This window comes from Papaver somniferum, chromosome 1 (genome assembly GCF_003573695.1).
Source record: "Papaver somniferum cultivar HN1 chromosome 1, ASM357369v1, whole genome shotgun sequence".
NCBI classification, from domain to species: Eukaryota; Viridiplantae; Streptophyta; class Magnoliopsida; order Ranunculales; family Papaveraceae; genus Papaver; species Papaver somniferum.
Window position 1 is genome coordinate 72,674,278 of NC_039358.1, and position 72,089 is coordinate 72,746,366.

Sequence of the window (72,089 nt, forward strand, 5' to 3'; positions counted from 1 at the left end):
TTGTACAGAAACAGGTGGGTTCGGCTGATAAATATAAGCCGAACATATTCCTGGTTCGCCGAACCATGGTGTAAAAATTCAAAATTTTTGATGATTTCAAGCTACAAAAGTGATATTAAACATAAGATAGAAGTGGACATGTGTATTAAAAGCATTGGGTTCCTCATCTATGTATTTTCTCAAACTCACCCTCTCCTTTTGAAAAAAATCTAACTTTTTTTTTCTTCCTCAAAATTTTTCATCTACATATACTTTTATAACTAAATTATCTAAATTAACAATCAAGATTATTATTCACTAATCAAGCTTATTAATCACTAATCAAGATTATTAACACTAATACTAAAAGGGCAGATTTGCCATTACTAAAAATATTTGGTTAAGGGACTTTTGATTTTACTATTTCCAACCCGTTTTTGTCTTTATCAGTATGCCCTGAAAGTTTTACGTATTCCCTAAAACAGGGTTCTTATTTGGGAAATTAGGGGGAGACCCAAAAAAAAAAAATTCTCATTGTCAGACCCACAATTAATTTTGGGTACCGTGACACCCATAATTATATGAAATTGTTAAAAATGTCTGCATGACGGATTATGCATCCGCATGACGGGTTATGCATACTATTTTTTCAGGGATAACTCGTTATGCATCCTAATTTTCAGGGCTATAATTGGCAACACAACTTGGATATAACATATCTAAAAAACCGCGCCTTGGAATTTAACAAATTTTATATCATTGGAAAGATTTTAAAGAGAGCTACGCAACGAGCACAAACAACAATATCAAATTTTGTTTTTCACGAAAAAATCGGAGGTGATCATCATTTTAGGCAAAATTTTCGAAAACTTTGATACATAACCATTATGCAGCCACCAAAAAAGGTGCATAACACATTCTGCAGACGCATAACGAATTATGCAACCATTTTCTCCAGTGCATAACAAATTATGGATTTGGATAAAAAAGTTATGCATCTATAAGAAGTTAATGTAACCATTATTTTGGTTGATTTTAGTGCGTACATAAAAAAATTGATGCATAATGCAGTATGCATCCATATTTACGGATGCATAAAAGATTGTGCAACAATTTTCTCGATGTATAACGAATTATGCAGTCATATTTTCGGATGCATAACAAGTTATGCATCCATTTTCACGACTGCATAACATGTTATGTATATATTATTGTAGGTGTATGACAAGTTATGTAGCCTTATTTTTTTGTTGGTTTCAATACTAAGAAAAAAGTTGTTGCATAAAGTGTTATGCAACCGTTTTTTGGACCGCACGACAAGTTATGCATCAAATTTTGTAGATGCATAATAGGTTATGCAACCTATTATGGTGCATTATCATCTCTCCATCCAACCACAACACCGTATCATCTACCCTTGTCTTACTAAGCAGCAAGCTCTGCTCCATTAGTTCACTGCAATAAATTACGAAAGCAGTTTGAGTTTCTTCAGTTGCTTCTTTGGCCATAAACCATACCAAAATCTGATAAATTCTGACCAGAATTTGGGAGATGTAGAAAATAATGAATCTCAGATGGAGGAATTAGCGAGCTTTCTCGTCAGTTGCTTCCATCAAAAGTTGATTCAAGAAACCAGGTCAAGAAATGGAATCAGGGTTTGTTTCATCACTGCAATTGAAGAATGAAGTAACGGGTTGGTGGTGATTCGAGAGATTCATGGATGTTTGGGTGGATTATTGTTGAAATTGTTTATAGGGTTTGCTGCTACCATTAATAATAGTGAATTGAAATTGTAATGAAGAGAATCGGTAGTAAGAGGGTTCGTGGTTAATTCGAAGAAGAAGACGATTTGGTGTTGTTGTTGAGATCAAGAAGTTGGGAGATTACAGGAAAGATGGAGGAATTTAGGCATGAATTTGTTCTCGAAATCAATTGAAGAAGACCGTGAATGGGTTTGTGTTGGTGATGAGATTCTGCCGGATACTTGAATTTAATGGGTTAGATGGAAGAAGAAGATTTGATGCTGTGACTGTGCTTGCCGCTGGAGAAATGGATTTTGTTCATGGAAAGAACTGATGGTGGATTTCTGTTGATTTGAATCAAGATAGGTTGTAATTGATGAAATCAGAGATGGGTCTGAGATAGAATGGGGTGTTGATGCTCTAAGAGAAGTCACAGTTGAAGATGAACGATTTTTTCCATACAGTTAATACCAGTGTGTATGGCTTTGATTTTAGTAACTTCGATCTCTTCAAATCCCACAACCTAGTGTACTAAACTTCGATCTCTTCAATTCCCACAACCCCATGAATCTCTCCCTTTTTCTGAGATTTAGGTATAGTGGAGAGGAAGAAGAAAAGAAATAGAAGACGAAGAAGAAGAAGAAGAAGAACAACAACAAAAAAAGACAGAAACATAATTTTATAAATTTGGGTTTGAGAATAATTTTCTTCCAGAAAATGGGTGCGCGCCTGTAGTTTTCTGAGCGTGGGTTTCACAGTAGAAAAATCTGGGAGAATGGGCTCCCTATAGTTTTCACTTCTTATTTAGTGCCTTGAATACAGGCGTTAGCCTTGTATGGGCCTGACTACTTTAGAGCCCAGGTGAGAAATGACCGACGCAAGAAGGGTTTCTCTACTGTTATAACTTACTAGATTTTGTGTCCGTGCTACGCCCGGGCAGCTTCGCAAACTTGGTTCACCAATTCAATCTACAACTACAAACTACAAATACAATGCATCACAACCTCTTTTCTTTGATTTGGTAAAGCTCGGCTTCGCCTCGCCCAAGTCCCATTTGATTTGGTAAAGCTCCGCTTCGCCTCGCCCAATTCAATCTACAACTACAAACTACAAATACAATGCATCACAGCCTCTTTTCTTTGATTTGGTAAAGCTCGGATTCGCTTCGCCCAAGTCCCCATTTGATTTGGTAAAGTTCGGCTTCGCCTCGCCCAAGTCCTTCCAAGATGTAAAATTATTCAAAATAAATGCGTCAAAAGCCAACACTTTGCCGATGCCTTATTTAATTTGCACAAATTAGAATCCTACACACTATGAACAGCTACATTATGAAAGGAAAAAGTAAGAAAAGCTGCGGTACCTTGCCAGTTTTCTTGAAAGAAAATATCCCTGTTTGTACGAACAGAAGTATGAAGACTTCCTCTCTGCCTATTCCGCTCTTTGGCTCTTTGCCTGGTGGAAAACGAAGAAGTAATTAAAATACTTTACAGTGAGTACTTTCTTTGCCTGGTTAAATTACTTTCTTCATTACAATAACAGTGACTAAAAATATCATCAGAGCATAATATTTACAGGAACGGCGTTTTAAAACTACAAATCATGAAAATGTAAAGCTTAATTTGCAATATAAATTATGACATCATCATCACCTTAAGATACCTTAATCCTTCCAAAAACCATGGTGAGAATACAGGGAGGAACATGTGAAACGACACCTTAAGAAACAGTCATCACATCACAGACATGACCACTGTCTTTTTTCACCCATCACCGAGCATTAACAACATCACCCTTCCTTGTTCTCTCTAACTCGAGCAGCAGCTAAAACCCATCTTAATTCTTCATGTTAGATGATATTGGGAGCATGGGGCATTCCCTGTTGGCAGCATGGATGGATCATTCCATGTCTTGAATCGATGATTCATTCTTTACTGCTTCTCGAGCTCCATCATCAATCACTTCCATCGGCGGGTGTTTGGCCGAAAGTATGTTTGATTCATAGCTTATTTTGGTGCAAAGTAGTTAGAAAGTAACCAAATCATGAAAATGTAAAGCTTAATTTGCAATATAAATTATTTATGAGGACATTCTCTGAAAAGATAAACAAAAAATATGAACCCCATAGGCTATAGCATGCTATATTTCTGAGGATATTCACTTAATTTGCAAATGTTTCTTAGCCTTTATTTGTATTTGCATGCTATTTTCCTATCATTTTCACTACCGTAATTTGTCAACTTCACCTTGATAACTTTATATAAAATGATTAATACACTGAATGAAAAGTATTATATACCTTACATAGAGAACCTCCGATATGAGTATTCGAAAAAAAAGAACAATTCGAGGGGTGTCCTTGTTTATGAGGACAAAGAGCAGCACCTCCTAAATCTTCTGATTGGAATTTTTATACTCTTTTGCATCTGCATACAATTATTGAATTTACAAAACCGGCAATCCAGATATCTAGATATTGCTAATAAAGAGTACTCAGTAAATTTGTATTCGAGCTTTTCAACCAAAAGAAAAAAATCATATTTAACACCACCAAACTTACAATCAACTGAATTTACAGTCATAAGAAAAGCACCTTGATTTTGAATGATTAGTCTAGGGAGGAATCATCATAATCCTGCTGAAAAATGAAGCCTACAACGCATGTTATTTCTCATCCATGATGATAGAAGTGTCCCTTAGATGTAGCTATACTGGATGAAGGTTAAGATAGAGATTAAGATCGCATTCATATTCTACAAACGTAGTATACTTAAGAAGAGCATACAGCTAAATGAACATTTAACAGAAAAACAATGCTAACGAATCCATAGTACACCAATAACGGAAATATTCGCCAACATTCTTCCCGCAACATTTCGCCACACCCAGTTAGAGGTAATTTTGTCCAAAATTCAAGTTTATTTTTATCTTGCGCTTTTAATCCCAACACATGGTGCAGACAATAACAAAAGATCTTAGTTCAAAGTAGAAAATGACTCAACCAAATAATAAAAGGAAACTTACAATGAAAATTAGTTGTGAATACAATAAGATACTCAAGGGTAATAGTAAATCCTGATTGAAAAAGAACGAAATCTCATGAGCATTTGCTTCCAAAAAAATCCTATAAGCACAGAAACTAAAAGGAAAAAACCTTAATATTTTGTGATTAAAGCTCTCAAAATTCAGATAACTGATAATCATTCTTAGTTCCAAGTAGAAAATGACTCAACCAGATAATCATTATGATAAAGTTAGAAAACTTACAAATGAGAAGTAGTTGTGAGTCTTGTGACTTAAGTAAGACATCCAAGGTCCTAAAGCAAGATTAACTTCATGATTCACCATTGAAATCGTAACTGCAATATAAAACGGAAGGGTTAGGTCTTATGGATTCAGAGAAATACAAAGACAGAAAAAGAGTTAGGGTTTACCAATACAGAATTGGATTTGGTTATTTATCTCTTTTTCTGAATTTGATTTGGTTATTGAAATCGTAATTGCAATATAAAACGGAAGGGTTAGGTCTTATGGATTCAGAGAAATACAGAGACAGAAAAAGAGTTAGGGTTTACCAATACATAATTGGATTTGGTTATTTATCTCTTCTTCAAAAACCACACCTGCAAAATAAAACCAATAGTAAATCAGAAAAAACAAAGAGAATCGAGAAGAAGAAAGGACGGAGAAGAAAAGAGACGCGATGAATGAACCATCGCGATGGAGAAATAAATTGTTTTGCGGTGAATAGAATAGAGGAAAGAAGGAAGAAGAAGAATTTTTTATGTTTTTTCTCTCTCGATATTTTCTCGTTTTTTTTTTCTGTGATATAATAAAAATAAAATATTTCTTTATTTTGTGAAGAAAAGGAAAAGTGTAACGGAGTAATTCTGTGAGTGGGTGAGGGTCACCGTTCAACGTGGAGCCTTATTAGCTTAGAATTTTAAAGAAGTTAGATAACCCGCAAACGTCGAACATGAGCAATAGATTTGATTCTTTGAAAGATTTAATAGAATGCTCTAAATTTCATTACTACTCAATGTGTGTTCCCTCGATATCTGTTATGTCACTAAACGTGATTCACCTTACTAGAAATATTCATGGTATATGATGCAAAACAGTTGTGAACACACCTTTTTTTGAGGTGCATTAGTTGGTACCAGGAAAAATAATTGTGCAAAATGTATCATTAAACAAGTGCTTAGTTAATCAGTACTAGGTAGCAGACAACAAAAGAATAATGGAATAACTATCTAGTCTCTCTTCTCACTGACAATAAGGGTTCCAATGACTACCGTGGCCTCCAAAATAAAATGCTGGTTCTTTAATGTACTGAAGATAGTTATAAGCACTGTAACAATAAGGTTCATCCATATACTCCATAACCCATTCAGGGTACTTTTCTAATAAAGAATAAAAGATGATTCGGACATGATGAATGTAAGCTGCACCAGTATACATGTCCCTTGCATCAGCTCCACTCCCCATTGCTGTTGATGTGTGCTTCACTCCTTCTTTACCTATGGTTTCAGAATACACTTCACCGCCAAATTGAACCACTTTTGCACTTCCTTTCAGTAACACGAATAGTTCACCTGGCCAATATCCTACTTCTTCATGGTTTAACAGTAACCACCAATTGCTTGTGTTAACATCCTGAAAGCACCCAAAAAATGACCAAAATAACAATTTGTTACACTATGAATTACATTGATTTAGAACAGAAGGAAAATTTGCATCCGAAATTTCCTCACATGCAAAAGTACGTAGTCTTACCATAAAGATAAAAACTGCTATTTCGTATTGAGGACCAAATTCGCTGGAAACTGGTTCGATTGGAGAACCAAGAGCAACTTCATGGTTTGTTTGTATAAACCCAGTACATGTGAGATCAAAGCAACCCGTCGTATGTGATCCATCAGCCTGTTATTATGAAATAATATTCAGAAAGAAATTGCTTGGTGCGCAACTTATGAAAAGATGAAGAAGCTGAACATTAAGGTGTTGTTTTGTGGAATAGATGCTTACAGTCCAATATATGAAGAATCGTGTTTTTGTATCGCCGTACAGAGTGGGATTTACCTGAAACGTTTGATGAAATCTTGATTTTTGGCCAATCGGAAAATATTTTCTGCGGGTTTGCAGTATAGTAATCATAGTAGTGAATATAGAACTTAGAATTATACGCATGTATGTAAACTTACCATCCATCCAGCTTCGACACTCTCCATTCCCTCGCGAGAAGAAACAAGCCATATTTGAGCTGTCGAATACTCATTTGTCTTTTCAATATATGGATTCCAAACATTGATGTCTCCTTTAGCTCCAATGTAACTGTATCCTTCAGTTATTAGCATTGCAGTCTGCAAATAGATAATAGTCAATAATTAATAATTAAAAAAACCGTACAGAGCAGTTCGAGTCTTATGTAACAGAAGGGAGCTTACCGAGCGATTAACGTAAAGGTTATTCGATGTTCCATTGAGAAAATTTGACGTTCCATTTTTGTCGAGGAAGTTAAATGTATGTGTCTTGTTAGTTTCTTGGGTTACTGTAGTTCTATTTGGATTAACAATGTATGGATTTTTTCTTCCGTAATTCTCAGGAGAGTTACCATTAAGCGGTTCTTGTCTTAGGATTCTACGAATAGGTATAGTACCCATAGGACAACTTCCACTTTTCCACCAACTTTGATACATGCCTCGTAGCGATGACGACCCGTTTTTGCTCTTAGTTGCTGGATAAAAGCTTGGTTTCATCTGCGTCAATATGAACATAATAAGTTATAACAGCTAGCAAAAGAAGACAATAAACTGTGATCTAATTCACGAAAACAAATAAAAGAAAATATAATACTATTTTTTTTTTACCTGAAGGGTGTGATTCTTCAAAGAAGGATGATCAAAAGCAGTTTGTTTATAGATATCGACGCAGTCGATAACATCACCGTATTCAGTCCGGATGGTTTTAAGTGAGAGTTTATTGAGAAGTTTTAACTTTTCATCAGCCTTAGAATGTGTTCGTTTTGATGGTAACTTTTCACCTAGTACTGCTCCAAAGCTTGGAACAGTAATTCCTAACAACAATAATGTAACTACCAAAATAAAAGCATACACTTCCATTTTCATCTGAAATGTACTACAACTATGGCTTCTGATATCTGTAACTAAGAGCATCCACAGTCACGACCAAATTTGGGGACTATACCCAAATTTGGTCTCAAAACCAGCCGTAATGGAACGGACTAAAACTATATTTAGTCGAGATAATTAGGGTTTGGGACCAAATCTGGTCGCCGACCCAGACTAAAATCAGTTATAGTGGGACGGGGTTATTATGAGCGTATGAATCCAGACGGGAGTATAGTGAGCGCTTCACACCGGACGTATGTATAAAGAACGCATGATATTGGGACGGATGTATAAAGAGCGTATGAATGAGGCGTATTTATAAACACCGCCGGACCAAACGGATGTAATACATACGCCCCAGACCGAGCGTAATTGTATTATAAGTCCCAATGGGACGCTGTTTTAATGTGCGCCTGGTTGGGGCGCTGTTTTAATGTGCGCCTAGTTGGGACGCTGTTTTAATGTGCGTCTGTTCTAAACACTTTAGCAATTTGTTCTAAACACTTTAACAAATTGTTCTAAACACTTTAGTCAATGAACTGTGGGGCATTACATGATTATACCTAATAACATTTTAGCAATTACTAATCAAACCCACTAATTAAACACATCTCACCAGGTGCATTTTGTATCTCCGTCCCACCCAGACGCACTTTATATCTCCGTCCCATCCAGACGCAATTTCTATCTCCGTCCCACCAAACGCACTTTCCATCTCCGTCCCTTGTCCGGCGTAAATTATACCTACGTCTCAATCAAGCGCGCATTATACCTCCGTTTCATTCAGACGCATATTATAAACACGCTTCATCAAGAAACGTGGATATAAGTTCCGTCTCGCATCAAGCGTGGGTATAAGTTACGCTTCACCAAATTTTGGTCTACTCCCATTGTGCTTGAACACACAGAATACCAAATTTTTTTGGCTTTTAGTCTGGCTTTTGGTATTTGGCCCGTTTCATGACTGTGGTTGCTCTAAGGGATGCCAAACTTATTTAAATAGTGAAAATGTGAAGGAAGTTGAATCATGTAATTTAATTGTCTCTTTTAGTTGAAGCATTTTGTTTTGATGACAATCTTGAGATTTCTTTTGTGTGTGTATATTTAGTTGTGCCCCAGGGACTAGACGAGGAACAAAGTAGTTATTGGTTCATTGGATTGTGGAATTGAAGTTAGAAATGTAACGAATGATTTACACAGGATAAGTACTTAAAACTAGGGGGATTTTGTGTTTCCCCCTCAAAATAAATAACCATTTTGTATTACCCCTTTTAAGATTGGTAATAGGTGAAACCCCCTCTGCCCGTTATAACTTCTGTAACCGTTCCCTTAACTGTGCACGTGCAGTTCACGTGTGCATCATAAATACATAATTATTTTTAAGATCCATAAATTACTCTTTAACCTAAAATAAAAAATAAATACGTGATTAAACATCACCCGTCGATAGAAAGTAGACGGTGAGTAATTCATCTGGTCTTGACGTTCTTTGTCTCTCGCTTGCAGAAACTCACTTCTTCTATAATAAAAACTATATGGGTTATTTTGTTTTTGGTACACAAATTTTGTCCAGTTTTTGAGTTTGGTCTAACATTTGTCCAGCTTGGTGTTTGGTATTTGAAAAAGACGTTGACTATCGATGACTCTTTAAAAACTCGACTTCCGTTTAGTATTTATGAATAAATTTAAATAAAATTTAATTACTATGTGTAATTATTATTATACCCTTCTATTTTATTAATATGGACCAAGAAGTATACTCCCATAGATTTCGTCGTCCTGTCTCTTTCTTTTAGAAACTGTGAGAAAAATAGATGATTCTCGAAGTGACGGATCTGATGGTTTTAGTTTAATCGATAATGAAATCGATAAGAGGGTTAGTGAATGATGGTATTGTTTTAGTTGTTGGTGGTACTGTTTTGATACATATATTATGATTCTAGGATTTTGTTGGTGAGGAAGAAGAGTTTGGGTTTTCTTAAACTGTCGCTGCATGATGAGTTGAAGCAGTGGATTAAGAGATAGTCCACAACAATAGGAAGAAGAAGAAGACATCCAAATTATGAAATGGGTAATTGTAAGAATTGATGATTTCTTTTGATTCAATTTGTGAATATTTTTAAGTTAGGATTCTTCAGTTCCTCATGAGATCAATTGTTTTGATTTTATTTATTCATTCTGATTTTGAGGTGATTGATTGAATAGAAGAAGAGGTGAATTGGGTTTAATTTGAAATCCACTGGAGCTTCCGAATTCAGTGTATTTAAGTTTCTTTTTCTTTTATGATTTGAATAAATTGACTCAATTCGAGATGTGGGTTTGTGTTAATTTGTGTGTGAATTTTTGTTTTGAACTTGAATCGAATCAATTGATTAATTAGGGTTTGTATGATTTAATCTGGGGATTTCCCTGAATTAGGGTTCTTGAAAAATTAAGGTGGTTTACTGAAATTGAGAATCTGGTGGTGAATCTGAAATCAAGTTTGGGGAAATGGAATTGGGGAAGAACATGATAGATCAGGGTCAACTCAGTGGGTATACTTGTAAACTTAGTAATCTTCTGCATTTGAACTCATCTCTCTAGTCAGTTCAATTAAGAATCATAAACAGAATCAGAACAATGGGTTTCTGCAGATTTGTGTTGTTTTTTAGAGTACAATGGGTTTTGTTGAGCCTGTGGTTCATGTAAAAAGGTCTAAGACATGAGTTATTGCAGATTGGGATTGAACTGAGTCTTGATGTTATCTGTTACAAGAAAAACTTACATGATTACAAATAATGGGACTATCAACTTCGATCAGTTTCGGGATTCATGGTTATAAAATGAAGTTGTTTGAATAGTGGTGGTGCAGGTGACGGACAGTGACAGAGATCAAGAGATGGAGAAGAAGGTTTTCCAAACATGATACTTTTTTTGTCAAAATTTGTAAAGTAGAAGGATATAACAGTAAACTTGTATATTAATTAGATTTTATATAATATTTTTAATAATTACTAAACGGAAGTCAAAAATTAACTGAGTCAACGCTAGTCAACGTCTTTTCCAAGTACCAAACACCAAGCTGGACAAATGTTAGACCAAACTCAAAAGTTGGACAAAACCTGAGTACCAAAAACAAAATAACCCAAACTATATCCGCCATTAATATGTATAAGCTAAACCTTAAATTCTAAAATTCATGAAATTGAAGGCGATGATGATGGAGACTTCACAAAGAATTTTTTGTTTCTAATATTCCTCCACCGTAAGCACCTTCAGTATCTTGTTGCATTATTGTCATATGTGGTGGTTGCGGCTGCTAATCGAGTTGAATGAATAATAGATATTAATTGGTCTTCGGGGTTTATGAATTTATAGGGAAGGAGAAGATATAAAAGGGCTCATGGATCAGGTGCAAACTCATTCACCATCACCAGAAAAGACGCACATCAACTATTTGAAGAAAAGCCACAACCTCCTTTCATCAAAACTTTCCCCACCCCAGGCATCCCTCACAGTATTCTATCTGAGTCAACATTCCATGGAAACCCATTTAAGTTCTCAATCTGATTTATGATGGGAAACAAATAGTTTGAATGAAGAATTAAGTTGTTGACAAAAATTGTACGAGTCTACTTGCTGCATATGTGTCACTGCCTAACTGAAATTTTTGGATATTTCAAAATCCACGATCACCCATTCAAACATTTCCAACAATCTTCTGACTATTTTGATTAACTGATTTTGTATTAGATCTCATCTTTGTTAGTCTCCTAAATATGCCATAAGAAGGCCATGCCCTGCGTATAACAAAAAAATGGTTTTGTTTTTTATTCTGTTTAGATTCACATTTTGAGGTTTTGTATTTGATGTAATAGTTGGTGGACTAATGCTTTGAGTTTCTTCTGAACAAATATTTTTTTTTGGTCGGTTTCAGGGAGAACGAAGACGGAGAAGAAGAAGAAAGATATTTATCACACACTTATGTTGCACGTGCACAGTTAACTGGTCTCTTACGGAAGTTATAATGGACTGTTACAGAAGTCATGACGGAGAGGAGATTTCACCTATTACCAATCTTAAAAGGGAAAAATACAAAATAGCTATTTATTTTGACGGGGAAACACAAAATCCCCCTTAAAACTATTGCGATTCTTTTCCTTCATTGAATCAGAATGACGTGTAGCACATACTGTCTATGATAAAAATAAAAAAAATAAAAAAAAATAGCCAGTAGGATTTGATTTTGAACTGTTTTTGTTTTTTTGATGATTTTGAACCGTTGAAGCTCTGATAAGGGATTTCATTGTCATATTTGGTAGAGCCAAATGGCATTTTTGCTGAATTGATGAAAAAGACGGATGATTGTTGGATTTGGTTAGCCGTTGGATCTTTCAAAAGCATTCAAAATCTTAAATATATTAATTTTCTCATCCTCATCATTTACGCTTGAATTGAATTTATTTTTGCGTAAACTTATTTATTTCTTTGTTAACATTCTAATTGAAAATGAAATGCATGGTTAACGAGAATATGACTACTGCTGTTATGTTGAGAAACAAAGCTTTGTATTGAGAAAAACACAGAATAGCACAAGGAGAACAGAGGGAACTAGTGAATCAAGCATATTCGACCTTACATAATTCAATAGATTTATGCAGGAACAGGTAAAATCATATATAAGCAGGCATTTTTAGAAGAAACACAAATGCAACAGACCTAGTGTCGGTTACAGGCTAGACATTGTTGGCACGGCAGATGTCCAAGTTACAGATCTCCCCATACCCTAGCCTCTTAATGATGCCATTGCTGGTGGAAACAGTGACATCCCAGCAACTCTTGTGTTACAAATGGTGCACTTTAAGATCTAACGGAACCTCAGGGTTAAACAAGAGTGGTAGTAGGCATGGAATATGCGGATAACTACATTTATAGTCCATTCATAAGATGATGGCAAAATCCTTGCTAGCAATAGTTACTGCAAGTGTGTCAGACACCTAGCCAGAAATAGGTTTTCCAATGAGCAATGGATATGGAAATGTAGCATTATTTCGACGCAAACAATTAGCTTGATTGTATTTAACCACAATTGTAACATAATTCTTGATAGCTGTCACATGTACAGAACCCTCCTGACATGACTCTATTGTTCTTACAGAATTTACTGATGAATTATGGCAGATTTTGTGTTGTTTCCTCGTCAGAATCCAATTTTATCATATGAAAGTGATCGTCCATTAACATAACATGCTGAAGTGCAATTTTGAATTCCCAAATTATCGAATTCGCTATTGCTTACAAGAAACAAGCTGTGCACATCGACCAAGCAGTATAAATATCTATTCTAAAACAGCAAAGAAAAGAATGATGTCAAGTTGAGATCGATGACATAAAACAAACAAGCAGTAAGCTTCATATCATACTCATTTAGGTAAATGTTAAAATGTTAATGCAATCTTAAGGTTAAACCCATATAAATAGCTATAATAATACTTCAGAAGCTCAGCGAAGATTACCGGTTAATAAGTGTATCCAGGGATCTTATCTTGCTAGCTGCTCTCTGTCTTTCAATATTTTAATTATTTTTACATCTCCGTCTCCTAATTCTTTCAACGAAACTAAGGTGTTCTTATGGGGAAATATTTGACTAACTGCAACAAAACCCACAAGCTCTTTTGAGGTTGGAACTACTGCATCGTAAATGCCGAGAGACCTATCATTTGAACATAAAATACTGCCACTCTTGAAGTTCTAACTTTTACAGTTCCAAAAATATAAGTCATAGCTTCTATAACCCTTTTTTATGCTAACATGATATAGCTGCATATGAAGGATCCACTCTACAACTTCAAGAAAAGTAGAGCTTCTGCCTCCCTGCAGGTCCTTCTAGAGTATTCCAAATTTGATTATCTTGGGCATCAAACTGCACATCCACAAAGAAGTATAGATTAACTAAAAACAAAATGAAGACGTCAAGAATATAAACATCCCAAGTTGAAACCCATATAAACATCTGTAATATTACTACAAAAAGCTCGGCGAAGCATGCCGGTTAATAAGTGTACCCAGGAATCATATCATGCTATCTGGTTTTCTGTTTTCCATTGTTTTCGTATCTTGTCCTAATTCTTTCAAGGAAACTAAGGTGTTCTTGTGAGGAAATATTTGATTAACTGCACTCAAACGCACAATAAGTTCTTTCAAGGTTGAAGCTATTGAATCGTAAATGCCGAAAGACCTATTATCGAAACATAAAGTGCCGCCACTCTTGGTAAAGGCTAATTGGTTTTTTCTGGACAACCATAACGCTTTGGTCCAACCCAATGGCTCTTGCTCCACCTGCTCTATTATGCCAGGAGTATCGTTCTTCCCAGTCAGTCACCACATTTCAACAAGTGCATCCTCTGATTAGACCGTCATATGTGACAGTACAATGTAAAACCCCACCCAGAACTCCTACAGAATAATCCCATATACTGTTTGCTGGCATAGGAGGTGGTGAAACATGTTCACTGAACATTTCCTCAGTCAAATCAAAAACCAAAACCGTTCCTACTATTTCATCCACCCAATGCAGCCTTCCATTCGCAAAGACACCATATTCTCCACCCATTGCCGCCTCCAAGAGTGCATACGGCAACCTCTATAAAATCAAATTCAACGACTTTATACTCATTAGTTAAAGGCAGGTACCCAAATCCGGCAGAAAGATGAATGCACAGATCATCACAATCTCTCTCAATTGAGTTAATTCTTGGAAGCTCGACATATTCTCTGGTCACGGGGTTACAAATACAAGCAGTACAATCATGATCCTCTTTCCATCCATATAAACATACTAAACCATTAAACGAACCAAGAACCTTATAATAAGAAAATTCAAGTGGAAGGGTGACATTGATCCTTTTAATACTGTGAACAGGTGGTTTCTTCTCATCATGTTTCTCAATGTACTCAAAATAGTAAAGATCTTGATTATCAATCAAAAGAATAAAACTTAACTCACCAGAATCAGCCAATTGATTAAGACGATCTAAATGCAATTGAGAGAACGATGGATGATGAGAAACCAGATTCCGCCATGGTTTGCAAACTAATTTGGAGTCTAGAATCGATTCGATTGGTAAACGAGTGATAATGTCTAGTAAAATGTCTGATGGGAGATCCTCGAAATTACCCATTAACTGACGAAAAGGGATTTACGGAGTAAACTATAGGGTTCGAAGAATTGGGAATTTTTGTTCTGGGGACACTCGAGACGAGAGGGTAAAGTTATGGGAAAATAAACCAATTTCTGAAGTAAAGATGTTTACTGGGAAATATAGAAGAACCGAATAGTAAAAACCAAACACTGTACGGTGAAGAAGCAGTAAGTTGGGTTGTGTACACGAACTGGCACCGCATCAAACACCATGTTTGTTCTGGTCTGGTTCGCAATTTGGATTCGATTTAGCATCTGACTCGAAGCAAATCGGATGCAGTGTTTTCATTTTTTTTCTTTCGGATGTCTGACTCAAGGTCTGGTTCGCAATCTGGATTTGATTTAGCATCTGACCCGAAACAAATCGGATGCCGTGTTTTTTTTTTCTTTTTTTTTTCTGATGTCTGACTCAAGATCTGACTTGATTCGAATAAATGACTCAGAACCAATGTAGTCAATATCGGATTTCGGTGAATATCGATCGAGTACCGAGACACGATATTTCGGTGAATATCGGTCGAGCACCGAGACACGATATTTCGGTGAATACCGGTGAAATATCGGCGAAATATCGGCCAATACCGACAATATCGGCATCTCGATGAAACACCGAAACCGATATTATCGGCGGTATATCGGCCATCTTGGCCGAGATTAACTACATTGCTCAGAACTATTTGAGTCAGGCCTCAACTCGCTTGGACATATCATACTAGACTGAAACCGATTTTGTAAAATTTTGATTCAAATTCAGACATAATAAGTCAGATCCATATAAGTAACACAGCTAATCTAATCAGCCATTACCACACATCAAACACCATGTTTGTTCTAGTCTGGTTTGCAATCTGGATTTGATTTAGCATCTGACTCGAAGCAAATCGGATGATGTGTTTTCATATTTTTTCTTTCTAATGTCTGACTCGAGGTCTGACTCGGTTTGAATATCTGACTCAGAACTATTTGAGTTAGGCCTCAAGACTGGCTTGGACATATCTTATTAGACTGAAACAGATCTTGTAACTCTGTTGTTTTATAATTTTTGAGTCGGATTCAGACATAATAGTCAGATACAGATAACTAGTAACACAACTAATCTAATCAGCCGTTAACACACATGCATTCTCGTAAAATGCCTTAAACTAGTCCACGGTTCACATTTAGGGTATTTCTCCTCTGTTTTTGGAAAGAGATACTTTCACTTTTTCATTTTATCCTATAAATAGGCCAAGTATCTCTTTTCCAGAAATGGAGGGAGTATATTTACAAAAGTTTCTTGATTAAGGAGCTGAAATTCCAACATTTCTCAGTTAGCTTTCATCGAGCAGGTGTTGTGCAGTTTCTTGGTGACGAATAGATGGATTTCTGTTGTTTATCTGGGCTCCTTTTATAGCTTTTTCCACCTGCAATTTCGAACCCATACACCTCCCACTTTCCTAATCCAATTCAAACTCTAAAATACACATCAATCTCAGCCATTCTACCTCAAAACCAACTGCCCACCACAAGTTTAATTCCTTCCACAAGCTTTCTCTTTGGAATGAAATTGATCCCCAATCCAAACTGATTCATATCCAATGTTCCTTGTCCTGCAAAAACGCATTCCAATTCTGGAAATTAAGATACATCGTTCAGATATAGGTTAAGCTTAGGCTATACTCAAATAGCTGCTGAAATTACACTAACCGCAAGATAAAGATATAAAGTCATGCCCCGTTAGTATGTATATTTGAAAATTAAAATCAGAAGTACAGTTAAAACAAGAGCCTTATGCCCACAAGATCAGTAGGGACAATACAAAGAGCTAGTTGAGACTCTAATTAGTGAAGTCTACTCTCCAAGTGATACATCTAAATGACACTTAAAAGTTCACAGAGATCATACTCATGCTTAGGAGGTAATTTGCATCATGTTCTTGTATTTTGAGCTCATAAATTTGTATTCAAAAGAAAGCATTAAAAAGATACATTAGTTAAGGATGGATTTGAACACTTAGCTTTGCATCAGTCAATTCAACAATTTGATTATAAAGTGCTCGACCAACCAAATAAGAAACAGAGGTAAAGTTCTTAAAAATACTTTTCTTATGCTTTTATTGGGACTTCTCTCAAACACTTGACTGCAGCTTCTTCTTCTACGTTGCTTCAATTTGACCACCAACACATCACAGCTAGATTGGTACCACCAGTTTGTTGGGGATTTGGATCGACCCAAGCCCATGAGATTAGTCACACATGGGATATGCGGAGTTCTAGGTGAAGACTAATAAGGTGTGGAATCTCCCCACATAGTACTGAGGCCTTTTCGATTAAAACCCCACAACTGTCTGTCCAAAGGTGGTGAAAGTGGGGACAATATCGGTACTATGTAACATCCGTAGGATCCATCAAATGGTATCAGAGCCAGGGTTACTAAGAGATCGAATAGTTATGGATGTCAACCCTAAGGAAGGATGAGGTGCGCAAGGTAGAGTTAAGGTGGTGCGGAACACTTTAACTCGAGTGGAGTATGGAAAGCCGAAGCTAGGGCTCATGGTGGAGTTAGATTGTCTCCTCTCTAACTCAGGTGGAGCAAGCTCGAAGTGGCGGCCAAGGATCAAGGACGCATATTGACTGTAACCAGGTTCGACGGTAGTATACGGATGACGATCGTGTACGGTAGATTGAGTTGGCATGCAGTACACCTTAATGGTGCCAATCAATGTGGAGTTGTGGACATGAAGGATCAAGGTGTACCTCAAGATGTTGCATAATGGTGATCGTACAACGATAGTTGGTGAGATAGCTTGGATCTCGCCAAGGTGGAGATTGTTGGGGATTTGTCTCGACCCAAGCCCATGAGATTAGTCCTACATGGGATATGCGGAGTTCTAGGTGGAGGCTAATAAGGTGTGGAATCTCCCTATATAGTACCGAGGCCTTTTCGATTAAAACCCCACACCTGTCTGGCCAAAGGTGGTGAAAGTGGGGACAATATCGGTACTATGTAACTTCCGTAGGATCCATCACAGTTATCATCGATCAATACCCATTATCGATTTGATTATATCAATTTCAACCTTGAATTCCAGACACCTCTTCTTTGTATCAAAATCTACCTGTAATTTCAGCAGTCAACTTGTTCTTCCCTGATTCCACTCATAGCCACCGGATTTGATAATAAAAACAAATGCCTACCCCCAATCATCAAAATCGTCTCTCGAGTTATCACTCTTCATCTACCAGAGAATCAATTTCATTCTTCATTTTAAGATTCACAATTTCTAGGTTATTAGAAGCTTCAAATCTCATTTATCAACTAAATTACACCAATAGGTACTTTTCATCCATCTTTCCCTTCAATTTATTCTAGATTTCTTCTCGAGGTTTATCAGCCGCACCTCCATTTTTTTCTCTCAATCTCAGGGAGAAGAATGAATTCATTCGGATGCTGACGAGGTGGTATGTACTTTAGGTTCTGTTTAGGTAAATTAGTAATTTTGTATTGAGTTTCTCATCTCGGTCAACGAGATATTGACCTAGAAGAGCGAGAAATTGAACTAACTAATCTGGATGGAAAAGTGAAAACAGACCTATATTTGTAAAAGTGAAAAAAAACGGGGTGCATTTGTCTCTAGGGTGTACATCTGTTTATAATCCCTTTGAAGCCTATATGCGTTCGAAGCCTCTATTTAAACGCATAGGATGTGGCTGGGAGGATCTAATATGGAGAAAGTCTCGAAATTACCTTTCGATTACCTGGATAATTTGGGGTCTGGACAATTATTTGGGGCATGTTACTAGATGACAAAAAAAAGGTCATTAAAAGGTAAAAAAGAACACCCCTTATCCAATTATTTTACATAATGGCTAATTTAGAATACGCAATTGGGGGATATAGAAACTAATTGGGGGATATAAATTACTTCCCCCAACCCATGGTGTGTGCTAACGGGTGATTTTTGGGTATGAAAATACTAAAATACCCTTCCCTCAAATAAAAATCAAAAAACAAAATCATATCCCCCATTTTCATCTTCACCTCTTATTAATCTCTTTTAGGGTTAGGACTTTGAAACCTAAATATTCCCCACTTCCTTTCAAATTCTAAATTTCCCCACTCCCTTTCAAATTCTCTTCTCCTTCTCTGCTGGCTCCTCACTTTGAAAACATTTTTTTTTTACATTCGGAAGTGATGAAGACAATGCCGGTAGTGATGAAGACCATGCCGGAAATGATGAAGACCATGCCGGAAGTGATGAATACAATGCCGGAAGTTATGAATACCATCGTCGTAAGTGATGAAGACAATGTCGGAATTGATTAAGACCATGCCGGAAAATTGTGTCGACATGCTTGGTAACTAACATTCAATGATGTAACTAAATGCCGGCGTGCTCGATAGGAATATATCAATGCCGGTAGTCAAGTGAAAAAAATTTAAGTTTCCTGGATACTTTACATCATGTTTCGGCAGAGAAATTTAAGCAACATACTGTGCCGGTAGCAGTACCGGCATGCTCGAGAACTAATTAACTGTGCGGAAAGACGGGTTAAAACCAGAAAAAAAAAAAACTCAAAACGGAATAGGTTTTGGATTTTAAAACCAGGTCGATCACCGAAAACTCTGCATAGTGGCAAACATTTATGAAAAATTTCAACAAATGTTGGCATAGTTTTTTGGTTGAATATTATGCCGGCTTGAATTTCAAAATGGGGGATAAGCTCGGTGTCGGCATGGACGTGGTATGAATACCATGCCGGTATGGCTGCTTCCGGCATTGTATTCATACTACGTCCATGCCGGCACCGAGCTTTTTCAGCTGCAAAAATGGTGGATTCAAAGAAAAAAAAATCAAAATTTCAACCTCTTAGAAGCAATTCTCTGTAAACAATCATCCTCCATTTTCACCAAAAAAAATTCCTTCTCAAGTACTTTTTCCCTCCTTCTACTCTCACCTCACTCACCCAAATACAAATAAAAACACACACTAATCTTTTAACAAATACTTAAGATTTTTACTAATTATTATTAACCACTATTCCTGATTAGTGAGGGGTAGATTAGGAATTTAAAAAATACTTAGATAAGGGGTGACCCTGATTTGATATTTGGATCCAGTTTTTGTCTTTTTCCTCTATCCCCCAATTAGTTTTTCGATCCCCCAATTGTGTATTCCTAATGTACTCCCTGATTAATTAGCATTAATCGGGTGATTAATTGATGTTTAGTTTAAAAAAAACTAGAAATCAACTAATCTTGATTAATTCATCATCAAAACTTGAAAAAAAAATGAAAAAATCAAACCAGAATCGGTTTATGTTCATGCCCTCTTAGACCGATTCTAAGAATCGGTTTATAAGGCTTAGAACATAAACCGATTGTAAAATTTAAAAAGAAATTTTGTGATTTTTTTCCGCCAGAATAGGTTATGCTAACGCCCACATAAAACGATTGTAAATCTGGTCATGAAATTGTTTTGCTCATAACTTCTCCGTCCAATGTCGGAATGATCTCATTCTTTTTGCGTTCAATTCGTACTTTCATGATTTATAATATGAAGATAAAAATTTCAGATTTTCTGCAAAAATTCAAATATAGTTAATGAATCGGTTGATACAGGCATTAACATAAATCGATTGTGATTGATGTTCATTAACCCAGAATCGGTTTATGTAGGTGTATAATAAAAATCGATTCTGGGGAACATCAAAAACAATCGGTTTTCTTTTGGTGCCTTTATCAACCGATTATGGTTTGGTTTCAGAAAAAAAATGGATGAGAAATTTCAGAGATGCATAGTTAAATCATTAACGAATCCCTCTTAAAAGGTTTGTCTTGAAAGGATTTAACTCAATACACTTCGTTGCTTGAAGCCAAAATATTGTCCGAAAACCAAGAAATGGAGAATTAAATTGTTCCTTGTGATTAGGTTTTGATTTTTGATTATAATGAAAATTGGAAAAAAAAATAGGTTTTGATGAAAGATTGTTAATAGAATTGATTAAGGTTTTGATTAAGGAAAAGGCTTGGGATTGAATTTCATGGTGAGGTAAATTGGTACTTTCATCCCTTAATTATCTTTTTAGTCCATTAATAGCATGCCGCAAATTAGCCAGGTTCGATTAGTGTTATATTATCATATTACCTTTTTTCCTTAAGTAAACCTAAACTTAATTTATTATTTTTTGAAGGAACAAGGGGCTTTGAAGAGTCTTTAAGTTTTATTTATTATACTACCTCATTCAAATTGGGGTTTTGAGGATTACATAGAAGAGGTGGTAGATAAACACACCCTCTTGTTTCATCATTACATATTACATAGTGACACATCAACTGTGTAATGCAATTTATATTTTTTAGGATTACATCTAACCAAATAGCATGGAAGAGGCTAACATAGGTTTTGATCTTACAAGTGAGAAATATGATGCTCCGAAGAATATCTTGATAATTCCCCAAATCGGCTTGTTGACCATTAGTTGCATCACCACCAATTATCTCATTTGTAAGATTAAGATTGTTCTTCAATTAAAATGGAAAACCACGTACCTTTGTTTCATCCATCAGGGAAGAAGTTATATCAAAATCAGCCTAGTGTCCGAAATTTTTAACCAAAGGATCCTGAATAATCTTCCACAAGAATAACCAAAAAATATTTCGTCCAATATAATATATATTTTATATTCTTCCTTCCACTGATCTGGATAGATGAGCTAGATTGTTGAAGCAATACTAGAAGGAAAGATCTACTATAATAATTCCATATACTGATTAAATAATCAAATACCATCATAAAGCCCAAAGGGCTATGATAAATCGTTGTATAAGCGTAATGAAAGAAAATATGTCATGTAGTATCCATTGATAATATTTATGGAAATCAAACAAGGGGAAAACAAAAATCTAAACCTAATACAACACCGCAATATTTTTATTCAAAAAACAAACTAACTAATGTTCATAGATTTGCTCGGTGGATATCAAATATCAAATCTAAAACCGAGTAAATCAAGATTAAAGAGGAAGACAATGGAGGAAAATTAGGAAGGAGAAAATTTAAGATAATTTTTTTGAGAAAAAAGTTGTGCAGAACGAGAGTTTTCTTATTTTTTCTTTACCATCAATTGAACGGTGGCGGTATTTACTAAGTTCTCACACCTTAGTTTCATGTAGGTTCGAACCGGACGTCATATCAAAGTATAACATCCTCATTTTAGTCATTTTTTTTAATTTTACACAAAAAATAAACTCTGATTAGATCAAGAGACATAGTAAATTCAATTTATAATTCACAACCAACCTTTTATTTTTTTGATTATCAAAAGAAGATTTTCTTATGTACGTGAATACAAAAATCGATTTTGGGGGAAGAATCAATCTGGGGTTTTAATTGTTTCAAAAAATTTCATCTACTTGGGTAAAAATCTATTTGAGTTTTCTATTACATCTTCGTATATAATTTACAAAACACTCAAAGATCAGAGAAACCATAATAAAGAAAAATAGATACAGAAACAAAATTAGAGAAACCAAAATATAATTATAAAAACTAAAACAAAACAAAACTTAAATTTAATTTAATTTAGTTCTTTTTTTCTTTGAACATTTTCTTTTCTTTCCTTCATTTTTCTTGCTCTTCTTCTGTTTCACCGTTTGTTCTATCTCTTTATTTTGTTTTTCAAATTAACTATGATTAATTATCAAATTTTAAATTATTCATCGCCAATTAAACTCTTTCTATAAAGAAAAATATGATTGAAGCAAGTGACTGGAGGTAATAGTCAAAATGCAAAAGCAGGAAGAAGTGTAGTTAATCAACCACCAAGGTTCAGATGATTAACCCCAAGAGAAAAATACAGAATTCATTAATCAAGATGTCGAAACACCTCAACAAGCATAGAATCTTGAAGTCATGACTTCTAGAAGGTAAAACTAGAAAAATTCTACATATATTTTTGCTTTCGATTGCATAAAAAAGTTAGATTTGATTAATATAAAAAATCAGTTTTCGAACTACGAACGACTAAGAATTAAGATTTCCCCAATTGTAAGCACTTTTATGCGGTTTAACTCCCAAGCCCTAAAAGTAAAGGAAAATATAACAATCCACCTCCATCTGTAGGAAAACAAATTATTGAAAGTATGGTGTTTTTGCCCGGAAAACGGAACGACATACTTTGGGGTGTGCCAAGAAAAAAGGTCAGTCTTATTTTGGTCATGAATCTTCATGGGTGGGCTATGGTTTGTCGAGCAGAGGTAATAATTTAAACCTAAGAATGTATAATTTATTTATCATGGTTTTCTTTCTTTAATATTTTTATGATTTGTTAAGGATCATAAAATAGCAGTCCTGAAACTGAAACACCATAAGGCGACTTTTTGGCTTTTGGATAGAGAAACCGAACCAGTGGTATCCTTGGTACAAGCTCTAGGGTTACGTCCTGGAATTTATTATGCAGAAAAGAAATTTGATATTGATATTGCTTTGTATTTGGGAAAAGGTTTTGACCTGAGACTATGACTTTTCTTCTTCACCTCAGCGATGCTCTCCAAATTATTGGCATGGTGTATGGAAAAATCATGTTTGGGGGTTACGACAACTCTCTTTCTTTTGAAAAGATTTATGTCGCTTGGCTAGGAAATGTCTAGGGTGAGTCCAAATTGAAGCTACATAAGAGTTTGAGATTAATGGCGGTCCTAAACCTAGAGTATAAAGGGTAATAAGGAATGAGAAAAAGGAAGGCAAGGTGGTCTAGTAAGTGTTAGTTATTGGAAAAAGATTCATAAAAACTTATGTGTGGTGACACCGGTAACATTAATAACCATAATGATTTATAAAAACTTATGTAGTGACATCGGTACCACTAATGCCCATATACGAAGAAAATTTGAAAAATATATTGCTTTAACTCGTATGTGTAATCAATTTCGACTTAGAGGTGAAATTAATGTTTAAGTCGTAGCTTAATCTAAAAAGGAATGAAAAACATGAAAATGTTCAAATTTTAAAGATAAAGCGTATTTCCCTGTTCGTAACTCCTATGGGATATTAAATTATTTTTATTTTTTTTGTCATTCGGGTTAATTATGTAATGGTTATAACGTGATTTAATAAATGAAAATATATTTACATTTCAAGTCCAAATATATTTCCAAACTCTGAAATTTAAAATTTCAGAGTCACTTACAGTTGTGAATTTTTCATTTGAACAATATCGACATAGCTACACATTCCTGAATTTTCATTTTTAACGCATATTAGTTGTAAACTGAACTATCTAAAATGATTGAATTTCAAAGTTTTACGGCTGGGATATTACACTATCGTCCTGGATTTAAACTATACCATGTGTCAATTTCAAGTGTATTTTTCAAGGAACAACTAGTTCTTTCAAAAGTAATAATAAAAAAAAATAGATATAAGTTTTTTAACATCTATAAAAATGACTCTTCTCTCAACAAACAGTTTTTTCCAAATCCCTCTAACTTGTAAATTGTTTCTCATTTCTTCATCACTAAAAAGAAAAACATGGTTGCTTCTTACACTACTAAAGAAGGTGTTGTCATTGTTAGAGCGTTCATATTGATCACAAATCATGATGAAGATCTTCACATTAACTTACATCAAACTTCATAGAACCATATATTTATTGTCTTTGTGGCATTAGATGGTAATCAAAATGAAAGATCATTCAAACTCACTAAGAAATGATTTAATAAGGTCTTCCAAGAATTGGAAATATTAAAAGAACAATTTTCCGAGGTTAAAGAAAGTCATTCTACGTGATCAATTTAAAGATGAGTAAGTATCTTCATCAAATAATATTTGATGATACTAAGTTATAGTTTATTTGTTTTTCATAGAACTTTTCTATTCCCGATATGAGGTTATCCATTATAAATAATTTAAGCATGAGGAATGATATCAAGTCTTGAAAGATTTTTGTCAGAATTTCAACCAAGATTGTCAATTTAAGTGTAGTTATAAGATGTTATAATGTGATATTATGTAGGTTAATTATGTACTGGGTTATAATGTGTTTTAATTAATAGAACGAGTTCTAATCTAGTTCAAAACTATGAAATTTCAAAATTCAAATCAACTTACGACTTGGAATTTGTCAATTCAACACTATGGACCTAGCCGTAAGTTTCAACAAGTTATTTGTTCTTACGGCTAGGAAGACACCAGAAAAACTTAGTCGTAAACATGAAAACATAAGTTTGCGGTAAGGTCTATTGCTGAGCAACATACAATAAACTTCTTTAAAAATAATAGGCTTGGGACCACCCTAACCTTAATTTTTTAAAGAGATATTATATAACCGATAATTTAATATTTTATTATTTTATAGATATGTTAATAATGCATTAATTTAAAGAATAATTCTTTTTTTTTTTTTGAGTTTTAACCATTGTGGTTTGACACACAATACCTAGGATGTGCAACCATTGACCAATTTCCTTAAAATTTCTACATAGTGAAACATTAATATCATATTACATCGAATAAATTCACAAACTCTAACTTAATATAAGTAGTATTTAACATATAATTTACATATAAATTTGATACATATGGACATTATTATTATTTTATATAAAATTTGGGACATAATAATTCTTAAGGGAAATTTTAAAATGTATTATATTATAATATTATCGAATTTATTATTTTAGCACTAAAGGCCCGAGTCGGGACCAGAAAATTTTATTATTTTAGCGAGAATATTATATTATCGAGTATTATATGAAAAAAGTTTTAATGTGGTCGTAAACCTTACAACTGTAAAAAACTCAGTTGTACGACTAATTATGTACCCGTTCGACCTAGATGTAAACCTGACGGCTACAAGAAAAAACTTGGTATACTGAAAATCATTTCATTTTCAACTCATATTCCTTCTTAAAACTAGGTATACACTTTCCACAACATAACCGTGAGTGATGCTGAAGTTCTTTCTACAGATAGTGATTTGGCGTTTTTAACACAACCGTTAGACTTGGAAGTTCTAAGATAAGATCTGATGGCTGAGATTGAAAACACAAAATTATTTGGTGTCTCATCCGCATCTTCGAGAGAATATTCTCTTAGATTTCTAACTATTTGGCATTTTTTAAATCTTTTGAGACGCTGTTGATTCCATAGAACACCTAGCGAACCGATGGACGTTGTTTGATTCAAGGGGAAAAGGCTTTTTACTCTAGGCCTTATAATGACTCGTACATCCCAACATTCTTGACCCGTAAACCCGCGAACCGTTTCATTTATTGTCCTTAGACTCTCTTCTAGGGTTTAAACAAAAAAAATATTCATCAACTAAACTCTTTTCTAGAGAGAGGCTCAGGGTTTTAGCCTTCACCTTCTCCTCCATTTTCACAGAAATTAATCAAGGAGCGAATCAATCAATCAAAAACCCTAAGCTGGAGATCTTGGAAAAGCAATGAATTTTCGGTTCCAGAATCTCTTAGGAGCTCCATACCTGCATCATTATGAGGTTCAGGTTCTGATACTATTTTTTTTTTTGTTATTGCAGGCATGTTATTGAATCTGTATTGTGAACATCATTATCAGGTTCAGGTTCTATACTAATTTTATTCAATTTTCTTCTTCGATTGATTTTAGATTTTATGCTTCCATTATGTCGGTGAGTCTTCATCTAATTTTAAGTTTTGAAATTCGTTTTTGATAATGAAATCAATTTGCATGTGTAGATTTATGTTTATTCTTTTGCTCTGTATGTGTTTGTTTAGATTTAAAATATGCGATGTATTAACGATCATTAGGCACCAATGTTGTTCATGTTTCATTTTTGAACTAAGTTTACTAGGTTATACTTATGTGACCTATTTATTTGTTAGTACATCATGATCTGCTGTTAGTTTTGTTGAGCTGGCCACCTTTGTTCATGTGATCTAAAATTCATGTTCACTTTTAATGATGAATTGACATCCTGGTTCGCTTTGAACTTTGAAGAGTTGATTTATGGAGAAACCAAATTTTGAACTATATGTGGGATTAACGACAACAACACAGTTGAACTATCAGTAGGATTAACGAGAACAACACAATTGAACTATCAATATGGAGTTATCTGTTTATAGGTGTGGTGGAACTACCAATGATAGAGTTGTCAGTATTTTTATATGTTGTTTTGTTATTAGTTTTCTTCACAATTCATTTTCAAAATTTGAATAATATCTCCCAGGATGTTGTTTAATAAACGAATTGTTGCAGCTCATTTATGTAAAATACTGAACATTTTTCTCAGTAATGAACTGACATTCTACAATTGGTATCGAATTATGAACCGCTATTCTACAGTTCATATCGCAAATTGTTAGCCTATACGTTCATTACAAAAAATGAACTGACTGCCGTTATAGAGTTCATTAGTTATGTACAATGGACCATCATTCAATAATTATTTCGATAGTTCATTTTGAATAATGAACTGCCATTATATGGTTTATGATGGGAAAATGAAATTCATTTCAAATGATGTACTATTATTCTATGGTTAATTTTAAATTATGTTCTGTCATTCTATGGTTTAGTTGAATGTTTCTACAGCCTATCCGAATAATGGAAAAACGATATTTCTATTCATTTAAAGTAATGCAGCTCAAATGTTTCTACAGTTGATTCGTTTCAAACAAAGTATTGGTACTCCGCAGTTAACAAAATTATCGATATATTAAAACAAAAAAATATATTGCAAAACTATCATATTTTTTCTTCTTAATTTGGTACAAACTAGTCTTCAATCTTCATAGAACATTACAAATCTCAAGTGGGTAAAAAAGCTTCGATCTTCGAGCTTACAATTTTTTTTTTTTTTTTAACAGAATGAACACGAAAGAAAGGACCAAAAACCTACATTCAAATCTAAAAAGATTAGGTGGTAATCGTGGTCGAACAGTAATTCTTTAAAAGACTCCCTTTTCATTTCACTGTAGTCTCAACTGGTAGCTTGCCTTGCATCTTATTATTTCCGACTGAGATGAACCAAAGAGAGATTAAGTTAAACCATCATTCTAACCAAAACATGAACTGAAAGAAATGAAATTTTGAAATCACCAACTCACCATGCAAAGTGGAAAGCTCATATGTCTAGATCACGCGGAGTCTCTTCACAGTAGTAGCAAACATCCTGCATAATGGACATCAAAAAAGATAAGCAACATGTGCGAAAAGATTTACCCAGCTATTGACTTAATGAGTTATTAACTCGATTTCGATTATTTGATTAAATTTCAGTTAGTGCTATAATTCATGCAATAGTTTATGGAATAGAATTCTGAGGCTATTACACATTGTTATGTTTAATGGGGTAGATGGGAAGCTAGTAAAATGACCTACATTTTCCCATCATAAACCATATAATAGCAGTTCATCATTCTAAATAATGAATTCAACCTACCAACAACACAAGCAGCTAATTTTTTTGAATTCATTCTTGATAATGAACTCCATACAAGCTAAATTCAGAGTTCATTCTATATAATGAACTCCAACAATACAAGAATCTAAAAATTCAGGGTTCATTATAGTTAATAAACTCTAACTGCACAAGCATTCACTATATCAAAATACTTAAGAGTGCATCTTAGATAATGAACACCAACATTCAAGCATATAAACGTCCAGAGATCATTCTAAATAATGAACCCTAAGCATATAACGGGATCAATATGCAAATGAACTCTAACAAGTAGCATCCAAAGCTAGCTATATTATTAACATTCTTTAAAGTTCATTTCATAGAATGAACAACGACAGTACTCCTAATAAAATGCATGATTCATTCTACGAACTCTAACAACAATAACATCTAGATCTACATTACTAACATTTTTTAGAGTTCATATCATAGAATGAACAACAATAATACACCTAAAAAAGTTCAGAATTCATTATACAAGATGAACTCTAACAAAAATAGTATCCAAATCTACATTACTAACTTATTTTAGAGGTCATATCAGAATTCATTTTGCAAGATGAACTCTAACAACAATAACATCCAAATCTACATTACAACTGAATCAACATGCAAAATGAATAGTATATAAGGTTTATCTAGATCTATACTAGTAACAACAAAAAAACAATGAACGTTTTAGAAGAATATGCATTCAAACATCAAAAATAAACTTCTCGTATCTTACATTTCTTCGATTTTGACTTCTTTTGGAATTGGTTCTTCTTTAGTTACAACTATTTGGTTGTTTTTCTTATTTGATTATTGATTTTCCTTTCATTTTCTTTGTCGATTTTGTTATTTTAGGGTTTTGATTTTTGATTTCTCGACTTTTTTTTTCCAGATTTTTTGTTAGTTGACAGTTGATTTTTTGTTTTGATTGATGAATTATCTCTTTTTTTTTCCTAGTTTGATTTATGAATTTTTAGGTTACAGATGGGGAAACTGGAGAGACGAGATAGGTGGTTCGGTGTGTTTAACACTGTGGCTTTTCTGGTCAATTGGTCGTATCACTAAAAAATAAACACGCGTATCACAAGGTTATTTTGGTCAGTTTGATATTTATGCAATCGTTCTACTTGAATAACTGTGTAACAGCTACTTGCCCGCTATGCTACCGTGGCAATGATTTGTTGGATAGAGGGGATGTTTATTATTGACACGTCATGGTAATTAAAGAAAACAAAAGAAATTTAGTGAGCTGTGGATTTTCTGAACGGCTAAGATTAATAATACCATTATTTTTCTGTTTTTTTCGTTCTTCTTCACAACAAAATCAAAGATTTAAAACCCTAGATTATAAGCCATCGGTCATTATGATTTTAATCCTGATTTTAATCAGTAGGTATCGGTTTTCTATAGATACTACCATCTCAATGAAGATGAATAATTTTGGTTGGCCATCAATTGGGACAATCATATACAATGACGGAAATGGAAGATTTTGGCTGCAGAAAAACCAGCATATGATCGATGGCTTGCTTGTTCATGATGTGAAACCTGTTTTATCTCAAGTTGTGTTCAATGCTCAGTAACAACCAATTATGTATAAGGTTTAGGTTAGGGCTGGCAACGGATAAATTTCCGGCGGATATTGGCAGTACCAATAAGGTTAAGGTTAAGGATTACCGGATATCCGATATCTGATAATATCCGTCGGAATCCAAAAATTCCAATTCGATAAGGTTTAGATTAAGTTATCGGATATCAGTTTTTTTCCGATAAAATCCGGTAACTAGGAAAAAAACTAGAAACTTAAAAAAAAAAGAGTCTTGGTCTTTTTGAGTTCAAAATGTTCAGTGAAAACTACAAACCCACACAAGCACAATGTTTGGAGTTTACTCCCAGTCTAGTGAATGCAAAATAAAGTACACAACAGGCTACAACAAAGCCAAAAAATAAAAAAACAATGTCTAACAAAGGCTAACAAGTAACAATGCCAACACGCTAGTGAGTAGTGTGATCTTGCTTGGCTGCCTGGCATGTTGCATCATTGCATCAACTTCACTTCAATCTACGATTTCCATATCTGCATTCACAAAGAATCACTTAATAAGAAAATTCAAGAAACAAAAAAATATTTCACAAGAAGTTCAAGGCAACAATTGATCACATAATTTCTAATAATATCCCAAGTGGCTTTGTAAAAATTATCATCATTTTGGAATACCATTAAGATTGTACATTAATATTGACTTTCTAGCATCCTAAGCACACTTAAGCTTGGAAAAAATTCCAGCAACTTGAGTCTTGGGTACAGAAACTTCAGAATTTGATCGTTTGCTGAATTTAAATGAATGTATATGAATAGAAAACTGTATGTATATAGAGATGCGAGATATACGTGTTGAAGCAAATGTTGTGCAGATACAGTAAAGCAAGTATCTGCTTGCCTGATAAATTAGGATTGTATTGTGAAGAAGAAAATTGTACACATGAAATAGAGCCAAAGGACGGCAGAACATGCTCAAGCAAACCTTGGACTAATACAAACTACATACAACAAAAGCATCAAAGCCAGTTACAAACTTCTAAAAGGCAGAACACATAAAGAAAGTAAAACAGAACACTGCAATTGTAAGCAGTACTATATTCAATCCCCCACTACACTCAGATTTCAAGAAATGTGGGAAACTCAGTGAACAAGAGCAGAGAGGATGCGAAACTCACACACCAGTTGGTGCTTCGAGGAGGCCCAAAGAAAAATATTTCAAACTGTTCACAAAGATTATACATGCATTGCATAACAATGTCAAGAACCAGGTAAAGTGTCAAATGGTGGGTTTTATATGGACAGGAAGAACAAAGTTACCCTCTTGAATACCAAGTAATAATCTAGAACATGTTCTACTCTTAGTCCACATAAAAGTATCTACACTCTAAGTAACCTCTATTCTTTACAGGTCTTTCAACTATGGCAGACAATTCTCTTCTTTTGTAACCGAAACTAAACTTTTAATTACAATTCTTGTGATTATGATACCCTGAAAAACTGTATAGCAAACATTAAAGCAAAACCTAATTCAACTGCCTATTTCCGATTGAAATTTTTCAAAAAGCAGAAACTAGAATTTCATATAACTCCATAATGCACCACATAAAGCTCGTTTGTATCAATCCTAGACAGAATAAACAGTGTTATCCAATAATCAAACGTTATTCAAACAAAAAGGAAAAGAATAGGCAGTGTTATCTATGGTTTCACACCACACACCTCATGAGTTTGAGCAATTGCAGTGTATGCAGAAGCATAATGCAGTTCAATGAGGGGACATGCTGAATTGGTGGAATTATTGAATGATTGATGATTTTGCCGCCGCTTGACTTCTAGCACATCTTATTACCTAACTAACCACTATCAACAGTAGCAGTAAGACCCAAACCAAAAATGAATAAAGACTAATGATCCCGATTTAGATTGCAAAATCAATTGATGGGTCCTTAACATACAGTAGGCATAAAAATGAAAACCATGAAACTGAAAACCCTAGAAGAGGGAGGGATTTAGATCGAACTGAGATCGTACTTGTAACTTTATCAAACCCTAACTATCAGTTTAAACCCATCTAAAATCTTTCATCCACACAAAAATCCTATTTTTTTTATTGCAACACAGAAACCCTAATTTCATAAGAATCGAACATAGAAATCGAACAAATTAAAAGAGAAATTATTAACAACATAGAGGGGGGAGAGAATCAATACCTAATTGGGTGATTAATTATTGAGAAGTGAGAACTGAGTGATTAATCATTAGAGGGGGGAGCGAGACTGAGAAGAGAAGAAAAAAAGAAAAGGGAAATGAGTTCTCTTCAGTATTCAGTCTTCTCGACTCCTTGACTAGTAGTCTCGGTATGGGAAAATTACTAGTACGCCCCTACCCAATCGGATATCGGATATTAACCAAATGGATAGAGCCCAATCCGATTCCGCTAGGTTAAGGGGAAAATATCCGACAACTTATCCGATCCGATATCCGGTATCCGATAAAACGGATAAAATCCTATAGGATCTTGAATAATCGGAAACGGATTCCGGATATCGGTCATCCGTTGCCAGCCCTTGATCGGTGTTCAAACTGTAACGTGATCGGTGTTCAAATTGTAACGATGACAGAGAAAAAAAAGGAAAAACGAACTCATAAGAATCTGCAATTTTTTTAAAATTTATTTATGTGACGTGAAAAGAGAAAGAAATCGCATCTTTCCTACACATGGTGCCACATATGCATCGCTGTCATTTTAAGCTGTCAATCAACTGTTCATATAACGATTTCGATATCTATGCAGGGCCGTCTTCCAGTTTCGGAGTGTCCTAAAAGAACTTAAAATTTGAGACCTTTTTATGTGATATTAAATCAAAAACATACGTAGTTTTTTAGTTTTGGAGATAAAATTGCATACTATTGAAAGCGATAATTTAGGTTTAGCTTAGGTTGGACCCTGGATAAGCCTTGGTTTGAGAAACCCACGAACCTACTTACGGGCCGGCACGACCTCTGTTTCAGTCTTGACTCTCTCTTCATCTAGGGTTTAAACAGAAGAAGAAGAATCATAAACTCTTTTCTGGACAGAGGTTCAGGGTTTTAGCCTTCACCCCCACCTCCATTTCCACAGAAATCAATCCAATCCCTAGAATCAATCAAAACCCCCTCAAGGTGGACAGATCTCCGAACATCAATGAATTTCCAGTTCCAGAATCTCTTAGGAGCTCCATACAGAGGCGGAAACGTGATAATCTCCGGCAACTCTCAGCTTATTTCACCAGTTGGTAATCGAATCTCAGTTACTGATCTTATTAAATCTGAAACATCAACTTTACCATGTCAAACATCATCTAATATCTCTAAAATCGCTGTATCTCCTGATGGTAAATTTCTATTATGTGTTGATGAAAACAATCGATGTTTGTTTATTAATCTCAGCCGCCGTGTGATTTTACATCGTATTTCATTTAAAAAACCGATTTCTTCAATTAAATTTAGTCCTGATGGTGGATTGATTGCTATTGGTACTGGTAAATTGCTTCAAATATGGCGGTCGCCGGGTTTTCGTAAAGAGTTTTTTCCGTTTCAGCTGGTGAGGACGTTTGCGGAGTGTAATGGAGCGGTGACGGCGTTGGATTGGAGTCCTGATAGTAATTATGTTATTGCTGGGTCGAAAGATTTGGCTGTTAGAGTGTTTTGTTTGAAGAAATTGAAGGGATTTAATAAACCTTATATGCTTTTATCTCATAGGGATACGATTTTGGGGGTGTTTTTTAGTCTTGATAAGGGTACGGAAGAGGTTTCGAGAGCGTATACGATATCGAGGGATTGTTTGATATGTAGCTGGAAATATGTTGGTAATGACGGTGGCAAAGCTGACGATATGGAGATGGAATTTTCGGATCCACCTTCTCCGGGCACACCAGAGAAGGGAGGGGATGGAAATGAAATTGTGGGTGTCAATGGTAATGTTGGTAAGAAGAAGAGGAGGAGATTTGGTGGGAATGCTGATGAAGAAAGTGAGTTTAATCTTCATAGAGGAAAGTGGGAATTGTTAAGGAAAGATAACTTTGGTCAAGCTCCAGCGAGATTGACGTCTTGTGATTACCATCGAGGTCTTGAACTAGTAGTTGCAGGGTTTTCGAATGGTGTTTTTGGTCTCTATCAAATGCCTGATTTTGTATGTATTCATTTGCTTTCTATATCAAGAGAGAAGATTACTACATCTGTGTTTAATGAACTGGGGAACTGGTTGACATTTGGGTGTGCTAAACTCGGGCAGTTGCTTGTTTGGGAGTGGCGGTCAGAGAGTTATGTCTTGAAACAACAGGGTCATTATTTTGATGTGAATTGCCTTGCGTATTCCCATGATTCACAGCTTTTAGCTACTGGAGCAGATGACAATAAAATCAAGGTGAAAATGATTATTAGAAAGCATTTATAAGATTTTAGCTTGAAATTGTTAATCTAGGCCTTTCCAAAAGATTAGTTTGTCCCTCTTGGTTTATGCTACAAATTCATGTTAGGATCTAGCTATTGTACATACATCATTCCTTCTAGGTTTAGATTTTTACCGTCACATCAGCTGGTTTGTTTACTCAAACTGAAACTAACTCCTTCAATTTGATTTAGAGCTGCAAAGTTTAATTGGTATTTTGATATCTTATGATTTTTGATTTTCTCAATGTTAAATCAAACCCCTGAGTCATAATGGCTTATGTTACTAATTCATGTAAGATTTCATGTTTATGTTATGGTTTTAGTTAGAACTTACGTAAGCTTAGCATGGCTGTCTGAAAACCCTCACACCCTGTTTTAGATGGGGCTGATTCGCTGGTGAGAACCCTAATTAGCACATTATATGTTATCAATGTCTTAATTTTTTTTTGTACGTAGCAATAATTCGTGTAACCGTGTCATTGTCTGACAATTGTATGAAGTTCAGACACGGTGAGTGTCCTAAACATGTCCTAAACATAAGTACAGGCATACATTGTGAATAAGTACATGTCTCCGTTATTTGCTTGTGTAAGTTTTTAAGTACTTCGCTACTATGTGCAAGTACAAGAAACATATGCCCACATTAATATTTAAATTCTTTTCCGCTGAAGTATGTGCTAGTGTGGACACAAATGGAGTAATAATAGATAGTTGAATGTCTTGTTACTCTTGTACAGAAGCATAACAGTGTTTAAAGATGATCGACATCTAGCCTTGTCTTATTTTGCTATGTTCTTATGCTCGTGCTGCTGCTTTTGCTGTTTCTTGTTTTTTTTTTTTTTAATTTCTTTCCTTATGGTTACATGTAGACTTATGCTGCTAAGCTAATGTTTCCCATCACAGGTATGGACGGCTTCATCGGGTTTTTGTTTTGTAACGTTCTCCGAACACACAAATGCAATCACTGCACTGCATTTTACTGGGAACAACAATGCTCTGCTAAGTGCATCTTTAGATGGCACTGTCCGTGCATGGGATATGTTACGTTATCGGAATTTCAGGACATTTACTACGCCATCTTCTAGGCAATTTGTTTCTTTGGCAGCGGATCAGAGTGGTGAAGTAATTTGTGCTGGAACTCTTGATTCATTTGAGGTATGCCCTCTTTCTCAGTGTCTTAGATGCTTCTGATAGCATAAAATTACCTAGAAGGCTAAAAGCTATGTTCTGACAATTTTGTTAACGTTTCCAGATTTATGTATGGTCAATGAAAAGTGGGCGTTTGTTGGACGTTCTTAGTGGTCACGAAGGACCTGTGCATGCATTGATGTTTTCTCCTACAAATGTAGGTCTTCTTCTTTTTGAACTTTGGATATGTCCTTATTACAAGCTCTATTTGCAGTCATTTATAATTGTACTCCCAATCTCCTTGTCTGTTTGAAATAAAAAATGACTGTACTTCCCAGCGGAGCAGTATGGCTTTTTAATTCATATCTACAGCAATTAACATGTCGTATCGCAAAATATTTTCCTGCTATTATCAATTATATTCTTCTACCTCTTTGTGAAGCCGTGGTCACACTTTTCTAATTCATAGAGGGCCTCCCTTACACATGGAAGAACCAAATTAATGTTCATTTATATTGTTCAGGCGGTCTTAGCTTCATCTTCATGGGACAAATCTGTTCGCCTATGGAATGTATTTGAAGGTAAAGGTGCTGTCGAAACATTCACACATACACATGATGTTCTTACAGTTGTATATCGTCCAGATGGAAAGCAATTAGCTTGCAGTACATTAGATGGTCAGATCCATTTCTGGGATCCTGTAGATGGGATTTTAATGTATACGATTGAGGGTCGTCGAGACATTGCTGGGGGGCGTCTCATGACTGATAGGAGAACATCAGCTAACTCAAGCTCAGGAAAGTGTTTCACAAGCTTGTGTTACTCTGCTGATGGCAGTTATATGTTGGCTGCGGGAAGTAGCAAGTATATATGTGTGTACGACATTGCAGATCAGGTTGGTTTTCTATCTCTTAAACTTTTCTTGTGCTGGTTATAATTACCTTATAATTGCTATTTCCCTGTTTGGTTATAAATGAATTACTATGATACATCAATATGAGGTGTTTGCAGTGAATTACCTTCCATAAACTAGTAGCATGCTGTATTATTATCAGGTCAGCTTATGAGTTGAGTTGTGCCATACTACAGGTATTGTTACGAAGATTTCAAATAACCCTCAACCTTTCTCTGGATGGGGTGTTGGACTTCTTAAACTCGAAGAAGATGACTGATGCCGGGCCAATGGATTTAATCGATGATTATGATAGTGATGTAGAGGAAGGCATTGACAAACAAACCAGGACAAAGCTGGCCTATAATCTGCCAGGGTCTATGCCAAACAATGGAAGGCCAATTATCCGTACAAAGTGCCTAAAAATTGCACCAACTGGCCGAAGTTGGGCAGCAGCAACGACAGAGGGTGTTTTAATCTATTCAATGGACGAATCTTTTGTTTTTGATCCCACAGATCTTGACATGGATGTTACACCAGAGGTACTCATTTCTTCATTCTTATAGTGTTTCTCTTGGTTCCGCATTGTAGCCTCTCTTCCTGATGTTCCTTCACCTCGTTGTTGCACAGGCAGTTGAAAAAGCTCTATCTGAGGATCAACACCAGAGGGCTTTGTTGCTCAGTTTCCGTCTAAATGAGGATTCTCTAATTAAACACTGTATAATGTCTGTGAAACCATCAGACATACCAGCTATTGCTTCATCAATCCCCTTCAGATATTTACAGAGGCTAATGGAAGCACTATCAAACCTGTTGGAAAATTCTCCATACCTGGAGTTTATTCTGCGGTGGTGTCAGGTTTGTCTTACAGTTTTGACTCTCTGAATCTTGCTTTCCAAAGAATTTTCTGTTGTTAAACATAGCACACTGATAGGTTAACATTTGTTTGTTTGCACTTTCAGGAATTCTGTAAAGCTCATGGTCACTCAATTCAGGAAAACTTCAGAACTCTGCATCCGGCCCTGAGATCTCTGAACAAGGCAATTACTAGATCACACCAAGATCTATCCGAGACATGTTCATCGAACTTGTACTCGCTTAGATATTTAACCTCTACAATCACGAAGAATTGACTGACATTCTTATAGGTTTGTTACTAAATTTTAATGTTTCGCAAATTTAAACCCCTCGTATGGTAAAACTTGCAAATGGGTTCAAATATTTCAAAGTTTATATTAATTCAATCAATGGTTCAAATATCATTTCAGGAACTAGCTAAAGGTTTGTCAGTTTGAAAGGGTTAGTCAGGAAGGTTGTATACCCTTGCATTGGAACTTGAAGAAAAACTTGGGTAAAAAAGAAAAGCGACTAGTTGAGTCTAAGGTCAGTCAAATTTCATTTCTTTAACTTCTTAAGCCCTTTGTTGACTTGAAAGTCTATAAAGCTGGCTGCCACTGTAAAGTCCCGTGGAACGGATTAGTTGGTTAAGTCTGGCCTCTGGAGTCTCAACAAGAAACAGCTATTAAATGAAAGGTTCCAAATTGACATTAGAATTTTTGTCTTTTTAAATTCTAGCTAGATTCTTTTTTTTCCCTTCTGATTGTTGGTTGTGATGACGAAGGATGGATTACTGATAATGATGATGATGATGCCAATGTTGGTTGTTCATGAATCTGAGTGGGTTGAATTTTTTGTTTGGTTTTTCTATGTTATATGTTTTCCATTTTCTTTTTTGTCTTTAGAGTTTTGAAAGCTGGTTGGTTTCATTGAATGAGAGACTCCATATGGTTGGGATAATATTTGCTATTATTAGCAATTCTGTTATAGTCTAGGCTTTAGTGAAGCTGACTCATTTGTTGGAGTTTTGTCTTTCGAAAAGTTTCAAGGACAACCGTGTCAAGTAAAAGGGCTTGCAACAATTTCTTGTATAAAGATGTGCAGGCAAATTATGTTTTAGTAATAATATCTGACCAGGGGCGAAGCCAAATAATGGCACATCCGTGTCTATTCGTGTAGGTGCATGCCCCCCATTCCTCACTTTCCGACTAGCTCTCTTAAAGATTATCAATGCAATTTTGTACACAACTCCCTGATTTAAACCTTTGTTATTCATATTTTGTCACCAACTGCTATAGACAGTGGTACCTAACCATAGTGATTTTATCAGGCGCTTCATGGGCAACTTAAAAAGAACCTCAAAAATGGTGGGGGACTACTTTGTGATAGGAATGTCTACCCTATATTTATAAGGGATGTCCTAAAGTGTGGAAATGACCAACCTACTCTTCACCTGTATATATATAATCACCTCCTCCCATCACCACCACCTATATATGTATAACCACCTCCACCCATTGCCACCGCCGCTCACCACCGCCAACCACCACCTACCACCACCGACCACCTCAAATCACCACCACCGCCACCTCTATATATAGCTTAATTTAAATCATTAACAAAACAAAATCAAAATTATAACAAACCCATTACTTTTCATTCGTTTTCCGTTGAAAGAATGAGAAGTAATCATCAAAATGAGTTGAAAATAAAAGTTACAGAGAGAAGTTCGAAAATTTTTGTCGAACTAGCCGAACTCAACTTTAATGGAGGTTTTTGTTTTCAGAGAAAAATTCGGTTACGTCGAAAAAAAAATGTCCAAGCCGAACTTATAGTTAGGTTACGTCGCAAAATTTCGGTTACATCGAAAAAAGTTCGGTTATATTGCAATTTTTTTCTCCTAACCGAACTTTTCTCTGAAAAACCTGCATATTGAGTTCGGTTACGTCGCAAATTTTTTTCCTAGACGAACTCCTAGTTCGGTTACGTCGCAATTTTCTTCTCCTAACCGAACTTTTTTCCGAAAGAAAAAACTCCATTAAAGCTGAGTTCGGCTACATGTGTTTTCAGAAATATTAGCCGAACTACACTTGCAGATGAGTTCGGCTACCTGTTCTTCAGATTTCGTAGCCGAACTTTTTTAACCAAACCGAAATCATTTTGTAAATTGTTCATTTTTAGGAATGTTTTGGCCAATTCAAGCACCATTAACTAAATTTGAAGTATCCGTGAGTACCCAAAACATCATACTCTTGTTGTGTCCCTTAAAAAAAAAGATCTTAATTTTTTTTCTTCCAAAACCCTCATCTTCATTATCATCTTCATCTTCTTCTTCTCCCTCTCAATAATTCTTCTTTTGAAAAAAATCAACTTATTAATTTGATCTCACTAATCATTACACTAATTAATCAAGGGCAAGTTTGGTATTAAAAAAAAACTTAGATAAGGGGTGACTCATTATTACTTCTAATATCCACCCCAAAAAATGGAGAGTAGCCCCCACCATTTTTGAGTAGTCCCCAAAAAACGGTTCCTTAAAAAATAGATCAGCAAATATCTCAATAGGCAAAGTGACGGACTAACAAATGGGAAACTTAGGCGCGGACCCAAAAAAAATAATATTCTTATTGTCAGGCCCACAATTAATTTTAGCTACTGTGACACCCACAATTATATGAAATTATTAAGTATCAATACATAACTCGTTATGCATACTATTTTTTCAGGCATAACTCGTTATGCATCGTAATTTTTCAGGGGAATAATTGGCAACACTATTTGGATATAACATATCTAAAAAACCGCGCCTTGGAATTTTATAAATTTTATATCGTTGGAAATCTTTTTAAGAGAGCTACGCAACGAGTACAAACAAGAATATCAAATTTTTGTTTTTCACGAAAAAATTGGAGGTGATCATCATTTTAGGCAAAATTTTCGAAAACTTGATACATAACCATTATGCAGCCACCAAAAAAGATGCATGACACATTCTGCAAACGCATAACGAATTATGCAACCATTTTCTCCACTGCATAACAAATTATGCCTCTGCATAACAAAGTTATGCATCTATAACAAGTTATGTAGCCATTGTTTTGGTTGATTTTAATGCGTACATAAAAAAATTGATGCATTATGCATCCATATTTACGGATGCATGTCAGGTTATGCATCTATTTTCTCGATGCATAAAAGATTGTACAACAATTTTCTCGATGCATAATGCATTATGCAGCCATATTTTCGGATGCATAACAGGTTATGCATCCATTTTCATGACTGCATAACATGTTATGCATCCATTTTCATGACTGCATAACATGTTATGCAGATATTATTGCAGGTGCATGACAAGTTATGCAGTCTTTGTTTTTGTTGATTTCAATAGTAACAATTTTTTTTTTTGCGTAACGTGTTATGCAACAGTTTTCTGGACTGCATAACAAGTTATGCAACAAAATTTGTAGACGCATAACAGGTTATGCATCCATTTTCACGACTGCATAAGATGTTATGCAGACATTTTCTCAACTGCATGACAGGTTATGCAGTCATAACAACGTCACCACCACTGACTGCATAAATTCTGGTCACATCACAGCTTCAGAATCCACCGAAAATTACATAGACAAACAACCCAAGCGCCAGAAACCACCAAGATAGATTCAACGTGACAGTAATTCCAATTATGTCAAGTTCAGTTACCGTTGGTCATCAGTGGAACCTTAACCAAACCAAACCAGCACCAATTTCCATTCTTTGCATTTAGCCATCTACATTTCATTCACTTCCAACTACAACAGCATCGAGCTAGTTCCCTAATCTTCTCGTACACAACACGATGACACAAAACCAATACATAATCCATCTTTTCTGCCAGTTAATCATCACTAGCAAAACAACCCCATTTTCCGTCCTTGTTTCTCTGAAATCCAAAACCTTTTTAATCATCCAAATCTGCTGTTGCTGTTGTGATAAAATCTTAACAACTCAAGCCAATAACTCCTTGTGCTTCAGTTTAAATCCATGATCAAGGCAGCACTTTTAAGTCATGGTCATCTATACTTCTTCGCCGGCAACAGCTAAACCATCTCTTCTGTCACCTCCATACAACCATCATCGACCAAACCCCACACCATTTCAGTTACGAGCAGCTGCTCCAACGATTCTGCCAACCTACAACTTCATTTCTTTTTTGCTGCTGAGTGCTCTTCAGGGACGGAGCTAGAAATACTAAACAAGTGGGCTAACTAAGAAAACAAAATAATCAGGGGGGGATAATAATCTTTTTCTGTAAATAGTGCTAAACTTAAAGGATGTTCAAGTGATTTAGAATTTTTTAGGGGAGGCGGAGGCCACCCCAGGGAAGCACTTAGCTCCGTCCCTGGCTCTTCTTCAACGAGAATTTCCAGTTTAATCCAGCCGCAGATCATGTCTTCAACTCCACCGGTTCTATTCCATATCCACCATCTACTAACTGCAGTGACTCCCATAGCTTGCGTCCATCTTCATCTCAAATACATGGAGCAACACTAATTTAGCTTTAGATGAGAACCTTGCTGCTGTCAACTCCCAACACAAATTCACCACAACCCAAGCTAACAAATTCGTCATACATACATTTACACTCTCCAATTCAGTTCTTGTTTTCGCAGACTGCACCATTGTCGTGGACGAACTCTAATGTCTGTATACATTTGATAAAAAATCATTTCAACTAGAACCCGTCACTGCCAATTCTTCCCTGGTCTCTTCTCATCATCTGCATCTCAACTTCTTCTCTCAGCCAATCGATCAAACATTAGGCGTACCATATTTTCCGTCTCCAGAGGTACCTATCTGTTGATGTTGTTGTTATTGTAAAATCACCAAGGAAATGCATTAACGCCATAGATTTCCGTTTCCATTGGTTATATGTGTCTCCAGCTCTTCATGTAGCTGTGCCGATCTCCGTTACCAACAAACCCGCAACTGAAACATTCACCTCTCAGATTGACTGCAGCTGTGAACATCTCGATACCCCGCCATGATTCTCCTCTTAATTTGACATCAGCTGCTTTAAGATAATCCTACCAGAAGTTATGCTCGGATTCATTTTCTTTTGCTCACCATCTTGGATATATGAAATACAAAAAGAAACCATTCGAATCAGTAAAGGAATCGTACATAAACCTCAAATTGAATCAGTATCCCATGATATCAACCTCAATTGTATAAATCAGATCTGAAATTCACTTTTATCAAGAGATCGAGATAAGAAACCTTACAGATGTCGCATCTCTGCTTTTTAAACCCTAACTACACCATTATTGGTCCATTGGTAGTGAGCACTAAGAATCATAATTCAAGTGTAGATGAAGATTTATAGCCGGGAGGAAGAAGAAAACAGATTGAAAAAAATAGTTTTAAGCAACATAGAATTGTATAAATTATGGGTTTGAGAATAATTTTCTTAAGGAAAATGCGGGCGCGCGTGAAGTTTTGAGCCCGTGAATTTCACAGTGAAGAAAATCTGAAAAATGGGTGTGACTGTAGTTTTCACGTAACAAATTAGGCAGCTGATCACTTACATTACTGGGCCCAAAAACGAACAAAGAAATGGGCCCTGACTATTGCAAACTATATCAATAACTCAACAACACACCAGTATCCTCATGCTAGGATCAAATGCATGTTGAAAAGCAAAATGATGAATAAAATAAATACTGTATGATAACGTTTTATTTCGTCGTCAAATCATCTCAGCAAATACAATGATACACTTATACACCAATATTCTTTTAGAAAGACAAAGGAACGGCTATGAAGTTCGGGACTTATAATGTATTATCAATGCTGTAGAGAGCTCTGACGAAGGGTACTACAAGCATATTCTGAAGCTTTAGCCATCTTCTCTGGTTTAACACCTGCATTGCACATGTTTGCTAAACTTCGCATATGTTTCAATCCATATCGAGAAAACGGTCCACAGTGTTTCTTAATTATATGCTTCCACCTAAACATGATAAATAGATAGAAAATTTGATTAGGCATGCAACAGCTCGCAAAAGGCGTGACACTAGATTTAAGATGAGTTTAATTAAGATTTCCTACCATTGTCTTATAACAACTCCAGTCATCAACAACAGGTTGTCCAGCAGGCCTTACAGCTTTCAGCACCTCCAAAGCCATCTCGGTAGTTCCAAATAGAAACTTCCCATACTGCCATCTACATAATTTCTATCTTGCACAACATTTTGGTATCTCTGTCAAGCTTTAGTTTTCTTTTCAGATCCCTCCGGAGCATTTTGATACTATTGCAACAATTGAAGCTAACCTTAGAGAAGGTAAGAGCAGAACTCTCTTGCTCTTCAAGGATAACCTTAGAGAAGGTAAGAGCAGAACTCTCTTGCTCTTCAAGGATGTCTAGGCAAATACTTCCACTGCTGTTCATATTCGGGTGAAATAATTTCGTCTTAAATGCAACCTGAAATACAAAATAAGAAAACATGACCTTAAGATGTAAGACCAGAGAACATACAAGTTACTACAACTATGCAATGTAATGATAACCATACAACTATAGTAAGATAATTATAAACCACACACATGAGGTTAAGTTACCAAGAGTGCCAATAAAAATAAAAGAGTACCGCTTAGGGCTAAATCTCATTTTTTATTTGGGAAGAACTACATGATCAACATAGCTTATGCGATATATGTCCATATATTGTGATTTTTGTCACATGTGCACAACAATGTACACTTGTATTACATGTATGACTTCGGTAAATGTGTACAACAATGTCCACTTATATTATAGGTGTACCAATATGTACACATGTAATTTATGTTGTAACCAAAAGTCACTGGCTCATATCATCACTAATTCGACATCCAAGAAATGAAAAAAGATTGTTCACTAAAATTTGATTAAGAGTCATAGAGTGGCTATTATGTACACATATAATTTTTGTCACATGTGTACCACAATGTACACTCATATTATAGGTGTACCAATATTTACACATGTAATTTCTGTCATAACCAACATTTAGTGACTCTAGCATCACTGATTCGACATCCAATAAATGAAAAAAGATTATTCACTAAAATTTGATTAAGAATCCTATAGTGGGCCTGAGCCGATTTTTGAAACTCATGTAACTAGCTATTGCCAAATTTAGGCTTCAAGTCTTATCATATTTCAGAAGAATGCCAATCGTTATCTATCGCCTAATTTAGGCTCTGAATATTTTCCAATATAGACTTATCTACAACATTAGCACAGTCTTGTTATTTGGGAAAGCTAGCTTACTATTTTACTCAAACTCCAACTAATTCTCTGAACTGTGTCTAATGATTATTTTTTTCCTATATGGTCTCAAATCATTACCAACAGACGACTACTTTTGGCAGTACTTTAAGTTACTTACCTTAGTTTCCACTATGACATCACTCAATTAAAAACGTTAAATACAATAAATGATAAATTAATATACACAGGAAAATTAATCTTTAACTATATATCGTCAGGTAGATGTGAAACCCTTATAAAAATTGAACCCAAATTTGCACCCTAACTTTAACATCGTATAGCAGAACTCAAATTCCACTAAATCAAATGGAATGTGAACCAACAAAGTAATATTACCTTATTGAAATAAGATGCAAAAATATAAACTTGGATTACGTACAGGTGCACAAATATGTACACTTGCACTACTACAGGTGTACCAATATGTACACTTGCATTACGTACAGGTGCAGCAATATGTACACTTGCATTACGCACAGGTGCACTAATACGTACAATCACTACCATCTCTATTTCATTGTTGCCAAACAAAGCAACTAGAATCATTTATAGAATGATAAACAATCAAATTTGTAAACATTTATCATGTACTCAAATATATATGTACTCAAAACAAAACCACTATTCAAAATATTTTTAGACTCTCATACCTATCACATGTCCAAGTTTCTACTGAATAAGTTAAATATTAACACCAGGTACTATCCATAAACTCATCAAATTAAAAAAAATTGAAAAAAGTGTTGTGCTCATTATTTTTCCGACCTAAGAAAAATTTAGAACTTAGCAAGTTTTTGTCTTATTAACACTACCAGAAGAATACAAGCAAAGGTGTAAGCATAGTCACTAGAGCACATGGTTTTCAAACAAAAAAATGAAAATTGATATCCCAACTAGTGACCAACAAAGATACTTAAGTATAGTTGAAAATTGAGATGTATATTCTTATTAGACAGTAGGAAACATTTAGTATACCTATAAATGGTGTGTCTTCACTTCCTTTTGGAACATAATCTGAAAAAGAAAAAACTGTCAAAAGTAGAAGCAATAAGCATAAAACAACAAGAACAGGGGTAAAAAAGGAAGAAGAAAAGCAAATCTAGGCGGTCGGCAACCAGGAGTACATACACGTGAAAAATGAACAGTCAATTTCATATGAATGTGACAACAAAATATGCTGACAAGTGAAAGCAACACTCAAGCACTCAATCCGATATCATAGGAAACATAATAGTAACAAAATGAAAAGTTAAAAAGAAATTTCTTCCATAATTTTGCTCTTTTTTTGTAATTGATTTCAGTCTTCTACCGACTACAATTCCCCTTTGATGTAATAAAAAGGAATGTACAAATTGAGAAAGCCATTCATAGACAACAATAGAGGTAATAAAAAACCTCGGATAACCAAGAAATTTCACTTAGTGAAGGCCGGGCAACAATGTGATAATGAATCAATCATCAATTTTCCCACATCCACAATAACAATTGTTAAAAAAATTAAGATTTAGCAAGCACAAACATGTGATAATGAATCAATCATCAGTTTTCCCACATCCACAACAACAATTGTTAAAAAATTAAGACTCCGTTCATATTTTCTAGCACAAGAAAAAAGAAATGTATGCATTTACATTGACGACAAGCTACCAATATATAACAGATGACAAATAAGTAAACTACAGTAAAATCAAATGAATCCCAGCGAAGCAAAATAAATTGAAAGCTTGTATTTGGATATTTTTATCTCAAAACAAAGAGATGCTCATAGATTTAAACTCTCATCATAAATCGAATAACAAATTCGAACTGAAATCAAAGTAATTAGGTTTTTAGACTTGTAGCTTTTTTTTCTTCCCTAAAATAGATTTCAAATCAAATTAATAACGTAACAGTTCGATCAAAATAAGTGATAAGAATATATTAAACTTATCTTTGAAAGTCTCTATCAATGATGAAATCTTTAAACAAGTTTGCTGAAAATTGAATTCATAACTTCCCCCCTAAATCTTCTCGAAAAGTTAATGATGACGACGATCTAGGTTTCCCAAATTGAATCAAGTGTCTGTTTGATTGTTATATTTGTTTGGGGATCGAAATTTTACTAAAACGAGATTAGGATTTCGTATTTCTATGGGAGAGAAAGCTGTATCGAGTTTCGGCATGGGGAAAAATGAATGAACATAAACCTTATGATGAAAAGGAACGTCACATTTTAGCTGATGGGTGTTTTGGGCATTAAAGAAAAACATTTTGGACCGAATCGTTCTCAAAAAGATTGACTCGTTTAAAATATTGCAAATTTGGATCTCCTAGTACTAGGCTTTGGGAGGTAGGACTAGAGCGTCCAAAGCCCAGTATATATGGGACTAATCGTTAATTTCTACTTGAGTCTAAAGATGATGCATGGGAGTTTTACAAGGCATTTTGGAAAGTGTCTGGATTTCCAGTAGTGAAAAGCACATCCGTGAAGAATGCCACGGGGTGTATAAGAAGCTATAAGTTTACTTGTGCTCGAGCAGGTAAGTGTAATTCCGTCTCTGAAAAGCCTTTAAGGCCTCAAGCTACAATAAAATGTGGTTGTCAAGCCAAGCTAGTGTTACGGTTAGATTGCCTAGTTGGTTATGTAATCAGCCAGATCAATTTGCAGCACAATCATGAACTGAAACCGGAACACGCTAGACATTTTCTTTGTAATCGCTTCATTAATTCCCGGGTAAAGAACCAACTTGATATTCTTGATCAATCTGGTATTAGGTTGTGTAAAAGTTATGGTGTTTGTGTAAATGAAGCCGGCGGTTATGATAATATGACTTGTTCTCAAAAAGATTGTAGAAATCTAATTGATAAGTTGCAAAATTCATGGCTAGGAGAAGGAGATGCAGTTGTCATTTTAAGTTATTTTACAAAGATGGGTTCACAAGGCTCGGGATTTTATTAAAGTGTTGATATAGATGATACTGGTCGTTTGAGAAGCCTGTTTTGTGCATATGGTAGGTCAAGAGAAGAATATAAAGAGTTTGGTGAGGTTATTTCTTTTGACACCACATACTTGGTGTACCGATATGATATGCCATTTGCTCCATTTGTTGCGGTAAACCACCATGGAGAATCTATATTATTTGGATGTGGGTTGGTAGTATATGAAGATACAGACTCTTTTGTGTGGTTATTTTCCAAGTGGCTTGATTGTATGTCCGGATGTGCTCCTCCTGCAATCATAACTGACCAAGCGAAGGCTATGCAAAATGCCATAGAGATAGTCTTCCCAAATAGTAGACATAGGTGGTGCATATGGCAGATGGAAATGTGCAGGTGAGCTATTTTGATCAATCTCTATTCATTCATCTTTTTTTTTATCTCGCAATGTAATGACTAATACAGTCGGAACTATACAGGTTGTGCCACAACAAGTGCCTATGTACCAACATAATGGAATATCAACTCGTAATTATATATGCCAAGCAGATGGAGTATTACCCCAAGTACCTATGTGGCAGTATAACGGAGTAATAGGCCAAACTCATCCGTATCAAGCAAACAGATTATTACCCCAAGTGCTTGTGTACCAACCTTGGGGATCCTATCAGCATCCGCCCCCTCATTACGTAGGACTACCGGTGGTAAGATTTATGATAATTTTTTTACGACTAGTTTCCATGGAGATCTGTATTGCGACTTTTTTCCATTTAGATCTTTATTTTTCGTAAGACTTGTTTCTACGGAGATATGTTACTAATTTATCGTCGTGGTTGCGTAGGATTTCAATGGAAGAGATATTACTAATCTGTTGTCGTGGTTGTTGTAGGATTTCAGTGGAGAAAGTTCTTTTCATATGCAAGAGTTTGCATCAGTGTTTCCGCCTAATTCCCCTAATTTGCAAATGTTTAAAGGGTAAACGAAGTAAATGCATACCTCAATTTGGCAGTAAAACTACCAAACTGCATCTTCTACATGTAATTATGGATTGAATGCTTAAAATTTTCTATTTTTTTGAAGACCTGCGGCTTCTTCTTTTCTGGTAAATGAAGACCTGCGGCTTGTTCTTTTTTGGTAAATATGTGACTTGTTTTGTTCCGTAAGTTATCGCTGTAATTATGTAAAATAGTATACATAATCTACTTCTGCTTAATGTAATTCACTTCTGTTTTTTGGAAGTTCCCTGTAATTAGATGTAAGTTCAAGAAGCAGCTATATAAAAAACTTTGAATTGAAAAAAACTTACTCAAAGTCTACAATCATAATTATATTAAAAACTGATGCAAAGTTTACAATTCAGGTTTAGAATTACAATAAAGGAATTTGATTGTTAGTCACAATCTTAAATTAGGCAAAAAACAAACTACTTAGCATACACATCTTACTGAAGCATATTTCTAACATCTTTTTGATCAAATATAAGTTTCTCATATCCAGCTGCTTGGACCACTAATGCATGAAAGCTTCTTTGGGTTTTGATTTGTGTCTTCAGCTTTACCTTATTAAATTTCACTCCAACTTTCCGACATTGTGCAACTTCAGCAACTTCTGATTTTTGGTCTTTGTTGTTAATGACATCTAAAATCTCAACATCTTGACATTCAGTAATTTTGCACACACCTACATCCATATCTGCATATTATCATACAAGGATTCAGAGACAAACTTGGAATAGCAATAAGAGTTACCAAACAATAAATATCTAGAGTCAGAATTAGCTCAAGAGATCACAACAAATTGCACTGGTTTTTCTTTCCACAAATATCTAGACTTGAACACAAATACACATTTAAGTAAATTGCTCCAATATATGGATGTGACAGATTATCGAATACTTCATGTGCAGTTCAAATAAGTCATTTTTACAATTACCAGTAAAAGCATACTATCACTAAAACAAGCTAAAATTTTTTCTTCACAACAAATTATCGAACACTTCATGTGCACTTACAATATTTCAAATTTTCACATAAAAACATAGACATGATTCAATTGAATATTTACTTTAAATTATCACTACAAATCAGAATTACAACAAACCCATCATTTTACAAAATCAAATTTATATAGAAAAACACCAAGCCATCTCATATAAATCAAAGTAGAAAAAGATACAAATAAACAGAGAACTGAAAAACGTTAGCCTATAAGATTACCCTTAAGTGAGTTAAGAAACCTAACTCTTCTTTTTCGAATTCCATGATGACTAAAGTAACAAACGATACCTAAATTCTTCTGTATTGTATATGGACTACACAATACAAATTCTGATTGCAAATCAAATACAAGATATGAATCTAAGAATATCGATAATCGATGGATTCGCTTACTGATTTCAATTATTCTTCAGCAAGCAAAAAAATTCATCAGACTTTTCTCTTATTTCCTCTCTTGGCTCAGGTACAGAAAGTGAGATCTAAAATTTGTTCACGTTTTGCCTTACAATTTTATCTCTCCAACAGAAAGAGAAAAAATATAAATAAGAAAATTTAAGTTACAGCAGCATCTGACATGATATGCTTTCTCTCTCCCACGTTGTATTACACGTCTCGCGACACGTCATCCGAATGGCGAATAGAGATGTTAAGTGTGAGGGGAATAGCAAAACCGTTTTTTTAAGACTTGATATGCATGGCATACGTCAGCCTAGAGATAATATAAAGAGATAAAACCAGGAAAATCAATATGAGATTATTCTTAACTACAGAAATAAACCAAACCAAACCAAAACCATGAATTTTGATATTTACATACCTGATGCCTATAATTTGAATAACCATTTGAACTAGCCAGAAGAATAGCCCATCTTGTTCCTTGAGGTGTTTTATGAACATCCCTACTTATAAATTCCTTTACTTTAGAATAATCCACATTTCCGCTCTCAACACATACGATTTGGAATAAGTATTGCAAAATGTAATAGCAAAACGCTAAAGAAGGAGCAAAGATTCATTTTCATTATGTTAAAAGATAAGATATTGTGTTTTTTGGTACAATGGCAAGTAATTGGAGTACTTAATCGAAATTCATATATGGCACCCAATTTCAGTGCACCCAATGTTACGTGGCGTTCACTTGGATAATTTCTTTTCCGGTTGGTAGGGAGTGTCCATTAATTTCTAACCTCTTTCTGTTAATTCTTTGGATAATTTCGATTTATTTTTATTTTGTATTTTACCGACGTTAAGAAATTGATTTTGAATTTTTATTTAAATCTTAGAAAGAAAGAATTATACAAAGTAAGGCCTCTGGAGATTTTTTATCACCATCAATTCACATTAAAGATCCGCAAGAACAGGGACTCTTTATATCTTAATTGGTAATTGATGAACAATGTTTAAGGTACCCATACGAATGTCCATTGATCTCGTGATAATGATCTACGTAATTGTTTATTAGTTTTGGTTTGAGAGAGGATTGGAAGCCGGAGTTCCTACTTTACAGAGAGAGTGTCCGTTAAATTAACTACCACGTAATCAAAATTCAGCTCTTGGTTTTGATTTCTTTTTTGTCCTTTGAGTTTTGATCGTAGCTCTTTCAATCCTGTTAATTAATCTTTTTCGTCTAAACAGGTCACGGTGACACCATCGTTATCTACATAAATTTCCCCATCATCCTCATCGCACAAATATCACAATGGAGAGACTAAAATAACTGAGCAAAAATAGTAAAAGAGGATCTAGAAGAAGAACAAAGAAGAAACAACTCATAAACAAAACCGAGTGCTAACAGTTGGGATGCCACGTAACACTGGGTGCATTGGGTGCACTGGAATTGGACGCCATATATCATTTTCGGTAATTTATAGTGCGAGAAAGAAATTGTAGGTACAGAAAAATGCGAGAAAGAAATTGTAGGTGCAGAAAAATGCATCAAATAAACCGTGTTGTGACAGTTATGAGTAATTTCCTTAAACAGCTTATAATAAATTATATTTTTCCTAAACTAGCAATAAACTTGATTAGCTGGGTTAATTAATGAGATTTTTATTTTAATTACCTAGAATCTTCACTATTAAATACTCAATCTGTCCAAAAAAATGTCTAGGTGAGATTTCACCAATTTAAGAGGGGACTTCAATGCATTGCCACTCACATTTATCCTTACTAATCAGATAATTCGTTACTGGGGTAGGATCCAATGACATAATCATAACATGGTCCGGCTGTCATAACATGGTCCGGCTGTTATATTGACATAATCATAACATGGTTTTGCCATTTTCTCTAGAGACCGGCTGTCACGCGTGACAACATGAATGAACTCGCGGATCTCAATCGTTAGATTTGCATCATCTTTATCAAATCCAATTACCAAAGATTCTATGTTATTTTCTAAGATTATATTCCTTAAACATCCCTAAACTCTAAGTTAATTTTTAATTGGACCATATAGATATTGCCGGATTAATATTCCTGGCGAGATTGGGGTATACCCAATTTTAAGTGGATACTTTTTAAGGGCAAAGGGGGAGTACTAATGGATAAAGTTACAAAACTACCCTTTCCCATTATAATTCTAATTACCCTAAATCAGTTTTTATTCTCTTCATTTCATCTTCTTCTCTTCTTCTTCTCCTCCTCATACACATTACCGGCTCCTCCATCCCCCACCACCGAAACTCGTCTATTAATTCGTCGTAATCGTCGATTCAAAAGTTCCGATTAATCTTCAAAAATGGAACCACCACGGCGGAAGGGAACTCGTATAAAAGAAGCTAATAGGAAACCCAATGAATACAACCCTGGATTTGTAAAATTAATTCAACAAAAAGAGAAGAAAAAAACGGTTGAAGAAGAAGAAATCGTAGCCGCCGGAAAAGAAGAAATGGTGCGATTAAGAAAGTAAGGGCTTACTTAAACTCACTCTAGTACTTCAATTTCATGTTTGCATATCAAATTAGGTCAGAGAAATCGAAATTGTGAATTGGAAGTTGCGACGCCGGCAAGGTATTATGTTATCGACCCTGCCGACTGTTCATATTTAGGGTTTGGCCGGCAGGCTCTTAGGTTGAAGATCTTGTCGGCTGTTGAATACCTGTAACTGGTACTTGCAGGGTGGGCAAGTTATTCAACCTAGGAGCGTGCTGGCGTTAGTTTTTGTTTAATGAAGCCGACATGTTATAATTTTTTACCCTGCCGGCATGTTATAACTTGTTTTGAAAACATTGTTTCCCGATGCCTTGAATTTTAAAACCGGAATGGTATTTGGATAAAACCATGCCGGTTGTTTGTTAGCCGGCAATGTATGGGTAATGGACCTTGTCGACCTGTAATGTGGAAATTTTTTGTATCTCTTGTGTTTCATATTTGTTATAAGCCGACAGGTTATTTGAATGCTACCCTGCCGGCTATGGTTCAGCCGGAATATATGTTTTAGTCTACCCTGTCGGCCATTGTTCCGTCGGGTTGGTTATATTTGTCGACCCTGCCGGCTTATAATTTTTTTTTTCTTAATTGTTCTTGTTCAGGTTGCAAAAGGCAAAGAAGAAAGCTCTGAAAGCTCTTAGTCCTCCTTCAAGACCTCCTCGTGTTGGTGAAAAACTCTTGACTTCAAGGCATCGAGGGGCATACGTTGTGCCGGGAATGCTCAAGATCCGTGTACCGAATGATTCTAAACCACCATCGGAACCCAGTGATTCAGACGAGACTCCAGATGAATACCAATCAATTCCATCTGGTAGAAGAGGTGATGATGATGTTGATGAAAGCACTCCGGCTGCTGGAGGAGGTAATAATGATGATGATGATGGTGATCAAGAAATGCCTAATGTTGGAGGAGGTGATGATGATGATGATGATGATGATGGTAATGCAAATAAAGATAAGGATATTGAAGATGAAATTGTTGAAGAGGCAGTGGAAGAAGAAGAAGAAGAAGAAGAAGAACAAGAAGGAGAAGAAGGAGATGGAGATGGAGAACAAACTCTAGCTATTGTTCAACAAACCGAAGCTTCAACTTCAAGTGAAACCGGAAAGAAGAAGAGGGTGATCACTAAACCAGCTAATTCCCACATGCCTCCCCCTCACTTGATGCTTACACTGAAAAAGTTGAGCTTCCAAGGGGGACCCCAAGAGATGGTGAAAATATTCTTTTTGGATACAAAGACTCGTGGGCATGTACGATCCATAATACTATCGTAAGTAATCTCAATCCGTCTTTGTTTTTTATTCAAGTGTGTATCTATCTTAAATTTGCGTCAAGTGTTTGTGTTTCTTTTTCATTTTGTTTTTTTGGTATTTAGGATCACAAGCATGCCGTCCGTCTCATGAGGCGCCAAGCTTTATGTTCAGTGACTAATACTTGGGATCTTGAGGATGAATGTGAGGAGGTGAAAGTGATTGTCAAGAACTCCGGGTTGTGGCATGCGGTGGAGAGTTCGAATATTGAGCATGATAGAGTTACTGTATCTGCATTCTGTGAGAGGTTCTATGGAGAGACTGATACAATGTTATTCCCATTCGGTGAGATGGCAATAACTCCCGATGATGCTCATCAAATTCTAGGCCTCGAGGTTGAGGGAAAAGCAATCAATGAGGGCTTCGATGATGATTTTTCACTCAAGGATATTTACAAATTGAGACAGAAATTGTTCGGTTGGAATCAGATTGAGACGGAGTCTATACTTGAGAAGAAGGATGGTCGTCTAAGCAAGAAGTTTAATTTGAAGAAGTTGAGGGACACATTATTTGACACCAAGAAAATATTTGATAAGGAAGGAAGGGTGAACCCGGTACGAATCAATGCTACCGCATCAGGTTATTTGCTATACGTCCTCGAAAAATGTATCTTCTCGACAGTTCCGGAAACTTGGTCGACGCCAGTTATATGCAATTATTGGATCACTTAGATAAGGTGCATGAGTATTCGTCCTGGGAAAATGTATCTTCCTCGACAGTTCCGGAAACTTGGTCGACGCCAGTTATATGCAATTATTGGATCCCTTAGATAAGGTGCATGAGTATTCTTGGGGTATTGCGGTGGTTGCCTTCTTGAACAATGAGTTGACAAAGTGTTCTAGGGCACTCACTGCGCAAGTTAACGGAAACAAATGTCTCTTCCAGGTATTTTATTGTCTAAATCATTTATATTTGCAAAATTCTCGTAAGATAAGATTCTTACTAAACTTTGTGTTTGCATAGGTTTGGATATATGAGCACTTCCCTTCTTTGGTGAAAGCCAACTCCTACATCAAAATGGATGCGAATGTTGCGGTTGATAAGCCAAGAGCGCAAAGGTACAGTTTCAATGGTACTCAAGATAAGGAAATGCCACAAAATCTTATCAAGATCCGAATCGCCATCGACAAATTGACTGCGGATGATGTGTTATTTGATCCAAATCGAGATGCTATAAATCAAGGTTTAATCCAAAGGAGAGATGAAGTTGCATTATACTATGGACCCTTAATGTCTACGGATGGTGGATATTCAATGTATGATCCACATCGGGTAATGCGACTATTGGGTTACGTCCAAGAAGAACCTCATTTCGATGGAGAAAAGACGTTCTTTACTGTGAACAGGGCTGAATGCACCACGTCCCAAAAAACTAGTAACGTCTCTTACGCTCCAGCACCAACTAAAGAACATTGGGATGAAAGAAGAGGTACCCGTAAAATCGATGTGAGTCTTTCGGACGAGGTGACCACCGGCCATGATGCTAGTGAGAAATACATGACGTGGTACTTGGGTTGGGCTCTTCCTACTGTGATTAGGGAACTGACTGCTGAATATTTGTCTCGTAAGAGGAAGATGGCATCGAAAGACCCAACAATAAGTCTTAAGTTCTTTGTAAGTATTTTAGAGTTGCTCTTACTGTTTTAAGATTACATTATCGAATCATTCTATTAATTGTTTGTTGTTTAATTGAAAATACAAGGAGCAGTTGAAGACCTTTATGAAGGTGTTGTGTTGCGCGAAAGACAGAGGAGAGCCTTTTTCGAATGAAGATCAAAGCAAGCACATTGACTATGCTTTCAATATTGACAATGAGGATGCCCATGAATTGTTCAAGCAAGCTGATGCTGAAGTAAAGAAGGAAGAAAAATCCAAGAGGGAAGCACAAGCCAAGATGAATGCTGACAAAAAGATGGCTCGTAGTGGTCGTGATGGTGAAGGTAGTAGTAGTGGTGGTGCTCCTAAACGGGGCCATGGTCGTGGTGGTGAATGAATGCAGTCTCTAGTTTATTTCTGGTTAATGGTTGGACAAATTTTTTTTTTAAGGTTTATGAGACATGTTTTCGTATTTTGGACAACAAGTGTTGCATTTCTAGTTGTTGAATGAATGGTTTGTTTAGCTATGTAAAGTTTCAATACATATGCCGGCATGTTTTTTTTGAGTTATAGTGCCGACCACACCAGGCCGGCAAGGTTTTGAACTGTCAGACTACCGGCCCTGACACCAGAAATTATTTGCATACCAGGGTCGGCAGGGTAATCAGATCAAAACCTAGCCGGTTGCTACAAAGCCGGCAGGTTATTATATTATACACCATGCCGGCTATGTGTTGCAGCAAATACCTTCTCCTGATGCCTAAAATCATCAAAGGTCGGCATAGTTATAAATTTTGTTCCTTGCCGACCACATCATGGCCGGCACGGTAGTGAACAAATACCGTTCCGACGGTTAAAAAGAAAATTGCATGTTCTCCTGATGCCTAAAATCATCAAAGGTCGGCATGGTTATAAATTCTGTTCCTTGACGACCACATCATGGTCGGCACGGTAGTGACCAAATACCGTTACGACGGTTAAAAAAAATTTGCATGTTCTCCTGATACCTAAAATCATCAAAGGTCGGCATGGTTATAAGTTTCCTACCCTGTCGGCCATATTGAAGCCAACATGCTAATGACCAAATATAGTTCCGGCGGATATACAGAAGAAACTGATCTCCTGATGGCTAAAATCATCATAAGGTCGGCATGGTAACAAAATTCCGACAATGCCGGCCGGTCTTGGTCGGCATACTGGGGAAATAAAACATTGCAGGCGGCGGTCTTAGTCGGCATACTGGGGAAATAAAACATTGCCGACGGTTTTAAATTTCAAATTTTTGCAAGTACAATTGCATTGAGTGACTTGTACTTATACACTATAACAACCAAATTTGGGCACCATCCTATAAATACACTACTTATCTCCACAAAACAACACGCAACTATTTGCATATACTCTCCAAAGATCATATCATCATACACTCCATCTAACTCACCCGATAGCTCTCTACATATAACAATGGATTCATTTGATTCTAGTGAATATTTGACAATCACCAAAGCTTGGTATGCGGAAAAACGACTTAGACGTCAATGCTCCGAAAGGGTGGATTCCACAACCTTTTGGGCTAGGGTACACAACAAATTTATCCAAGAATTTGGGAATCCTAATGCAAGAAGTGTTCAACAAGTCCATGAGAGGCACCTAGTAATCGAAAACACGATACTTGCTTTTTTAGCTCTCCAACCTCGGATTTTTAACACTCGCCCCTTCACCTTGTCCATTGCACAATTTGTAAGTAATTTTGTGGTTTATTTTACGTGATCCATGTTGTTTTATCTTCCAATGAAACACCACTAACAAATGTAAGTTTGCTTTTGTGTTTTTGTAGCATGAAGTCGTGAAAGCGCGCTACTTGGAGGAAAAGGGGGAAGCATTCGCATTCGATGCAAGCTATCACTTCTTGGCAGAAAGAACCCCAGAGGATAACCCGGACTACTTGAATGCTGTATCGTCTTCGGAGGAGGAAGATTGATGGATTTAGAAGTTTTTGTATAGGTTTTGTGGGTAGACCTCTATGTAAACCCTCACGAGACTATAACTCGTCCACTAGGGTCGCCTAGGGGTTCAAAGGCTTGATGCACATGCTAAGTGCATTCGTTTTTCCGTCGACAATGAGTTGTATTTTATGTTTCAATCAATGTAGTAACCAAAATTGCATGAATAAAGTGAATTGCATCTATTAGAATTCAGTTTTTTTTTTGGGATAACCAAAGTCGGCAAGTTTATAAGATTAGTACCGTGCCGACCAAATTCTAGCCGGCAAGGTAAGAAAGTTAATAAATGCCGACTAAAAAAAGCCGGCAGGGTAATAAATCAATACCATGCCGACTACCTACGCATTTATAACAGTTTCTTGTGTGTCAAAAATATTACAGCCGACATCTTCTTCATTCGTATACCTTGCCGGCCATACTAGGTCGACACTTTCTTCATTCGTCGACCTTGCCGGCCTAGTATGGTCGGCATGATCTTCATTAGTCGACCTTGCCGACCTTTCAAACTTTCATAACTGAAAGTGTAGATTTTTTTCTTTGATTTTAAGTATAATTTCATACTACAGATTTGCAATCACCTTTTAGAAGTGATTCGGTTGTGTACTTCATTTTCGTTGCAAGAGAAGAGATATTCTCAAAAAAAAAAAAATCTCATCAAAAATCATCCCACAAAAGTTCAATCAAAAACAAAATTTCATAACTTCAATTCCTAAGTTTTAATCTATCCAATCAATCTAAACTCAATTAATTAACCTAATCAGAATTTTTAATGGTAATTAAACAAGGACACATTAGCCATTTAGAAAATATAAGGTTAAGGGGTGACTTGGTTTTACTTCATAATGACCAGATTTTGTCTTATTGGGTATACCCCAATTAATCTGGGTATACCCCAATCAAGCCAGGTTAATATTCTGTTCTTCTGAATTCTGACCTCTGTTTTTCCATGGATTTGGAATTCTCTTCAAATAATACCTGTAATGTTAGCCAAACGAACTCCTACCATGCAGGTTCATCACAGTGACAAAATGGGTCAAGGTGATATACTCAATTTTAATCGATTCACCATGAAAAAATGGTTATCCAATCTGGTATTTATCCCAAATATGTACATATTCTTAGTTGTAGCTCGATATTGTATTTATGGTCTTGCGCGGATAAACCCCGTGTCACTTTATTGATGCCACTGTCTAGTAAAAAACCATTATCCAAATTAATGTATTCTAATATCATGTGGTCGAAATGGTTCGAAGTTAAGGGTTTCGTTTCAAAAATAAAAATAAATGCTAATGGAGATTAAGTTTCCAATTTGATAAAAAATAAATGTTTTCAATAGTACTAGGAAGAATTGGTAACTGTGATGACTAAGAAAGAAGATTGAAGAATGAAGATTACAATTACGATGATGATTGAATTTGTCCAATACTATAAGATGGTATATAGAAAAACATCTGCTAAGAGTTTAAAGTCATGGATTTTACTTCATTTTCAACTGAAACCATTTAATCGCATTAGATCAGGATTCGTGATCTCATCATAAGCGTTCCATCCATATGGAAAGACACGACTCATCTCTGCTAAACCCATTTGATTTGATATAACCCTTTATCTAAAGTTATACAGAGGACTCAATTGAAGAAATAACACATAGATTTTCAGGTTGAAAACCTGACCGACTCTCTCTCTCTACCCAAAATTTCAGGCTAAATTTTTTTTCCTCCAACAAGCTCGAAACTGCTCAGATCTGCTTGGATCTTCAAGGATCTAAATAGATCTGAGCAGTACTAACATAAATCTTATAGATTTATTCATATTCGTTATTTTTCAATAGATTATATTAGGAATATTAGAAGTTCTTTCTATTTCATCTCAAACCCTAAAAAACATCATGTCTAACCCGCTCAATCTCGGCTAAATCTCCTGGTTTGTCGGCCTAGATACCATTGATTGATGCTTCTATCAATAGATTTATTCCACGGGATTTGTTCTTCTTTTGCGTTGTTGTGTTATGTATGGAGGTATATATGAAGATCTCAATCATGGCGGCTATTCTTTTTGGATTCCTATTTGCTGCTACATTTTATGGATTCAATCTTCATTACAATAAGTAATCGCCCACATCTGGGTACTCATTCTGACAGTGGAAAGGAGAATTTCATTTGGTTTGAAAGGCAGAAATCGCGAATCCCCTTCAATCATGATTCAACCTCAACAGAACCACAACAAAACTCTCCACAAGCAGCAACATTATTATTTGATCCCATAGATGAGACTACTTCAGCTTACCTAGTAAAAGAAGCTCAATCGATGTGTTTTTGGGTCGGCAGACTGTTCTCTTGTTCTGTTTGTTTTAGCCTTTACTTTCTGTCGTATCCTTTGTAATCTAGTTCAGGGTCCAATTCTGTGGTTGTTGTAATCTGTATTTCAGTTCTCTGCTTTTAGTTTAGTAGCCTTGTAATAACTTTTTTAGTTTCAGCACTTCTTCCTCTAAAGGTAGAGATTGGAAATAGTTGGTTTAAAGAGTCTTTAGTAACCTTTGTAATAGCATTTTTAGCACTTTTCCTTCAAGGGAAGAGACTAGATTCTACTTCAAGACTCAATCAAAGTTAAAATATCAATTTGAAGCTATGGATCAAGCCGAAAAGCAAAGGAGCCAACAAATATCACTCGGGCAGCTCTTCGCAGCATCAAGATACAAATGCATGACTAGCAACCTCGATCAACTGCATCGGAAACCTCTACCTCCATCTGAGTTCCTATGGACACTGCAATGTCCATCAAAAATACAGCTTTTCTTGTGAAAAGCATTGACCGGAGCCTTTCGGCCTTCGAAACCAACATCCGCCCCCGGTGCAACTTTGAACCGAAGATTGTTATTCTGCTCCAATATCATGCTATCGATTCATGGCTTATTAGTCTAATTGTATTTGATGAATCTTGGTGTATTATATACGCTCATGTAATAACCCTCTAGTAATTTAATAAAATGCATGCTTCAAAATATTTTTTTTGAAGAAATTATAAAAGTTTAGGGTAATTAAAAAATATAATAAAAGAAAATAAAATTAAAAAATAAAATATTCACTGATGAAATCTGAAATAGATGATACAAATCCAATGGCTAGGAACTGCGGGTTCATTTATGCTGTCACGCGAACCCTCGCGTGACAGCGGGACTCTTTCAACAAAACCCAAACGACAATGTATTTGAAGTTAAATTTTTGGTGACATGTTTCTCTTATGTATATGTACATTCCTCCCAAAAATGAGAGCATTCCGGACGTATAAGAATCTACCATTTTGAATATCAACCGTTGAAATTAAAATTTGTGGATGGTGAAGTTTCGTATATCGGAATACTCTCACTTTTGGCAGGAATGTAGAGCTATATAAGTGAAACATGTCACCAAAAAACTAGCTTCAAACTCGTTGTCGCTTGGATTTTGTAGAAAAATATCCAAACTATGTTATGATTATGTCAATATAACCATGTCATTGGATCCCGCCCCTTTTTTATTAATTTTAAGAATGCAAGAAAACCTCCACTTGCTTGTTTTAATGGTAAAAGAGATCTATAATACAAAACAGAAGGGATTTTCGAGTTTGGACGGATGCATAACATTTTGATAGACAAACATTGCATCCGACCATCCCAATCTCATCCCATCCAAAGACATCCCTCGGATACAAACGTTGTAACGTTTTTCATTAGTAATACTTACATTAATTGGATTATGTCATAGACACGATAAAAAAAAATGCAAATTTTATTTAAGTCAATGTTTGTGGGAAAAAACTAAATGCTAATAAAATTCTTATAATAATGGAGCTCTTATAATTAGTGGAGAAAAGGGGTCGGATAACCAACTACGATTTACCAGTTCCACGGTCAGCAATTACAACTACATAAGCATCTAATTTTCATATTGTATTCTCCATCTAAAAAAAACACCTGAAAATCCTCAAAATCAAGAATCCTAAAATTTTAGTTAGATCCACGGAATAAAATTAAAAAAACCTCGATCTTTGTAGCTATTGAAGAACTGTGTAAAAATAAAATAATGAAACCCATGTAAATAACATGTATAACCCATGTAAAAAGGAAAAGATAGTAATGGACGTGGGATGTAAATAAGAGGATAATTAAGAATAAGATACAAAAAAATTATTTAATGATCACGACACCAAGATATGACTGGTAAGATGGAAAAAGTTGCACAAATCTTTTCTGATGCAAAATTTCTCAATGGATTAAAATTTGTGCAAAATTAGTATACACTTTTCAGGCCCAAGTAATTCTTTGATGATTAATTCATGTATCACCTACACCCTGAATTATTTATGATTTGAGAAAAGAATAAAAAAGTGCGTTCGAGGCCTTGACGAAATCAGGCTGTGGACATGACTTGAGATATTAATAAAATTGAACTACTGGAATATATCGCTGACAGAACAATAGTACCACCTAGCAATCCAGCAAGAATTCCTTGCAAGATTAAATTACATCTAATGCTCATCCGGCCCGATCTATATGCAACACCTATTAGTATCACATACAACAAATCTTTGGGGATCTCCTGCAAAAAAAAATAAAAAATTATAACATAATAAAACAAACATATGTCATATCTAACACACTTCAATGTCAGTAATTACTCTATAATCTTCCTGCCTGTTAAACCAAATTTAAAAATTATTTACCTGAGACTTTCAGAAATGTCTGGAATTTTCAGCATCATTCCCAAATTTTTAGCATGAATGATTGTAAGGATATATTCGAGACCAACTGTATTATCTGTAGAAGTAACATATAAAATAACTAAATTAGATAAGCGAAACATTATTTTTTCTCTATTTCTGTTAGACATTAATTAGGGCAAGTCTCAACAGTGGCGTTATTGTAGGATCAGAATCTCGCAACAACTTTGTCTCAGCGAAATTATCAATGACACAGCACAACAGCGTCACAGAACAATTTCAGGAAGAGTATAATAAATGACGTCAGCCAAGATCATGAGAAAGGTGTGATAATCCTGCGAAATTAACATTTGTAAGGTTGCGAGAATGTCGCAAGCCATATTCGAAAATAGAGGACAGATTAGCTGTCATCCACTATGTATTTCCCTATAAATAGTTGTTCAAGTTGTAAAGAGAGGGGGAGATCTTTCTGAGTAAGAAAACAAGCAAAGAAGAGAGAGAAAGTTTAGAAAAGAGATCATTCTTGATTTCTTTATCTTTTCTTGTAAGAATATTCAAAGATTATTCAATAAAATTCAGAGTGAAAACCTAAAATGAGTTAATTAATAATGAGATCCTATGAGGGGTGTAGTGTAGGATTTCCTGCAACTACATAATGGCACTAGAAACAGGGACAAAAAGCTGAAAATTGATATTGAGATTTGTGAAAATTTAGAGTAATTGATTGAGAACTTTCCATAATTTCTTGCAATATTGTTAACATTGAAGAAATGGCTAGAAGAATAAACACATCCGAACAACCGACTACTGTTAGAAGAAGCAAGAGAATTGCTAGAAGAGAAAGAAGTGAAGTGAGAGAATCTACTAGAATGAGAAGTAATAGAGAAAATTAAATTCAACCACCAATTCAACAAACACTAGTTCAAGGAAGGAATACAGATTATGATAGGGTGAGCATACACACTTGGCAATCAAATTCGGCAGAAGAAGTAGAAGAGGAGCAACAAAACAGAAATTATAGACAGGAAGAGAGAAATCAAGAAGCAGATGAAGGAGTAATTCTTGGAGATGAAGAAATCGGAGCGTTATAAATGTTAAGAAGAAGAATACATGAAGAAAGGAGAGCTGAGGCGGAAGAACGTGCAAATTTAACAAGACAAAATCACGAATTAAGGATGGAGAATATAAGGCTGCAGAATAGAAGATCGAGAAGTATTACAAAGTCATATTCAAGATCAACTAGAAGAGAAATGAGGTGAAGTTCACCCACAATCAATGTTGGAAACAATATTCAAGAAGAAATATCAAATCCTAATGAAGAACATCGTGAAAATAGAGAAAGAATTGATGATCGTTACGTTCCACAAAATGAAACTTTTGACGATGGGAAAAATGGTGGAAATCAAGAGAATGGGCAACATCAGAGACGAAATGACCAAGATGGCGAAGGAAATCGAGATGAAGGAAGAAGAATTTTACATGAGAGAGAAACTCAAAGGAATCAACAGACAATTGAAGAAGAAATTGAAAGACATTATGCTGAACAAACATGTTTAATCTGCGAACGTGAAAGATTGAGAGCAGAGATGGAAGAACAAGAACTTCAAGATACAATTCGCCAGAACAATCACGACAATCGAGAAAGAAGGCGTACACAAAACCGGAATAATGATAATCTCAATGAGGAGTATGATAGGATTAAGAGGATGACTGAAAGACAGCGAATGGAATTGATGATAAATGAACAGAATCATGGAGGGGAAAATGAAAGGCATCATCATATGCGAATTCAAGATAGAGATGAGGAAGAGAATCGCAGAAGAAGACGGGATGAGGGTAATGAAGGAGAAATACAAAATTTCGCAAGAAAAGATACACATGTCAAGGATGTATGCTCAGCTTGGAGACTAACATTTACACCTAAATCTTTTCTAGCATCATCTAAGATTTTCGCAGCCCAAACAAATTCATCCTCACTACTTATAAGAAGACGAGAACGAATTTGATTTTCCTTTTCGCAGAGTTCAATATTCTTGCGATTAGCTTCATCACGTTCAAGTTGAACTTCAAGAAGAGTTTTTTGGAATTTCTCCAAAGCCTTGGCACCTTGATCAGATATGCGATCCTTATCATCTATGAGACCGCTAATTTTGGCTCTTAATTCATTGGTTTTCTCTTTAGAATCAAGAAAGAGACACTTAAATCGGTTGGCTAAGCCTAAACTATATCTATGGTCAATTTCTAAGAGGTGAAATTTAGATCTAAGCTCATTTAGAGAAAGAGATGAAATTCTATCATTTGAGAAGCTATTTAAGGAATTGTTAAGACGCTCAAGAAGGGTATCATTATCTAAGGCATTAGGAAATGAACGAAGAAGGGTAGCTTCATCAGTAAGACCATAAATGTCTGCAAAAAGGATCATTTAAATAAGATAAAGCAACAGGATGAAGGGATAAAGGGAAGAGAGAAAAGTAACATACCATAAAGCTGAATATTAGCTTGCTGAAGACTAGAAATTTTGTTCTTATATGAAGAAGAATCAATTTCTAACTGCTTATTTTCCTCGCGAAGACCTTTAACTTCAGCTTCCAATTCTTCATTCTTTTTGCGAAATTGAAGATTCTTCTTTTCAAGATTTTCACGTCTTCTCTCTAGATCTGAGGCAACAACAAAAGAAGCTTTTCCAGACTGCGAGAGAATATAAAAAATATTAATACAGAAAGAAATTCAGAGTTATAACAATGAAGAAGTAAAAAGATAAAAATATACCAGACTATTGAGAGAATACAAGAAGTCGGGAGTCACTGATCTAGAAACTCCGCGAAGAGAGCTATCACCATCTAGTAAAGGGACATCGCAAAGAGTAGCGAGAGCTTTGCAGGTGTTTGCAAATTAACTATCCCCTATTCCTTGTAGAGAATCAGAAAAGAGACCAGATAGCTTAGCCATTGAAGATTCAGGTGGAGAATCTTCATTCGCAGCAAGATCATCATTATCCTCATCACCCTTGTCACTTTCATAATTTTCATGAGGAGGGATATTTGAAGGAGAAGAAGAACGAAATTTCCTTTTCTTTGGAGGAGGACCAGTTGATCTTTCCTTGCGAAGAACACCTTTACCTTTTTCACCAATCTTCGCAACATCAACAGATTCTTCTACTTCAGCAATAATCTTCAAACACAGATAGAAATAAGAAATGGGAGCATGGAAGCAACAATATACTATTCAATATCATAAGAGAAAATTTCTTTCCTCATCCGTGTATGAGCGAAGAGATAACAGAGTACTAGCTTTCCTAGTCCTATTATAACTATCTCTCAACTTTTGAATCTGCGGAATGTCGCAAGAGTTAGCGAACAGAGTAATAAAAATCAATAAATAAATATGAAGTGAGTTAAATGGGAAGAAACATACCTCTTTATCCTTCTCGGGCCAAGAGAAAACCCAAGGTTGATAATCAGCGAGATTCGCAGGAAGAACATTTGACCCAACAGTGTAGGGTCCTTTTAGAATTAAAGGAAAAACACACCATTTATCATCTTTGGACTGGAGAGGAGTTGTATTTTTACCAGAATTCCAGTCAATATCTTACATGAGAATCTCGGCTTCATTATCTTTTCTTTTTAAGCGAATACCCCAGCGAGTATTCTCTTTCTTCATGGAAATAAGTTCATAATTCTCAAAGAAATTCGCCACTGTATATTTCTCAGCAATTATTTATAAGTTTGCGAATTTAGGATCCCTAAGTTCTTTGGAGTACAGAGATCCTCTACCAGCACCACGATTTGCGAACTCTAGCATCAGACGGATGCAATCCCCACTCAGTTGGAAGATAGCTCGCGAAAATCCCGAATGAGCGAGAATTTCATAAAATAAAGGAAGATCTGGGTTATAAAGGGGAATAGGAAGACCTGCGAGAATCTGACCTAGCGAAATTATAATTGATTGATCATCACAATGATGATCAGAGAAAAGTTTGACAGAAAGAATTGATTTGGCACTTTCACCAGGAATAATGGAAAGAGTGAAACCTTTATCAGCAAGATCTTTTTGAACATCTTGTAAATTCTTTTCGTATCTATGACCACCTGGAGCCATATTTGGATATAGAGTATGGGAATGAATAAAAAGTAAGAGAATTGAAGGAGAAAAATTTTACAGCAGCAGAACTTGCAGAAGAATAATAGAGTTGCAGAGATGAAAGAATAAAAATAGAAGAGAAAGTAAAAAGAAAAGTGGAGAGAAGAGTAAGAAGAGTATATAAAGGAGATTTTTACTAGAAGAAATAAACACCATTAAGACGAAAAGACGCGTGCATTTGAAAAACATCGATTACAGAAGACGTGTCAAGAAATAAATGGAAGAAAGAATACGTGTGATAAATGCAGAGTAGGAAGAGGAGAACCGTTGCGGCATTTCTCATATCATTCTCCACTTCGCAGAAAAGATATGATAAGAGGCAAGATGTAGGATCAGAATCTCGCAACAACTTTATCTCAGCGAAATTATCAATGACGCATCACAATAGCGTCGCAGAATAATTTCAGGAAGAGTATAATAAATGACATCAGCCAAGATCATGAGAAAGGTGTGATAATCCTGCGAAATTTAGAGAGTTTGCGAAATTAACATTTGTAAGGTTGCGAGAATGTCTCAAGCCATATCCGAAAATAGATGACTGATTAGCTGTCATCCACTATGTATTTCCCTATAAATAGTTGTTCAAGTTGTAAAGAGAGGGGGAGATCTTTCTGAGTAAGAAAACAAGCAAAGAAGAGAGAGAAAGTTTAGAAAAGAGATCATTCTTGATTTCTTTATCTTTTCTTGTAAGAATATTCAAATATTATTCAATAAAATTCAGAGTGAAACCTAAAATAAGTTAATTAATAATGAGATCCTATGAGGGGTGTAGTGTAGGATTTCCTGCAACTACAGTTATGGCACGAGTTATTTCTAGTAAGGATACAAAACTATACTCCTAAGCCACCAAGAGAGAGCATTAATTTTCCCTCCTTGGATTCAAGCTTTGACACAACATTTTTCTTGGTGACTTAATCATTTAAAAAAAAATGGAATATAATTAATTTTTGGTTAAATGCCTGTCGTTGCACGATTAAATACTTGATTTTTTTTTTGATCAGTTTATATTGTTGAATTCAAAATGATTTCGGAGTTTTGATATGATACCTACTTTGATAGTGTAGGAACCAAACACAAGTTGTTTTGAGAAGTGTGTGAAGGGTTACAAAACAAGGGTTAAGGTTCAACTATTTATAGCACATAGTGAACCACTAGAGAACAAAGCAAAGACATAAATGAAAGTAACACTGCGATTACACTTATAACATCTAACACTCCCCCTCAAGGTAATGCCTCAACGAAGTGCATTAGCTTGCAAACACAAGAATGAAACTGAACAGCTCCAAGTCCTTATGTGAACACATCCGCAAGCTGGTGTTGAGATGGAACATAAGCAAGTTTGAGGAAGCCATCTTCAACCAAATCACGAATGCAGTGATAGTCTATTTCCACATGCTTAGTGCGAGCATGGAAAACTGGATTTGTAGCTAAGCTGTTGGTGCCAATATTGTCACAGTAAAGAGTGGCAGATCTAGACAGAGTAATGTGCAATTCTTTAAGTAAATAAGAAATCTATAGAAGTTCAGCACTAGTCACTGCTAATGATTTATACTCTGCTTCAGTACTGGAGCGAGAAATAGTTGGCTTCTTTTTAGAGGCCCAAGAAACAAGAGAATTCCCTAAATATATGCAGTAACCACTAGTAGACTTGCGAGTGTCAGGGCACCCTGCCCAATCAGAGTCAGAGTATGCAGTCAAAGTATCACAAGGTCCAACAGAGAGTGTAATACCATATCCAATACTACCCTTAACATATCTCAAAATCCTTTTTACTAGTTATAGATGAGAAGTAGCGGGAGCATGCATAAACTGGGAGACATAATTATTTGAAAAACACAAATCAGGTCTAGTAAGAGTGAGATACTGCAAACCTCCAACTAGACTTCTGTAGAACCCAGCATCATCAATAGGATCACCATTGTATAAGGATAATCTTGGTCCTGCAGCTACAAGGGTACTTGCAGAGCTGCATGTAAGCATATCAGCTTTTTGTAGTAACTGAAGAGCATATTTCTGCTGTGTAAGGAGAATAGAAGTAGAAGATCTACAGCATTCAATACCAAGAAAGTAGTGTAAGGGACCGAATTCTTTCATAGAGAATTCCTTGCTCAGAACAGCTACAAATGAGTTCAACAGTGCTGAAGAAGAGCTAGTAAGTATTATATCATCTACATATAAGAGAAGAAGCATCTGATGCTCACCAGAAGTATAAGAGAACAATGAATGATCATTTAATGACTTATGAAATCCATGGATTTCAAGAAAAATGCTGAATTTCTCAAACCAGGCTCTAGGAGATTGTTTAAGCCCATAACGAGATTTCTTCAAAAGAAAGACATAGTTAGGGTTGAGCTCATCAACAAAACCCTTTAGTTAGGCCGTATAGACATCCTCCTTGAGAAAACCATGAGTAAAAGCATTTGAAACATCCAACTGCCTGATATTCCAGCCATTTGTTACATCAATAGTCAAAACACACTTGATAGTGCCAGTCTTTACAACATGGCTGAAAATCTCTGAGTAATCAATTTCATCTTGATGATTGTACCCTTGTGCAACGAACCTAGCTTTACACCTTTCTATGCTGCATCAGAGTTGTATTTGATTTTATAGACCCACTTGTTTCCCAAGACATTCATTCTTTCCACAAATGGTACCAATATCCATGTGCCATTTGCCATTAAAGCAGCATACTCAGCCTTCATGGACACAACCCATTTTTGATGTTTAGAAGCTTCTTGATAAGATCTTGGCTCTACCTCTGAAGTAAGTATAGATTGTAGAACAACAAGTAGTGTAAGAACAATATGTGCACCAAAATCAGGATGAAGCTGTTTGGGCTTAGAGATTCCTCTAGATGATCTGGTAGTTGTAGGATCAGAATCTCGCAGCAATAATGCCTCAGCGAAATTATTGACAACACAACACAGCAGTGTCGCATAACAACTTCAGAAACGAAATAATAAGCGACGTCAGCTAAATCGTGAGAAAAATATGATGGTCCTGCGAAAATTAGGGAGTTTGCGAGATTAACATTTGTAAGGTTGCGAGAATGTCGCAAACCATATCCAAAAATAAAGGACAGATTAGCTGTCATCCACTATGTAATTCCCTATAAATAGCCGTTCAGTTGTAAAGGAAAGGAGAGAGATCTTTTCTGAGTGAGAAGCAAGTAAATAGGAGAGAGAAAATCTAGATCAGTGGTTATTCTTGATTCCTTTATCTTTTCTTGTAAGATTGTTCAAAGATTCATCAATAAAATTAAGATTGTTAATCCAAAAATGAGTTGAACGTTAATTAAATCTTGTGAGGGGTGTACTGTAGGATTTCCTGCAACTACATAATGGCGCTAGAAACAGGGAGGGATTGAAGATTATTCTAGAAAAAATTGAAGATTAATATTGAGATTTGTGAAGATTCGGAGTAATTGGTTAAGAATTTTACATAATCTCTTGCAATTCATTAATATTGAAGAAATGGCTAGAAGAAGAAATACATCAGAACAACCAACTACTGTTAGAAGAAGCAAGAGACTTGCTGGAAGGGAAAGAAGTGAAATGGTAGAATCTACTAGAATGAGAAATAATGGAGAAAATCAAATTCAACCACCAGTTCAACAAACACTAGTACAAGGAAGGAATACAGATTATGATATGGTGAGTATACACACTTGGCAATCAAATTCAGCAGAAGAAGTAGAAGAAGAGCAGCAAACCAGAAACCATAGACATGTAAAGAGAAATCAAGAAGCAGATGAAGGAATAATTCATGGAGATGAGGAAATTGGAGTGTTAGAAACGTTGAGACGAAGAATACATGAAGAAAGAAGATCTGAGGCAGAAGAACGTGCAAATCTAACAAGGAAAAATCATGAATTGAGGATGGAAAATATGAGACTATAGAGTAGAAGATCGAGAAGTACTATAAAATCATATTCAAGATCGACTAGAAGAGAGATGAGGCGAAACTCACCCACAATTAATGCTGGAAATAATATTCGAGAAGAAATATCAAATCCTAATGAAGAACATCGCGAAGATAGAGAATGGACTGATGATCGTTACGTTCCACAAAATGAAACTTTTGATGATAGGCAAAATGATAAAAATCAAGAGAATAGACAACTTCAGGGACGAAATAATCAAGATGGCGAAGGGAATAAAGAGGAAGGAAGGAGAATTTCACATGAGAGAGAAGCTCAAAGAAATCAACAAACGATTGAAGAAGAAATTGAAAGACATTATGCTGAACAAGCACGTTTAATTTGAGAACGTGAAAGATTGAGAGCGGAAATGGAAGAACAAGAGCTTCAGGAGACAATTCGCCAGAACAATCACGACAATCGAGAAAGAAGGCGTACACAAAACCGGAATAACGGTAATATCAAAGAAGAGTATGATAGAGTACAGAGGATGGCTGAAAGACAGCGAATGAAATTGATAAGAAATGAACAAAATCATGGAGGGGAAAATGAGAGACATCATCATATGCGAATTCAAGATAGAGATGAGGAAGAGAATCGCAGAAGAAGACGAGATGAGGATGATGAAGAAGAAATGCAAAATTTCGCGAGAGAAGAAAGACATGAACGCAGAAGAAGGAAGGCGAAATTAAAAAGACCAATGGATCAAAATTCAGGTGTAAATAAACAAATCTTAAAAGAATTAGAAGAAATGAGAGGAATGCTAAATAATAGAGGAGAAGTAGGCAAAAGACAATTAGATGAAGCTATAGAAGAAGCTGCGAAAACTCCATTTACAAGGGAAGTACAACTAGGAGGAATACCTCCGAAATGCATTTTTCCCGCATTAACCAGCATTTTTGATGGAACAACTTGTGCAATTCAACACATTAAAGCCTACGTGAGGTGCATGTTGCAATGGGAAAATCATGATGCCGTATTATGCAAGTATTTTGCATCCAGCTTAACAGGGGAGGCGTTAAAATGGTTCGAAGGTCTACCAAAGAATACAATAACATCCTTCAATCATTTGCAGACTACATTCCTGGGGGCATATATAAGTAATAATTCTTCGCGACCTGGTATTGAAGACGTGTTTGGATTAAAACAAAGGATTGGCGAAAGTTTGAAGCACCTAACTAAAAGATGGAGGACTATGTGTAGCGAAATGGCTGGCCGTGTGGATGAGAGATATCTTATCTTATCATTTATCAATGCTATGTTTGCAACCAACCTATTGTATATCCAAATTTTCAGAGTCAAGAATACGATCACAATGACTGAATTGCGAGAACTTCAGGAAGAATATATTGCTCTAGAGGAAAGGCAAAATGAAATGGAATCATACCCGTTGCGAACACCAGTTCACAAACAGCGAATGCAAGCTTATTACCCAAACTAATAAACACAGTGGCGAGCACTTCGCAAGTACAACAAGAAAGGTGACGGGCAACAATCAACAGAAACTGGTGGCTATGGGAAGCCGAGATCAAGAGGAGTATGAAGAGAAAGAAATTTCTACAATCGTGGTGGAAATAACAAGATTCAAAGACTCGATCAGCCGCAAGAAACTTATGGAGGTCAAAGACAAAACTATAATAGAGGACAAGGAGGTCACAAGGTAGTATGGGAAGAAATCAAGATGCCACCTCTAAATGCAAGTGTGGAGAAAATATGGGAAGCTATAATTTTGATGGAGAATATACCAACACCATGGAACATGGGAACGGAACCACCTCCAAACCACAGAAGTCATGAGTTTGTTCTTATCATCATTTTCATGGACATACTACAAATGATTGCAGAAATGTAAAAAGAATTATTCTGAGAATGATAGATCAAGGAAAACTAAACCACTTTTTGGTAGGGCACCCACAATCTCAACCATTGCCACCACCACCAGAGCATCACAAGTAAACACGATGAAAAAGAAGGAAACATTCTTCATAGAAGTTGGT

The 72,089-nt window shown here is 35.6% G+C and overlaps 1 protein-coding gene and 3 long non-coding RNA genes across 5 annotated transcripts; 1 reads left to right on the forward strand and 3 right to left on the reverse strand.

Moving 5' to 3' along the window:
- Window positions 1-30,250: 30,250 nt before the first annotated feature.
- On the reverse strand, window positions 30,251-32,307 carry LOC113330348. The gene is made up of 2 exons (XR_003350185.1): window positions 32,201-32,307; window positions 30,251-30,524 (listed from the first exon to the last, which is right to left on the reverse strand). It is a non-coding gene; the product is annotated as an uncharacterized LOC113330348 (long non-coding RNA).
- A 746-nt stretch (window positions 32,308-33,053) lies between these two features.
- Window positions 33,054-38,148, forward strand: LOC113290631 (periodic tryptophan protein 2-like). The gene is made up of 8 exons (XM_026540213.1): window positions 33,054-34,395; window positions 35,325-35,576; window positions 35,674-35,766; window positions 36,073-36,444; window positions 36,639-36,983; window positions 37,072-37,299; window positions 37,404-37,589; window positions 37,710-38,148. Exons 1-7 carry the CDS (start codon window positions 33,175-33,177, stop codon window positions 37,572-37,574), a joined length of 2,682 nt encoding a protein of 893 aa, XP_026395998.1. The 5' UTR covers window positions 33,054-33,174; the 3' UTR covers window positions 37,575-37,589; window positions 37,710-38,148.
- A 2,599-nt stretch (window positions 38,149-40,747) lies between these two features.
- On the reverse strand, window positions 40,748-42,637 carry LOC113330354. 2 transcript variants are annotated; one of them, XR_003350187.1, is made up of 2 exons: window positions 42,549-42,637; window positions 40,748-42,393 (listed from the first exon to the last, which is right to left on the reverse strand). It is a non-coding gene; the product is annotated as an uncharacterized LOC113330354 (long non-coding RNA). The 2 variants fall into 2 exon arrangements; XR_003350195.1 differs by having other exon boundaries at window positions 42,544-42,637.
- Window positions 42,638-48,824: 6,187 nt separating this feature from the next.
- LOC113330360 lies at window positions 48,825-50,538 on the reverse strand. The gene is made up of 3 exons (XR_003350199.1): window positions 50,309-50,538; window positions 49,885-50,200; window positions 48,825-49,186 (listed from the first exon to the last, which is right to left on the reverse strand). It is a non-coding gene; the product is annotated as an uncharacterized LOC113330360 (long non-coding RNA).
- Between the last annotated feature and the right edge of the window lie 21,551 nt (window positions 50,539-72,089).

What these genes read in the sequence shown, in the direction of transcription:
- LOC113290631 (XM_026540213.1), top strand. Translation starts at nt 33,175, where the DNA reads ATGAATTTCCAGTTCCAGAATCTCTTAGGAGCTCCATACAGAGGCGGA. An exon ending in GAACTCTTGATTCATTTGAG is followed by an intron (nt 35,577 to 35,673) that starts GTATGCCCTCTT and finishes TAACGTTTCCAG; the next exon opens with ATTTATGTATGGTCAATGAA. An exon ending in TGATGTTTTCTCCTACAAAT is followed by an intron (nt 35,767 to 36,072) that starts GTAGGTCTTCTT and finishes TATATTGTTCAG; the next exon opens with GCGGTCTTAGCTTCATCTTC.